At 31.2% G+C, this 72,089-nt stretch overlaps 1 protein-coding gene across 2 annotated transcripts; it reads right to left on the bottom strand.

Moving 5' to 3' along the window:
• Window positions 1-20,384: 20,384 nt before the first annotated feature.
• LOC112754734 (WUSCHEL-related homeobox 11) lies at window positions 20,385-23,614 on the bottom strand. Of its 2 annotated transcripts, none has more exons than XM_025802484.3 (3): window positions 22,830-23,614; window positions 21,282-21,457; window positions 20,385-20,594 (listed from the first exon to the last, which is right to left on the bottom strand). In XM_025802484.3, the coding sequence occupies exons 1-3, from the start codon at window positions 23,518-23,520 to the stop codon at window positions 20,577-20,579; spliced, it is 885 nt and encodes a 294-aa protein (XP_025658269.1). In that variant the 5' UTR covers window positions 23,521-23,614; the 3' UTR covers window positions 20,385-20,576. The 2 variants fall into 2 exon arrangements, with proteins under 2 accessions (XP_025658269.1, XP_025658268.1); XM_025802483.3 differs by having other exon boundaries at window positions 21,282-21,481; window positions 22,830-23,609.
• Between the last annotated feature and the right edge of the window lie 48,475 nt (window positions 23,615-72,089).

The raw sequence follows: 72,089 nt of genomic DNA on the forward strand, positions 1-72,089 counted from the left end.
TTGAGTTTTAAATAGGCTCATATTTTAGTATTAAATATTAGAAGAGTCATCGTAATACTCGAGCTATCAGAGTGGCATAGCCGGAAGCGTGACATTTTGATAGTTAGGGTGTTACAAGGCTCTTAATATGGACACCAAGAAATTTTTAGGAAACCCCAGCCAAATTCAGCCTGAGCTAAGAAGCATTTTCTTTTCATCTTATAGATATGAGATATAAATTTATTGTTTATTTTTTTGTCTAATGCAATCTGACTTTGATGTCATACTGAAAGTATTGCTGGAAAGTCGGCGACAATGAAAACTCTTCGTTCAGCCAAGAAGAACATTGTTACCCGGAATATACAATTGAGAGAAGCTGATGATTTGGGCGACTCTCCTCACCTTCCAAGTCAAAATCGGACACCTCTGCCTCCCTTAAGGTGACTCTTGATCCCACTCCTCCTCCTTCAAATTCGCTTGTTGCTCATGGTAGTCAATTAATTCCTCTTGCGCCACTTGTTTCCAAGTCGAGGCCTAAGAAACATAAGACCTTGGAGTCGGGAAGTGTGTACGACCAGGGCTTTGATGTTGTAATTTTCTATGAGAAACACATTTTCCCTTATAGTGATATTGGGATGGACGATGTTTCTATCAAGAACCACCTTCAAGTCCTGTCCCGAGGTGGGATAAGAACAGTCAGGGTTTGTTCGGTGCTTCTAAAACAACTGGAGGAGACTCCCTTGGGTGCCACTCAGTGATCTTTATCTAATATGAAGGCTGAGGTAGAATCGTTAAGAGAGACTAAGTTGGAGTTGGAGAAGGAGAAGGAGGTCCTAATGGCTAACCTTGCTAGGGCTCGGGAGAGAATGAAGCAATCTGAAGCCGCATGTGCCATGGCAGAGGGTTTAAAAAAGAAGCCTGAAGAGAGCTATACCAGGGTCTTCGGGAAGAAACTAGATTTGGTGGATGAGGTTGCAAAATCAAGGGAGAAGTATGTGGACTTGGAGGAAACTATAGTCAGGGAATGGACGAGTTGGTTGAGAATTCAAAGACCCAGTTCCAGATTATTGACATCTCCCTCATTAGTCTTGACAACACTGTGGTTGATGGGAAGATTGTCACAGTGCCAAAAGATGAGGAAGACACTTCTATTCCCGACCCAAAGTCTTATGAAATTTGAGTTGATGGTGCTCCTCGGATGGACGATGAGCCTACTCCTTCCTAGAAATTCTCCCAACCTCCTCCGTGCAACCCGATGATACGAATAGGACCTCCAATAAACACATCCCTCCTTCTTATTTTTTTTTTAATTTCAAAGTATTTGGATGGCCCGGCTTTTGAGTTTTTATGAACAACTTGGCTTTGTAATAGTTGTAGTTGGAACAATGTTTCTTCTTTTTGTTGTTCTTAAAAACTTTTTCCCCATTTTTTGATAAGTGGCAATTTGGTATGAATGTTGTTTAACATTGCTTGTTGTAGTGTTTCTTTAGCTTTGTGTTAAAACTTAAGTCACTTGATAGCTTTTAATGGTAATTTTATTAAGTTGCTGAAGATGTCGGTTGAAGTAAGTCGGTCTCTCATTGATCTTTTTGTAAGATCAGGATCATGCATTTCCTTTAATTTATCCCAGCTTTAAGTAGTCAGTTTTAACAAGTTACTTTTGCGATTCGTTTTAGATCCACCCTTTTCTTAAGTTTCGAATAAGGTCGGACCACGATCTGCTTATATTACTTCTTACACTAATTTGTACCTCGTCGCTTCATCTTGCCGACCATCTAGGTCGAACAATGATTTTCGTGATTTTTCGAGCTTAAACTAGTGCCTTTGAATGGGAAACTTTATGAAAAATGAATTATCATTAGTAAGAAAAATTAGTTTACATAAGCTTTGTTACTAAGAGATTTTCATTAGCCCTTAACCCTTTCTATGGTGCCTCGTTAAAACTCCCTTTAGAAAAATCCTTCTCGAGAAAAAATATGAAGTCAGAAAAAAGAGTACACCAGGGAGCAAGGTGCACTTTCTAACTGTAGTAGTGTTTTAGGTTACATGCATGCTACGACCTTGGAAGCTCGTTCCCTTTTAAGTCGAACACTTTGTAGTAACCCTTTTCTAGAACCTCAATAATCTTATAAGGACCTTTCCAGTTTGCAGTCAGCTTTCCTTCATCCGACTTTGGTGTTCTGATGTCATTTCGGATCAATATGAGGTTGTTTACGGAGAAGCTTCTTTTGACGACCTTCTTATTATATCTTAAGCCCATTCTTTCCTTCAAGGCCTCTTCCGTTATCCGAGCTTGTTCTTGGACTTCTGGGAGGAGGTCAAGTTCTTCCTTTTGAGCTCGGATATTTTGTATTTCATCGTAGAATCTAACCCTTGGAGATTCTTCATTGACTTCTATAGGTATCATGGCCTCTATGTCATAAACAAGTTGGAAAGGAAATTCCACAGTTGTTGAGTGAGGGGTTGTCCGATATGCACACAAGACTTGAGGAAGCTTGTCTGCCCATGCTCCATTTGCTTCTTGTACTCGACGTTTCAACCCGACCAACACAACTTTATTTGCAGCTTCAACTTGTCCATTGGCTTAGGGTGTTTTACCGATGTGAATTGGTGCTTAATCTTGAAACTTTCCACCATGCTTCTGAAGGCTGAGTCGGTGAACTGAGTTCCATTGTCCGTAGTAATGGAGTGTGAGACTCCAAACTGGGTGACAATGTTCTTGTAGAGGAATTTTTTACTTCTTTAAGCAGTGATGATTGCCAAAGGTTATGCCTCAATTCACTTAGTGAAATAATCCATACACACTATGAGGTATTTTACTTGTTCGGGAGCCTATGGGAATGTCCCGAGGAGGCCTAAGCCCCATTTTGCAAATGGCCAAGGTGAGGTGATGCTGATGAGCTCTTGTAGGAGGTGGTACCTGCAAGGGACTTTGATGTTTGAGTTAGCAAGAGTTTAAGCAAGCTTTTTAGTAGACTGGGTTTTGAATATACCTGAGAGTGTCAATGTATTTATAGTAGAGTTGATGACCACTTTTTCAGAGTAGTTCCACTTTTAATGGTGGATAACAGTTCCCTTTTTTCTAGGGAAGTTGTTGAGATCTCTCTTCTAGATAAGTGGGCAATATCTTAGGAGTTAGTTACGTATTCATATAAGCAGAGCTAATCTACCATTATCGCGCTCGACCTCTATGAGGTCGGGTAAGGATAGACGAGGCCACCTTCATTTGGCTTTTATTCCTTTTTGGATCTGGCTATATTTTTGAGCCAGGGTATGGGCAAGTCCATTCCCAAAAATTACCGAATAATCAAACGAAAGTACTAATAAAAGGAGTTTTTCTACACCTAATGGAGCTTATTAGAACATCAGACATAAAGAGAAAATCATTTTCAATAACTACATAATATTTAGAGTGCAAATCAATACAATTTAAACAGCATTATCATATTTCAATATTGAAAATTTTGATACCAATAATGTAACACAAAAAATAATAGACTTTGCAACAAAATATAACATTAGATAAATTAAAAATTTCACAAACCATGAACTCAAATGGCTAACCAAATTTCAGTTTGTTTCTTACTTCAAACATGATGATGTTCTCAAATTAGAACCAGCTAAAGTTCAAATCTTCAACCTCACCAGAGATTAATATATTCAAACATTTAGTTATCAGAATCAAATATCTTTAAGAAACTATTTTTTCACCTATAATCAATTAATTTGGAGGCAAGGGAGGGATGGAGGTGCGGCGACGCGAGCACTCACCAGGAAGAAGTTGGTAGCAACTTTCCTAATCGCACTGCTCTACTGCGATGCAAGGAGCGACGCATGGTTCTTGAGCACGTCAGCGAGGTCAAGCTTCCCTTCTTGAATCGCTTCTGCGCACGTCATGAGCGCCTGGACGAGATGCACGCCAGTGTCTTCAACCAACACGCAAAGGCACGTGAGATTTAAGTGTGGCTCCAGTTGCGATTTTACAATTTTGGTAACTGCTCTAAAGTCGTTATCATTGGCAGAGGTTTTTAATGAGAATGTTGAACCGTAAAGGCCAGGTCCTCGAGGATTTGCATAAATGGCAGTGAAGCAAGGCGAGGCAATGGGTTCATTGATGGCGGACGAGAAGAGCACCCGTCGACGACGCAGCGACGGATGACGACCACGCCATGGACGACAACACCACAATGCAACGAAGGAGAAACGCACCTAGACAGGAACTTTGGAGAAGAACTTAGGCCGGCTAGGGTTCTCTGACATGGTGATAAAATGCCAAGGGTTTTTTTGGTATTTTGAAAATATGAAAGTGTCCTCAATTAGGTATTCTAACCCAGTTATGAGAATATTCTTTTTTTTTACAGAATCTATAACAATATATAATGGGAAAACTTGTTTTGGTGTCCAAAACTTTTTTCCAATTTTATCCTTCCTAATAACTTACCCCACGTCAGTTATTCCGCGTTACAATACTCTCACTATCTCATCTTCATTCACGTTCTCTCTTATTTTATAAAGCCACGTAACTTCTATAATAATGATATCTTTCTTCCCTTATTCTCTCTCACTTCACTATTGCTGTTACTAGAAAAATTTCTTTCATTTCTCATCCATCTTTTCCTTGTTTTGATTAATTACAGTTGACAGAATACCAATAGAAGTGGTTGACCGACTTGGCAAGACTATGCCATACGACGAAGACAAAACATGAGCGAAGAACAGAGGCAGCAACACCTCGCCAGAAGAGTTAAGTTATACATCCCATTAATAAATTTATGTAGTTAGCCATCAATTAGCCATTAATAATATTTTTGATGGTGTGAGATTGCATCTAATGGTGTAGAATCATTCAATTTTCTTTTGATGGTTAAGTGCTGGCCAGAATTTAAGAAAAGTGCTGGCCCCTAGCACTCCTCATCATTTAATATGAATTATCTTTTACAATATATTTTCATGTTAATAACAAATTTATTCAATACTCATAATAACATGGTCCAAGTAACAGACCGAATGATCCAAAGATAGGTAAGAATCCTGTATATTTATTTAATTAATAATAATTTATTTCTTAGGTTTTGATTCGATAAACTTTTCATAATTGTTCTAAATGATATTGTTATAGATATTATTATAATATCTTAAGGGACTTTAAATTAAATATCTATAATCTATAATAATATATAAAGGGAATAGGAGAGTTTGGTGTCCAATTTTCACTTTTCCATCTTAATCTTATCGACAAATAGTGTTTAATATAATTGTCGTCTTAAAATTTGGTCAAAAATGTAATTAGTTAATTTTGTTTGTTCTTTATATAGTTACTTATTCATTCTACACATAACTTCTGCTCATGTTATCTTTTCCTCTATTCTATGGAGTACATGTAGTACTCTCTACCTATCTTTATTTCACTTAATTAAAAAAAATTTATAACAATATATAAAGGAAATAGGAGAGTTTGGTGTCTAATTTTTACTTTTCCATCTTAATCTTATTGATAAATAGTGTTTAATATAATTGTCGCCTTAAAATTTAGTCAAAAATGTAATTATTAGTTAATTTTTTTCTTTATACAGTTACTTTTTTATTCTATACATAACTTCTAGCTCAAATGACATAGTCTTCCCATACTCAATTAAGAGGTTGCGGGTTCAAGTCTTCTATCTTTGATTAAAAAAAAAAAAACTTCTACTCATGTTGTCTTTTTTTCTGTTCTATGGAGTACATGTAGTACTCTCTACCTATCTTTATTTCACTTAATTAAAAAAATAATAATAAATATGTGTATGGAGAATAGTAAAAAATAATAAAAATAAAAATTAAAATTTTTTAAAAAATAATGGAACAAAATATAATTTAACATATTGAATATAAAATTAAAAAAATTAGCAATTAAAATTACGTAAGAAAAAGAGTTCTTTAAATTTAAATTTTTATATCTTTCAAATTAAATAAGATTAAAAAATAAATAAATTTATAAATATTTATAAATTTTTATCTTAATTGTTACATATAATAACAACATAATAATTTTAGTATCATACTTAAATTAATTTAAATTTTATTATTCTATAAATTAAAAAATAAATAACTTATAAAATTTTTAAGAATATTTTTATTTATTAATAATTTATTATTTATTGAAATTTTATTTTTTATCTCAAATTTATAATTTAAAAAACATAAAAATTAATTTCCTAAAATATTAGAAAAAAATATAAATATAAAAATATAAAAATTACAATTTTGTTTTGAAATTAAATGAAATTTTAAGAAAATTTTAATAATTTTATTAGTTAGAAACATAGATGTTGACATATTAGATCTAAAAAAATATTAAAAATTATTACAAATAAGTGTTAAGAATAGAAAAGATATTCAATAATAATATAATATTTTTATATCTATAACAATATATAATGGAAAAACCTATTTTGGTGTCCAAAACTTTTTTCCATTTTTATCCTTTCTAATAATTTATCCCACGTCAATTATTTCGCGTTACAATACTCTCACTACCTCATCTTTATTTACGTTCTCTCTTATTTTATAAATACACGTAACTTCTATAACAATGATCTCTTTCTTCCCTTATTCTCTCTCACTTCACTACTTCTATAACAATATATAATGGGAAAACCTGTTTTGGTGTCCAAAACTTTTTTTCATTTTTATCCTTCCTAATAACTTATCCCACGTTATTCTGCGTTACAATATTCTCACTACCTCATCTTCATTTACGTTATCTCTTATTTTATAAATCCACGTAACTTCTATAATAATGATCTCTTTCTTCCCTTATTCTCTCTCACTTCACTATTGTTGTTACTAGAAAAACTTCTTTCGTTTCTCATCCATCTTTTCTTTGTTTTGATTAATTACAGTTGACAGGATACCAATAGAAATGGTTGACCGACTTGGCAAGACTATGTAAGACGACAAAGACAAAACATGAGCGAAGAACAGAGGCAAGCAACACCTCACCAGAAGAGTTAAGTTATACATCCCATTAATAAATTTATGTAGTTAGTATATCATTTAATATGAATTATCTTTTATAATATATTTTCATCTTAATAACAAATTTATTCAGTACTCATAATAACATGGTCCAAGTAAACAGAAGGAATGATCCAAATATAGGTAAGAATCCTGTATATTTATTTAATTAATAATAATTTATTTCTTAGATTTTGATTCGATAAACCTTTCATAATTATCCTAAATGATATTGTTATAGATATTATTATAATATCTTAATGTACTTTAAATTAAATATCTATAACAATATATAAAGGAAATAGGAGAGTTTGGTGTCCAATTTTCACTTTTCCATCTTAATCTTATTGATAAATAGTGTTTAATATAAGGTGAATGCTACCCAACCCCTCTAAAATAACATGTAAGTTACCCTTCATTACGTGTCACATTGTAATTGGTCCTTATCTTAACCATAGTTGGGGCGCCAACGTCATCACCATCTACTGCCCTCCCACACAACCTCTCTTCCCAGTATAGCCAGCGCCTCTTTTTTGCCATGGATCACTTCTTACCCACATAATTAATGGTTAATTTGGTTATTAAATTTTTTATTAAAAAATATATCTTTATTTAACTACGTGATGGAACATATATTTATATGTAAAATATAATTAAATAATAAAGTACGAATAAATTAAAAATTAAAAGAATAAAAATACTATAAAAAATACTTTTAAGAAAGTTAGATTTTATCATTTTAAACTTGTGTTATTAATTTTAACAATTTATTTTTTTTAAATAATTTATGTACGATAAAAAATATATTTTTTTCTAATTTTAGTTATACTTTTAAGTACTCTAAATAGAGTTATTATATTATATTTTACATATGAATATATGTTCTATCGTGTAATTAAATAAAGATTTATTTTAATAAAAAAATTTAATAACCAAACTAAATATTACTTAGGTATGTATTTCATATTTATCTCTTAAATATTTATATAATTTATTTTTTAAACTGTTATATTGGTCTCTTCTCTAATATAATACAAAAAGTAAATTTTCATAAAAATAATTTGTTTAATTATTAATTAAATAATAAAGTACTAATAAATTAAAAATTAAAAAAATAAAAATACTATAAAAATACGGTAAAAAAGTTGAATTTTATCATTTTAAATTTCTGTTATTAATTTTAATAATATATTTATTTTTAAATAATATATGTATGATAAAAAAATATGTTTATTTGTTTTTAGTACAAATTTTATTATTATATTAGTATGTTCATGATTTTAATTATACTTTTAAATACTTTGAATAGATTTATTTTATTATATTATATTTTACATATAAATATATGTTCCATCACGTAATTAAATAAAGATATATTTTTTTAATAAAAAAATTTAATAACCAAATTAACCATTAATTATGTGGGTAAGAAGTGATTCATGGAAAAAAGAGGCGCTGGCTATACTGGAAAGAGAGGTTGTGTGGGAGGGCAGTAGATGGCGATGACGTTGGCGCCCCAACTATGGTTAAGATAAGAACCAATTACAATGTGACACATAATGAAGGGTAACTTACATGTTATTTTAGAGGGAGTTGTGTAGCATTCACCTTAATATAATTGTCGTCCTAAAATTTGGTCAAAAATGTAATTAGTTAATTTTGTTTGTTCTTTATACAGTTACTTTTTTATTCTACACATAACTTCTACTCATGTTGTCTTTTCCTCTATTCTATGGAGTACATGTAGTACTCTCTACCTATCTTTATTTCACTTATTTAAAAAAAAATAATGATAAATATGTGTATGGAGAATAGTAAAAAATAACGAAAATAAAAATTAAAATTTTAAAAAAATAATGGAACAAATTATGATTTAACATATTGAATATAAAATTAAAAAAAAATTAGCAATTAAAATTATGAAGAAAAAGAGTTCTTTAAATTTAAATTTTTATATCTGCTTCAAATTAAATAAGATTAAAAAAATAAATAAATTTATAAATATTTATAAATTTTTATCTTAATTGTTACATATAATAACAACATAATAATTTTAGTATCATACTTAAATTAATTTAAATTTTATTATTCTATACATTAAAAAATAAATAACTTATAAAATTTTTAAGAATATTTTTATTTATTAATAATTTATTATTTATTAAAATTTTATTTTTTATCTCAAATTTATAATTTAAAAAACATAAAAATTAATTTCCTAAAAATATTAGAAAAAAATAAAAATATAAAAATTACAATTTTGTTTTGAAATTAAATGAAATTTTAAGAAAATCTTAATAATTTTATTAGTTAGAGACATAAAAGTTGACATATTACATCTAGAGAAATATTAAGAATTATTACAAATAAGTGTTAAGAATAGGAAAGATATTCAACAATAATATAATATTTTATATTCAATTGTATATGTTAATAGTAGCTAAAATAGTAATGTCCATATAATATTACTCTTTTAAGAAGATATAAAATATTTGATATTATTTTTTTATAATTGTCGGCAAATTTTATCATTTGTTTAACAAAAAATCTGAATACTTGATATCTTAAATTTTTTCTGAAAGTAATAAAATATGACTTAACAAGTAAGTCTGAAAAAATAATAAGAATCTATATAATAAATATACATCTAGATATCTAAATCAAAAAAGAAAAAAAATCCTTTAGCAAATTTTTAATAACTCCAAAATTAACACAATGGTAGTTATGGATCAAAGTGATAAACAAAAATGAGAGTTGGAATAATAGTACAGTGATAATTAATTACGATTGGGATGAATAGAAGAAGAAAAAAAAGAATAAAACAAGGCAGCATAATAATAATGATGAGACAAAGAATAGTGTATAATATGATGAGATAATATAATTAAAATAAAAATTAATAATTTTAAAAAATAATAAAATTAAAGATAATTAAAGAGGTTCAAGATAAGATTGAAGAAATATCTTTTTTATCTATTAGAATTATGGATGAAGATAAAAAATATTTTGGATATAAATTTTTAAATTTGCTTTTAATTAAATAGGATTGAAAAAAATAAATTTAATAATATTTATAAATAACTACTATTTAAATAATATCAATAAATTTTTATATTAATTTTATTACACATAATAGCAAATTAATATATTTTCAATTTTATTTTTTAATTTAAATTTGTTTATTTCAATATTTTACATGTTAAATAATTTAAGATATTTTATTTTTTATAATTTATTCTTAATTTATTATTAAATATTTAATTTTAAAATAAAAATATAAAATTAATTTCTTAAACCCAATAGAAAAGCAGCTCAACAGGCACGATAGTAGCTATTTTGAAGTGAGTCATGCTATGTAAACTATGTGCAATTACTCTCACGTATAATAGTAGCTATTTTATAAAAATATTTATTTATTTATTTTTAAAAATATAATTTTTTTTAATTCTAAAAGTATTGGTATTTTTTTATTTAATTTATAGTGCAGATAATATTTTATTTTATTTTATTTAATACTAATAAATTTATATTCGAATTTTTTTTCACATGATTAAATTGAAATAGTGCTATTATATGATTGACAATTTTAATTTTTGTCATAATAACTATTTTCTCCTACTTACGGATTAAATATTTTTTAATTTAATTTATACTGTAAATAATAATATTTTATTTCATTAGTTATCTGATAAATTAAAAGAGATATAATAAGAATTTGGTGTCCAATTATTTTTTTCATTTTACTTCTATCACTATAACCCAAAACAACCGAAGCCGTTATCATTATTTTTACCATCATAAAAGCAACCTAAAACAACCCATGCAGTTATCATTATTTCTACTATCATAAGAGCAATTTATTCTCATAGTTATTGTTATTTCTACTATCTCATATATATTGTTTTGTACTCTTTTATTATATTATTATCGTTATCTTTTTTCTTTTCATTTTTATTCTCATTCTTTCCTGATATTTTTTTTCATTTATATTGACATAATAGAGTTTATTATAAAAAATAAAATTTTTAAAACCAATAAAAGGTAGAGGTATATCTTTGTTGGGATGTATCTTTATTTAATGTTAAAGTAAGATATAAAATACTATTAAAATATATTGTGATACATATATACAATAAATAGAAAGAAGGATTCTAACTGTTATAGAGTGTATGAAAAAATGATCAATTAATTATATCAATGAGACCAATAAATAATAAATTAAGTATTATTACAAGCGGCTCAACAGGCACTAACGTGTCTATTCAGCCGCTTTTCTATTGTTTTTAAGAAATTAATTTTATTTTTTTGTTAATATATCATTCACTCTTCAAATTTATTAGATAAGTATGTTTTTATTTTAATGTTGACGTGACTTTATTTATATCATATTTTATTAAAATTAAAATGACTATAAACCAAAATATAATTCAAAAAATAATGATAATAACATTATTCTGATTCAAAAAGAGTATATATAAACCAAAATACATGTTAGTTATTTACAAAAGATAATTTTTATTTAAATGTCATTGATATTCATATTTGTCTTCATCTTTTTTAAGTGGTAGGCCAAAATATAAATCTAAATACGAAGAGGTCTTCATTTTTTTATAAATAGTGAAAAATAGAATAAATGAGAATGCTTATTTTTTTCGTTTTTAAATATCAACATATAAGAATAATTAATAAACAAAATAGGAGAGTATAAAAATTGTGTATCTGGAAAAAATTCTTCGTAATTCATCATACATCCTCTTATCAATAACTTCTTTAGTTTTGAAAAATTGTCAGATTTATTGACCATAAAAATAAATATATAAGCGCTTCAAGATTATTCAATTAAAAATTATGTGTAACAAAATCAAAATAAAAATTTAAAAATATTATTTACAAATTAACTATTTATAAACGTTATTAAGTTTAATTATTTATTTTTAATTAGTATTTAATTTGAAACCGAGATAAAAATTTATATTTAAAACACTCTCTATATACATACATGACATTAAAACAATGGTGCGTGGACGAGATATCAAGGTTCAAACTCATACTGGTAATCTCAGAAGGATTCAGAAATTTGTTGGCTATTATGATCCACTACAATATCCTCTTCTTTTTCCATTTGGAACGCATGGATGGGATATGAATACTCGAACTTAAAGTGGGAACAAAGTATCATACCGGACATATTATAGCAATATGCTCCAGGTACAAACTCATATTTGCTACATAATTTATAGACTTCCTTATATGATAGTTTGAACCAATACATCATTTCACAATTTTTAACCATTTTCTAATATCCTCAAAATTTGTAGATCCGCCCCATGATCACTCAACAGTTTAGCAAGTGGGGCTACTTCTTCAATAATATGTTGTTGACAACTATGTGAAAATAGAAACAAACAAGTTAAGATGGGTTCGATAAAGACAACAGAAACTTCGAGTTGAACTATATCAAGGCTCACAAGATGCTTTGCACACAGGAGAGATTAATGTTGGTAAATACTTTTCGATTTAATACCTACACGATTGATCATTACGTGTTTCTGAAGTTAAAATTTCAAACTAATAATACTTTTCTCTATAATTGGTTTTAAAAAATGTTGGCAGAAGAACGATACTACCATGGTCGTTCGTGGACAGTCGTCGAGATATGACCTAACGGTACGAGGATGGAATGCTATTGTTATAAAAGAAGGTAAACCCGATATTTTTCTCACTAAGGCATGCAATCCATCATGGTCAGAAATAGCTTCGGAACTCAGCCCTACTCAAACTCCATAGGATCGTCCGGATCTAACAACTAAGATTTTCAGAGCCAAATTCGAACAATTAAAGGAGGATGTTATTACCAAGGGTGTATTGAAAAAAGTGAAAAGTTATATTTATGTCACTGAATTTCAGAAAAAGGGATTGCCATACGTACATATGTTGCTAATCTTAGAAAACAATGACACGTTGAGTGATCCTGACCAATATGATAGTTTGGTCCGAGCGAAAAATACCATGTAAAGAAACAGAACCACACTTACATAAGGCAATACTAAGGCATATATAGTCCATGGTTCTTGCGGAATACTTAATCAATCTTCACCATACATGAAAATGGTCAATGTAAACGCAACTACCCAAAAGAGTTCGTAGCAGAGGCACGACGAGGTGATGGCTCATATCCTCAATATAGGAGGAGATTTGATTCCCCAATCCTTATAAACCAAAATGTCATATAAATAAAATTACGTTAATTTTGAAATGATGAAAAAAATACTTATCTGACAAATTTGAAGGGTGAATAATATATTAACACCAATACTAAAATATGATATAAATAAGATCATGTCAATATTAAAATAAAAAATAATAGTGATCTAATAAATTTAAAAGGCGAATAATATATTAAAAAAATAAAATTAATTTTTTAAAAATAATAAAAAAGATTGTGCCTGTTGAGTCGCTAGTATTCTATAATTTCAAACGTTTTGTCATGGCAGGAATTAAATTGAAAAAAAAATTAATGTATAGAAACTCAATCAAAAAAAAGCATAACAACCTAATTAAAAATTCGATAAAACTATAAAAACTTGTTGAATAATTAAACCGTGAATATATTGGTGATCTTTGGTGGCCTGATAAAAGGGATGAGAAAATTTGATTTAAAATGAAATCGCTTTCACTCTTGTCAGTCTTATGTAATATGTATGCCAAACAGAGTTTTTTTTTCTGGGTGTGGGAGGATTTGAAATGAATTATATATTTTTTTCTTTTTTTGAGAAGGAATAAGGTGTCATTTTTTTAATTTTGATATGGAGTAAGTAATAGTGTATAGCACAGTTATGGGGATATAAGGTGTTTTACCAGTATGTGATGACTGCGTCCGAGGGGTGGAAGAGTAATCGGACAGTTCGATTACAGTAATCGGATGGTCTGATTTGTGTACCCTGAATTTTTTAAATTTTTTAATCACAAATCGGATCGATTTGTGTACTCTAAATTTTTTCAATTTTTTTTAACATCCGATTTGTGTACTCTCACAATTTTAAAAAACACCAAAAATTACAATGTTAAAATATATCACTTATTTTACTTCCATATTAAAATTTGTTAGTCATGAGTAGTTTAAGTTATTTTTTTTTTTGGGTAACGAATGGTTTCAGTTTTGTGGCTCTATATGTTTAACTTTAGTCTTGATGGTGGGCCTAAATTAAAAAATAAAATATGGTCAATGGAAAGAGCTGATCCAATCCATGGCATTTATGTGGATTAGTATTTTGAATTTGTCCATGTCCAATTTGAACTTATGTGTATACACTTTGTTTCATATTCATGATGGATCAATTTTTGGGTAAAAAACTGTTGTATAGTTGGTATTTCACTTGTATCCTTTTCCATCCCAACCAAGTTCTTCAATCAAATTGGGTTGATTAAGCATAGAGCTCATCATTTGTCTGGTTAAATAAATGTTATTGGTTAATGACAAATTGTTAAATAAAACTGACATGAATAAATCCTTGAACTGCTAAGTTAAAGAATATAGTAGAAAACCAAACAAAAAATATTCCCTTCCTCTCCTCTCTTTCTTTTTATTTTATTTGGTCTAATGGTATATTTTAATAATGGATTTTTCAACTAAGAGTGAGATTTCATTCTTACTTTTTAAAAACTGTATTCATGACATTTTGTATATATAACTAACAAAGTAAACACTTTTTTACTATTAATGAAAACATAGAATGTTAGGAGAATCAACATTGTTAGCGTAAAAAAAAAAAAAAAAGTAAAAAAATGACTAGTATTGTTGGTTTAAAAATAATTTAAAATCAATAAAAAAGTATTAGTGGCCTAATATTGGTTGTTGGAAATGAAGTTAATTAAATGAAAATGTAATAGAAATCATAAAGGGGGCGGAGATAATAGTATTTAAAAAGAATAATAAAATTGAAGAAAGAAAACACAAGACACACAGCCTAAAACTAAACAATTTTGGGAATAATAAAAAGGGGGTGTGGTGCCATGAAATCCCACAAGGTTCAAGGTTTTATCACATAGAAACAAAGTAATCCCAGCTGGAAGTTCAGAGAAGAAGTCGTAGTAATAATAATATGATTCATTCATTATTCACACGACTTAGGCCCCTCCAAATTAATCATGAGCTCCATTAAAAATATCCCTACATATATATACATGCATGTTGGAATTCCCAACCCTAAATGACTAACCTGTTTCCTGGTCAACAAAATCTATAAATTCCAAATTTATTAATCAATTAATATTAGTACTCCTAATAATATTATAGTATATGACATATACCTGGAACGTAACAGTGAATCAAACATAGGGATGCAAGTGCATATAATAATTTAATTAATAGACATGCCAACCAATAGAACTTATATATCTCACATGATTTTTCTAAGTTGGTGTGCCCCTTTCATGGCCTCTATATATCTTTATGTATATATATAATGTAATGTAATGTGTTCTGAAGAGATTATTAATAAAAAGATGTAAAGAATCCAAGACATGTACTTACAAAACATCCGTCTGAATAGCATTGGTTATATTGGTCGGTGTGGGGTACCAAGTTGCAGAATTAATTCCAGTGAAAAAATCCACGTACTGGCCATGCACTTTCAGCAAAATCTTAATCTAGATTTAAGTGTTTCATAAATAGCAACACCCATCATGCCTATTTTTACAGAATATAATTCTATCTATACTTTTTCCTTTTTCTTTTTCTTTTCAATGTTATACCAATCTGTAACTTAATTACTTGTATTTATCATAATTTTCAGCTGCTCCTTTCATTTGGTTTTAAGAAAAACTTTAAATTTAATGTGTCACAAAATAATTATATCGTGTTTTTTTCTTTTCCGTGAATTAGATATATAATGAATCTACACATCATCATGTAGATTCAAAATTATTATTAGAGTAAAAGGAATTTTAATGGAGAGTACTTTTGAAGTTATACTCTTATCTAATTTCATGTCATGATAGTATTTTTCATAAAAAAAAAAATTAAACCGATAAAAAGAGATAATATCAGTAATTATATCTTTAATATATTTTTTTTAAATAAGAGATTCTTTTAGTTTTGTTTAATTTTGTTTGATTTTTTTTATTAGACTTGTGCTTTTTTTTGGAAATTTATAAAAAAATACAAATTCTAGATTTTTCGAATACAACTCTAATACTATGTTATAATACTACTTCTCTCAGACATTTAAAATAATAAAATAAAGGACAATATGAATATTTATATCCTAACAGTTTATTTTTTCTTTTTTTTTTTTAAATAAAAACACTCGCTTATAACCTCACCAAGAAGAAATGAGGTAGAACAATGAGGTTAACTAATTATTCGATGGTTATAATGGAGATGCATGTGTGTTGTACTATCCGAATTTTGAAGGTGGATATATATAAAGTTGAAGGTAGGTAAAACTTCAAAAAGAGTTTTAGATTATTGAATACCAGTCAACTTTATCACATATAAAACATGTTTTCTCTATATATATTTTGCCATCATTTTTATCATCAATCATCCCTACCAACAAAAATTCTGTAAGACATTAAAATTGTTGCATATTCGAATTGTGGAACTAATTATATTAATACATTTATTAGATTAAACTATTATGCTTAAATGCTTTAACTTCATCCTTTACTGTTTAACGAGTTAAATTTGTTCTCCATGATTCTATGCACTTTTTTATTTTTAATTTGTTCTCCATGTTTCTATGTACTTTTTATTTTTATTTATTAATCTTTCATTTAAGGAAAAATACTGGGAAGAAAAGGCTCTAGTCACATTCTTCAGTATATAAATTATTGGATTGATAGGCAGTTATATTTTATTTATTCAATTATTATATATATTTTACTTGCATTTTTTTCCAATTTTGGACAGCAAATAATAACTTATTCCAGTAACCCCTTTTATTGTATTGTCATAACTTTTTATCAATAAATATTTTTATATTATTAAAATTTATAATTTAAAATTAAAAATAAAAAATTTAGAATTCATGATCTGAAAATTAACTAACACCGTAATTTTTAAACATTACGTATAAAAATAAATTTGTTTGCCAAATATCAATTTAAAATAATAAATTTTATTAGTGCTTATGTTACTTTTTAAATAATTGTGTAGACGGGTAATATCTGCAAATAATGAAGAAAGCTAAGGCATACACAAAGTAAAGCTTGAGAGGAGTGGAGTGAACAGAAACTTTGTTTATATTGTTTTGCACTTTTGCATTGCATCTTTTATATTATTATACTTACTTATTTTATTTTTGGGGAATACTAACAGGTTTTTTTTTTAAATAAAATAAAAAAAATTTATTATTTTTGTGTACTCTTGTGTATTTTTGTATATTAAAAATAAAATACATAAGAATACACAAGAGTACATAAGAATAAGTCGTATTTTATGTTTGGAAAATAATTTTTTTAATTTATAATTTAAAAATTATTTGTTAAATATGACTTATTCCCATGTATCCGTGTATTTTTAGAGACGATAATAATGATTATCATTGTTAAACATGACTTGTTTTCTTAATTTATAATTTTAAAAAAAAAATCCTCCAAGAAGCCATGTTTATTGTCCAGATATTTTTGTATATTTTTATATACTATTTGCGAATTTGTTAGTTTTTTTAGAGTTCGTTGGGTCCGACGAATTTACCCAATTACCAAAAAATAAATTGTGTTTGAGAAATTAAAGTCCAAAAATCTTATTTAAGAAAATAATAATTTTTTTTATTTTAGAAAAAAATTCCAATACTAATATATAAGCATTTGGCCCCTAAAAATAGTGAAAATAATAAAAGGCATGGGCGCAGTTAATTTAAGATTTGAATGAGAAAGTAGTATTATTGAGAGAAGACCTTTACTCTTGCCTCTGGGTAAAAGGGAATCACGCATATGGTAACTATCATTTATATGTTGTCTGTGATTTTGAATTGTGGTCCGTACTTACAACAAATTTTAGTTATTTATGTAATGTAACTCTGTATCATACAGTAACTGTGGTGTTCTTTCTATTTATGTATATTGATTGCAACTGAATCACAACGTTGTATTAGAAATGTAATATGCGGCAATATAATAGACACATTTTCAAGCTGTAAAAAAGAGTAAATGTTTTGTTTCGGTTTAAAAGGTAAGTATTTTTATTTTTTAAAATAATGAATTTTGTGTTTGAATATTGAGAACAACAAAAATCTATGCTGAAAAAATGAGAATAGACTTTTATTCTTTGAAAAAGTATAAAGAACTAATTTTAAAGTAATTAATATTAGTTAATTTTTTATTATAAAACTATTTTTTTAAACTTTATTTTTGGAGAATTTAGGATTTAGAATTATAATTTAGGATATAAAATTTAAAATTTAAAATTAAAAAAAATTGACTGATATTAATAAAAAAAATTAATTCTCCAATTAAACACATTCGTTTTATGAAGCTTTAGCCTTGGGTCTTAGTTTAACAAACTTTTTGCTAAATGAGATTAAGGTAAATTATACTGAACTAATTAAAATAACAACTATTTGTATAACTATCTGGATTATTTATTTAAGAAAATAAACTATTAATAAATATAATTATATAAATAATTATATATCTAATAATTATAATTATAATTGTAATTGAAAATTAATAGTACTAAAAAATTAATATATTTTATGATTTTTGGTCATTAATTAATCATTGTATATTAATATTTTGACTATTAATTTAAAAATTTTTAATATATGTAATAGTGTGTAATTATTTATTTTTATTGTTGATTAGATACTGACTAAATTTTAATTAAAGTATTCACTAGATTTTTTTATTTACCATTTCCAATCCGAAAAAATGAGAACTATTTTCTTTTGACGAAGGTGTCATAATTTATTACTAGCTAGAAATTTAATTAATTTTGATGACTATTCCAATGTGATAGGCAATGCTTCAGAATACGCACTAACCTCTCTCAAAAATTAATTTTATTTTTTTCCCCAAAACTCACATCCAAAATACTTAATTAAGAGCAAAGCATATGAAAAGTAAGGTGGCCATATATTTTGCCGACAAGATTTGTGTGTCTAACTCATATAGTTCCTTGACTTAATAAATAATAATCGGAATCAATTGTATGTTGATATAATGCATACACGCATGGCATGAAATGATTAACGTGTCAACAAGTATGATAATTTGTACTATATAAAGGATATGAATTATTGGAAAAAAGGAAAGAAAATTCAATGAATACTACTACAGTCTTGTTAATAAGAAAGAGGCAAATAGCTGTCTGAAATGTTGTTAACAATAGTCAGTCTTCCCCATTTTGCTCCTTGAGAAAGGAATAGATGGCAAAAGGATAGACAACACAAGTCAAAGAGAGTTAGATATGTTTCCAACCATTCTTTCTCAAATATATTTATTATTACTTATAATTATTTATTTATTCTCTTCTTCAACTTTTCTTTGTTAATTCCCCACGCCCTACTCTTTCTTCCTTTAATAATGTCTTTAATTCACAATGAACAAAGTAACATTTAATTTCCATGCGTGATATCAACATATATATATATATATATATATATATATATATATATATCTAATTAATGTTCATTGTATAAGAAATTCCACTACAGAATTTAACATTTTATTATAAAATTATTTTTAAATAATGTAAACTAATACCACACATAAATATTTATATATCTAATACAGTCTTTTATACAAGAGTTACTTTTAAATTTGCATAAACTTTAACATAAAATTTCTATTTTTATTTTTAATTTATTTTATGCTATTTTTTTTATGTTTAATATGGATCGAATTTTAAATCTTTCTGTTATAAAAAATATAGTATCATGTCATAAAAATATTTCTTCTAAAAATTTAAACTAATAAAAGAAGAATTTAATTTTAATATACTAACTGTAAAATAGTTTTATACGTACATCTAATTACATAATATATCATATCAGTAAAAATAACTATTTTTTACATTAATTACATAAATAATTATTCAAAAGAACGAATATAATTACTTGATTATATAAAATACTTTATATAATTAAATACATTAAAATTAAACTCATAAAAAAAATAAATAGTTATATCTTTAACGTATTACATTTTTTTTTATCAAAAATAGAAATTTAAATCCGCAACTTTATGGAAAGATTATGACATTTGAGCTATAACTCATCGTTCGCTTAACGCATTACATTTTACAATTTCGTTAATTTAACACCTTACTCTCTCATGCCATGACGCATACAGCATTAATTTTAAATGTAAGTGAATTTGATTAATTTAATTATATAAATCATAGATTCCGTCCACACCACAAACTAATTGAAAAATAATACAAGCTAAAATAAGGAAGATATACATTACACAACTTAATTTCATTATATATTATAATTTTAGAAAAAAAAAAGTTTATAGTAGAAATCAAAATAAGAACGTATAATCATGGCACATAAGATCTCTATTATTTTGATCCATATATGAAATATTACGGAATTGGAACATTTTTAGACGAAGCTTCCATTTTTCTGCTACCATGATCGACCGGTTCCTGCTTATGTTGGCTTTGGAACCTGTAAAACCGAAATTCTAGAACCATTAACTGAAAAACAAAATTAATTTATCCTCTATCTTAAAAATAAAAGATGTCTCTTTAAACTAAATTATTATTTTGAAAAATTAATGTATTAGAGGAGTGTAATTGTGTTCTCAAAGTCATGAATTTAAGGCGTCAAAATAGTTATTATTTATGTAATTCTCAGATTAGACAATATATATTACACTCTTTACCTACATCGTTTTTTTAATTCTGTGTTTAATACAGAATATTTGTACATCAGATTAATTTTTTTTATCAATTTACTGATCGATAATTAATAACATTTTTATATTGAAAAATTATATACAAATAATTTGTTATTGAGACTCTCCAAATTAAGAATTCTAATAATATAAAAATTTAATTTTAATATGCTGATCATCTAAAACATTTTATACATTTGTTTAATTATATTTATTTTTTTAAATAATCATCAAGTAATTAATATAAAAATTAATTATTTTTTTCAACATATCATTATATAATCAAATATAATCAAATATAATTTTATATTGAGAGTATATCAAAATTAAATTCATAATATATATAATCCTAATTAATTAAGGTACGGGTCATTTTTCTTAAGAAATTTGAAAAATAGAAGGTAGCATTTAATAACTAAGGAGGCAATGCAAAGTGTAAAATTGAATTAATTAATTACCAGAAAGTAGCTTTCACCATGCTGCAAGGTCTGCATTAAGAAGCCAAACTCATTGGTTGGAAGTGGCACTCCAGAAGAATGAACTAAAATTGCATCTTCACCAAACAATGTTTTGATGTCTATAAGACCTCTTGGAACTTCTGTTGCAATTCCATTGATGAACACTGTGATGAATCCTGACACATTATTGCCCCCAAATCCTACCCAAAATTAATTAACTCACTGTTAACTGTTACATGCATCAACTCACCATAATTGTTCATAAAAACTTTGAAAGTAATCATTTGTTATAAATATTTTTTATGGTTCTCATTTATTTACTCAATTTTAAGCACAATTAACTGTGAAGTATATCTATATTATAACAATTAATTGGTTTTTAGTGATTTTATTAATTAAAGTGTAAATTATTAATTAAGAATGTAAAAAAGCGAAGCAAGAAATGATTCCACTTATATAATTAAATATACCGAATTAAATTACATGACTAGAATTTCAACTCTTGAGTAATTTTAATTATTCCAGTTACTGAAAAAATGTAAAAGAGTGATGTGAAAATGACAATTAATTAATTAATGAACTATACTCCACGGATACCATGGCAAGTTCTTTGATGACCACGTCATTAGTAAAAATAATTATGAAGAAACATGTTGAAATGTTGAACATTACTATATAGGATCCATTATTACTCTACACAAGAAATCCGGTATGAGAGAAGTATATAGAAATAGCATAGTATACAGTAAAAAGGGTGTAGCCATCAATTTACCAAAAGGGGAAACAAACAAATAAAACGAAGAATGAGGAGAGAAAAAATAATCTAGGGTTTGGAAACCTTGAAAATAAAAAAGAAAAGAAAAGAAAGAAAAATAAAAAGTGATGAGGGGAATATGAATAAAAAGGAAAGGACAGAAACTGCAACCGGAAAGTAGATTCATGTTTTTCCGGAAAGTACAACTTTCATGCAAATTCAAATGCAGAAGTGTCAAATCATGAAAAAGATTGCTACTAGCTACTTTATTCTTCTGTAGCCCACCTGAACCTAATTAGCCGAAAAGGAAACAACTTTAGAACACATACATACCTTAATTACTAGAACCCAATTAATTTAACACTTAATCAATCAACATGCCATATTTAATTTAATTTCCGTTATCACTCTCTAGCTAGCTAGCTAGCTAGTCATTTAGAGAAATTCATCCCAGAAAAAAAAAAAAAAAAACTCTGTTGAAGAAGTGTAACGATTTACTTTGCTTTTAATTTTTTGCTTCAAGCTAAGCTAAATTAAATACTCAAAAAGAATAACAATCATGCAATTCTGACTTAATAAACATACAGTCCTTGAAAAAATAAAAAACACCTCTTATGGGAAAATTATGCAAGAAATTAATTAATTAATTTTTTAGTAAGAGTTATACAGTAGGGTATAGTTAGGTTATTAAAAGTTTTCATAATTAAAATTATCAAAAGAAATGAAAAAAAAAGGAGTAAAATAGAAAAAAGCAAGCTAAGAGAAGCATGCAATTGAATGAATGAATGAATTACCGGAGTTGTAGGTGAAATTTGGAGGAACATGAGGGAACAAAGATGAAGTGTGATCAATTTCCTGGAACCCCATTTGAGGAGTATGATGATGAGGAGGAGGAACACCAGAGAAGAAGTTATCCATGGCTTCTTGCTCACCACCGAAGGAAGATGAAGAAGAAGAACCGCCACCGGCACCAGTCGGAGGAGGAGGAAGATGAAAAGAACAAGAAGAAGAATCTCCGAAAGAAGAAGAACCTCCGAAACCCAAAGCACTCCCTACTGAGAGTGCAGGTTGACCAGGGTGATCTTGATCACACTGAATTGCACCACCAACACCAACACCAACCCCAACAACACCAACACCTAGCTGGTGTTGGTGGTGTTGTTGTTGCTGCTGCTGCTGCTGAATCTGGCGCTGTCGGCGACGAGATCTGGACCGTCGGTTCTGGAACCAGTAGAAAACGTTAGCGTCGCCGACAGCCCCAAACTTCTCTAGAAGCTTCCTTATCCTGACGGTCTCGTCCTTTGGAGGGTTAACCATGCCGCTGTTGAAGATGGATTCAAGAATAAGTATTTGCTCCGGTTTGGGCGTCCATCTTGAGCGCACCGGTTCGCTACTCTGCTTCTCAGAGGAGGAGGAAGAACCACCAGCACCATGGCTATGGCTTCTGTTTGGGTCTTGATGGTGTTGCTGCCCTTGCTCTTCCATTCCAATGCAAACAAAACTAATAAGAAAATAATGTTTGTTGAAGCTGAAACCTAGGCAGCCAGAATAATAATATATATATACTATATAACTAAGATACAGATATGTGTGTGTATTTATATTATATTTATTTACATATAACTCGGAATGAGGTAAACTATGCATTAGGATTTAGGAGGGTTAATAATATACAAGAGGTGGAGACAATAATTAAATGTAATTGAGAATGTTATGAGCTGTGAATTTACTTATACCTCCTTCTATAGCCTTCATTCTCAGACTTTTGGTGCGAACTACAATGACTATTCTTCACACGAGGCCATTTTCTTCAAAGGTTATTCAACATTTAGATGAATTATTATGTGCTGAGCCTAATCATTTTGTTATAAGAAATTTATTCCAACATTTGATTTCGAGACTTTATTCAAGGAATGTATATATTACTATTTTAATTTCTAACGATTAGGTTAAATTTTAATTTTGTTTTTAATATTTAAAATGATTTTTTTATTTTAAATATTTTATTCTTTTTGTTCGATCTCTAGTTCAGCAATAAATATTTTTTTTAAAAATATTATTTCCTTATTATTTTTAATATTTTAGTGGCAACGTTTGTAATTATAGTAGCCATATTGATGGTGATAGTAATTTAAAAATAAAAATATGTAATAGAATAATAAAAAATAAAATTAGAATGTGACTTAAACATTCAGAACTTAAAAAAGACTTTATGTTATATATATAATAATATTATGTGTTATATATAATAATTTATTTATTTCTATTTATCGGAGTAAATTTTTAGGATTTCAAAAATGTAGTCTATTAAATAGAGATAAATGTTTAAAGTTGATTACAAAAATTTATAACGTTAAGGGATGTGTTAATTAAATATCTAATTATTTATGTATTTGTATCTAACATCTTTAATTTTTAAAACAAGTAATTTTATAAAATTATAGATAATTGTTTGGAGCAATATTATAAAACCAAACACAATTTATTATCTTTGACTTTGCTAACACCTAACAGTTAGCCAACAATATTTAAATTTGTTAATTAAAAAGTATGATACTAAATTAGTAGACTAAAAATATTGGACTATTAGCTAAAAGTATTACTAATATAAATTAAAATTACTGATCTTTAAATTTTTTTTTCAATTGTTTTATCTGAGCCCTTTCCATGAATTTTGAAAAAGATATTAACAGAGATTAAGTGTAAGGATAGGGGGAAAAAAAAAGGAAAAAAAGTTACGGAAAACATGTGTTCTCAGTTTAGACACAGTTAAAATGTGTAAATAACATATTTCTTTTTTTTTTCTTCTTTTTTATGTCTTTTGCTTGTAAAATCTTATACATTATGTTTCACGGTACTCATTTTGAATGATAAAAAGGAAGAAAAAAAAAAAAAAACGAAGAGAAAGACGTATCATTAAGAGTATAATAAATACATATTATTATTGTTGTTTTTTGTTGTTGTAAACGGAGAATGGATTTCTTTTATGTAAAAATTTAAGGATAAACTCTACCAATCTCTCCTAAAATTGAATGATATTACTCATTACACATTATTTATTTATTTATTTATTTTTTGTATGTTACAAAGATATGTATTTTGGAAGAAATGGCAGTGCTATGTTTTTAAAATAAAGTTATTAATAAAGAGAAATTATCATAAAATTTCAGTCTAGAGGTGTTAATAGGTAAGATAGGATAGGATTTGAACTCAATCTTAATTCTATTTTCAAGTTAAATTTGTTAAAACTCAATCCTTTTGTTACTTGCGGGTATCCAATCTTACCCGCAAATTTTTACAAATATGCAATATTATTATATAACCTAATGAGCATGCAAATTAAAAATTGAATACAAACAACTTAATTATCCTACAAATAACACAATCTTTTCATAAACAATATAACCATCAAATGTTCAGTTCTACATAAAAATTTTTGTTTAAATTAATAACACAAATACAAATAAAATATTGTGATAAAATATTGTATGACTAAAATAGAATTAAACTTTACATAAACAAAAGTGTTAAAATATCAATTGAGGATCTTGACTCAATGGTAAAAATCTTTTGCACTAAGTGAAAGATTTTTTGTCTTTGGTTCAACACCTACCTATAATATATTTTTATAGCATATACATATATACGGTGCAGATTGGTCGGGTAGGATTGAGACTCAATCCGCACTTTATCTGACCCGCGCTCAAATCCACTCCGCACTCAACCCTACCTGTAACGGATCGGGTTAACAACTCTACCCGATCGGATCAAATAGAATTGGATACTTGCGAGTAAGGTGTATGCTGTCACCCCTACTTCAGTCGTAGAATATATATATATATATATATATATATATATATATATTGGATAAACTTTAGTCTTACAATATAAAGGTTGATATAGTTTAACAATGAAGGAATAGTATATTATGTATGATATTTACCTAATATTAGAGGATGTTAGTATAAATTTGTTATTTTTAATTTTGAGAGAATATTATTTAATGTAAGTATTTTTCTTTAGAGGATAAATAAATCAAGAATTTCTCTATCAGATCAATAAAAATCACAAATTGATTATCTGTGAGCTTGATTTTTTAGCCGCTAAGAACTATTTTTTTGTTTATGTCGGTGATAATGATGACATAATTTTGAAGATTCGAGATATATATTTTTTTTATTCGGAGATGAATTTTAGTCTCATTTTACGGAAAGGTAATAAAATTGCAGATAATTTAACAAAATTAGGTATCTTGAGTTGTCAGAATTACGTAGAATTCTTATTTTCAATGTCTGAAATTGTAGATGTTCTTCAACAAGATTTGTTAATTCTATTATAAAGGTTGGTATAATTTAACAGTGAAGAAGGGATAGTATTATGGTTAAGTACGATTTTGGTCCCTAACGTAAAGGCTGAAAATTTATTTCGTCCCCGGCATTTTTTTCGCTACAAAATGGTCTCAAAGGTTTAATTTAGTTTTAAAATAGTCTTTCTGACGAAAATACCCTTCCCCCATTCTTCCCCAAAATCCACCGGAAGCAGAACCACCACCACCACCACCCTTACTCCCACAAAATCCCAATAATCAGATTCAAGATTATTTAAATACAAAAATTAACAATATCAAATTCAACAACAAAATTAACACACAACAACAATGAAATCAGAAAAATAACAAATCAAAATCAGAATAAAAAATAGAATAAGAAGTTGAAGCAAAGGAGAAACAAAGCAGAAGCAAAAACAGATGCAGAAGCAGAAGAAGAAGCAGATCCAGATACACATGCAGATGTAGAAGAAGAAGCAGATCCAGATGCAGATGCAAAAGCAGAATCGAAAGCAGAAGCCGAAGTAGAAGCAAAAACGACAAAATGGGGAGCGGAGTAGTGGTGGATCACAGGCGGCGTTGCAGCGGTGTGGCGGTGCGGCTTCCCTCCACCCCCCCGGTTTCTCACGCCCCCTTTCTTTCTCCCCCCCATTCTCTTTCTGCGAAACGGATCACAGACGGCGGGGTGGCGTTGTGGCGGTGCGACTTCCTTCCCCCCTTCTTCCCTCTCCCCCTTTTTCTCGCGCCCCCGTTTCTTTCTCCCCCCATTCTCTTTCTCCCTTTTCATGGCCTTTCTTTCTTTTTTTTATTTATTTTATTTTATAATTTTTTAATGAGGAGTAATTTGGTAATAAAAAAATAAAATTAATAAAAAGGACAATTTTAAAACAAATTGAAACTTTTGGGATCATTTTGTAGCGAAAAAAAAGGTCGGAGATGAAATAAATTTCAGCCCCTACATTAGGGACCAAAATCGTACTTAACCTGATAGTATTATTATGTATGACATTTACTAATTTTTTATTTTTAATTATAAGAGAATATCATTTAATGCAAGTATTTTTTTGAAGTTAAAAAAATCAAGTATTTTCCTATCAGATCAATAAAAATCACAAGTTGATTATCTGTGACTTGATTTTCTGGCCATTAAGAATTGTTCTGTTTATGTCGGTGATGATGGTGACATAACTTCAAAGATTCGAGATATATTTCTTTTTTATTGGGAGATAAATTTTAGTCTCATTTTGTGAAAAAGTAATGAAATTGCAGATGATTTAGTCTCATGATTACCTGAAATTTTTATTTTCAATGTCTGAAATTGCAGATGTTCTTCGACAAGATCTATTAGTTCTATGAGTTGTGCTCTATTTTTTTTGTTTTTTTCTCTTTCTTGTTTAGTCACAAAAAAGAAGGGGTAGTATTATTACGTATAAAGGTTGGAGAAAGAGCATGTTTTTTTTGGTTGCAAAAATCCAGGGAGAACTGGATGGTGAATGGTGATCACAACACTCACTACTTCCATATGCGAACTATGATAAAAAGGTGCAGAAACAGAATTCTCAAGCTCAGGGGTTCCAATGGGGAGTGGATAGAAGATTATGATCACTTGAGGTCTCATGTTTGCCAATATTTTCGTAATCTTTTCACTGAATTGGTGATGTATAGAAGTGGTACCATCAATACAGATCATTTCTTTCCAGACTTGGACAATAGAGACATCAGTAAGTTGAGGGCCTTTGTAACTGATGAAGAAATTGAAACAGCTCTCTTCTCAATGGGCTCTCTCAAAACCCCTGGGGATGATGGCCTTCTAGCTGGTTTTTACAAGGAGAATTGGTCCATAGTAGGAAAAAGCCTCAAGGAGTTTGTTCAGAAGTGTTGGTATAGCCCGGAGCTGATTCAAGAGATAAACAATACTCTGCTGGCCCTTGTTCCAAAAGTTGAACACCCTGAATTTGTTTCCCAGTTCAGACCCATAGCTTTGTGCAATGTCTCTTACAAGGTCATAACAAAAATCATAGCAAACAGAATAAAGCCCCTGCTTGATGGTCGGATATCCCCGGCCCAGACCAGCTTCATACCAGGCAGAAGGATTCAACATAATATAATAGTGGCGCAAGAAATTTTTCACTCTATGAGAAAAATCAAAGCCGGAAACAGGTTCATGACTATCAAAATTGACCTCGAAAAGGCCTACGACAGACTAAGTTGGTCCTTCATTGAAAAATCTCTCCATGACTTCTCGTTGCCACCTGAAATCACCAACATCATTATGAGGTGTGTAAACACCTCCAGTTTGCAAATTTTGTGGAATGGTGAGCTCACAGAAAAGTTCCTCCCTTCTTGTGGTATTCGTCAAGGGGACCCCCTATCCCCTTATATTTTTGTTATCTGCCTGGATCGGCTATCTCATATGATTGATGACATGGTCAAGGAGGGATCTTGAAAACCATTCAGAGTCGGGAGGAATGGCCCAACCGTATCGCATCTCATGTTCGCGGATGACATTATGCTATTTGCGGAAGCCTCTACTCAACAGATGGAAAATATAATAAATTGCTTCAATAAATTTAGCGAGGTCTCTGGACAGATTATTAATTCTCAAAAGACTCAGATCTACTTCTCGAAGAAAGTGAGGGAAAGCATTAGAAAGGAAATCACCTCTTATTCAGGGTTTAAAGAAACCAGAGAAATTAGTAGATATCTTGGGGCTCATATCATAGAGGGTCGTGGAAGGAGGAGAGGTTATAATCACATTTTGGAGAAAGTCAAAAGCAAGCTCCAGGGATGGAAACAGAAATGTCTGTCTATGGCTGGTAGGGTGGTGTTGGCACAATCAGCAATCAGTCCAGTGGCTTACTTTTCGATGCAGCACAATAGAGTTCCCATATCTATCTGCAATGAAATAGAAAAGGCTCAAAGAGCTTTTATCTGGGGATCAGATGACTCTAACAGGAAGGCTCATCTTATAGGCTGGTAGACATTGTGCCTCCCAAAATCTATGGGTGGTCTTGGAATGAAAAATTTAAATAATATGAACATGGCCTTCTTGGCTAAGATCTGCTGGGAGTTGATTGACAAACCGGGTGATCCTTGGGCATCCATAATCTGGGCCAAATATGATCCCAACAAAAACCTGCATCTGACTCAACGGACAGCAAATTGCTCTAGTCTTTGGAAGAACCTTGCTCCCATGTGATCGTTTATCAGGGAGAACATTATACACAGAATAGGCAATGGTTCAAATACCCTTTTTTGGAGGGATGTTTGGCTTGACATGGATCAGCCTCTCATAGAACTTGTTCTTCCCAATAAGGATGTTGGAAATACTGAGGCTAAAGCCCAGGAATTTACCAATGAGCAGGGTGACTGGAACATTGAAAAACTCAAGTGCTTATTGCCAAATGATTGCATTCTTCGTATAGAAGCTGCTCCCCCTCCTAGGAGTTCAGATCCTTTAGACACTCTGGCTTGGAAAGCTATGCCAGACGGGAGATTCTCGGTGAAATCAGCCTATCAACTTATATCCAAGACTCCCCAGCAACAGACCTTGGTTTGGGACAAAATTTGGGCTTGGAAGGGCCCTCAGCGCATTAAAATGTTCCTTTGGCAAGCTACCCATAATAGAATTATCACCAAGGAGAAGAGACATAAATGGTATGGATCAGATCCAAGGTTCCACCTCTGTCGTCACAAAGTGGAGGATACCTTGCATGTTCTGAGGGACTGTGAAGGAGCACTGCCTATTTGGAAAAAATTGATCAAACCAGAGAAATTACAGGCTTTTCTTCAACTCCCCTTGGTAGAGTGGGTCGATGTCTATCTATCCTTAAATTGGGGAATGCATCTAAACACTAAATGGAGTGATGTCTTCCCATTAACTTGTTGGAAGCTTTGGAACTGGCGGAACATGGAGATTTTTCAACCCCCCTTCAAGAGACCCCCTTCGGGGCATATCATCATTCAAGAATATGTGGCCTCTATTCGTAAAGCATTTGACAAAGCCAACATAGAAATTCGAAGAAGAGGTAGGAGTGAGAGTCAGGTTAAATGGCAGGCTCCCATGAGAAATTGGATTAAGGTGAATACAAATGGTGCAGCCAAGACTACCCATGGCAAATCGGGATGTGGAGGATTAATTAGGAATAGCGATGGTTGCTGGATCATGGGATTCACCAGGCTGCTTGGCAATTGCGCAGCGTATCTGGCCGAGCTCTGAGGTCTATACATTGGCATGGAGATGGCGTGGACACTGGGGTTCAGAAAAGTGTGTTTCGAATGGGATTCCAGGGCAGTGATCATCGCCATCCAGGATCATAAAGAGTGGCAAAGTACTAGCTCTATTTTATACTCCCACATCCATGAGTATATCAACAAGGACTGGGATATCCGAATTTCCCATGTCTATAGGGAGGCCAATAGTTGTGCAAACTGGTTGGCTAAATTCAGTTTGGATCAGGAAGCCTTCACCCAAGTGTGGAACACCCCTCCTGCTGATCTTGTGAGTTTGCTGTCTTGTGATGTTTTAGGGGTCCTTCAACCCAACTCTTTAGTTTCTCCTTAGTTTGCTTTCTTTGGGCCTCAGGCCCCGTTGCATATAAAAAAAAAGTTGGTATAGTTTAAAGTGAAAGGATAGTATTATTATGTATGACATTTACCTAATATCAGAGGATGTTAGTATAAATTTGTTATTTTTAATTATAAGAGAATATCATTTAATGTAAGTATTTTCTTTTAGAGGATTGGTGCACGAAATTGTGATGTTAATGTTCACATTACTCTCTTACAACTTCGCACAACTAACCAGCAAGTGCACTGGGTCGTCCAAGTAATACCTTACGTGAGTAAGGGTCGATCCCACGGAGATTGTTGGCTTGAAGCAAGCTATGGTTATCTCGTAACTGTTAGTCAGGATATAATATCAATAATAATTTTTAGTTTGAATTGTAAAAAAGTAAAAAGGGCAGAACACAAATTATACTTGTATGCAGTAATAGAGAATATGTTGGAGTTTTGGAGATGCTTTGTCTTCTGAAATTCTGCTTTCCTCTGTCTTCTTGTTCACGCATGCACGTCCTGCTATGACAAGCTGTGTGTTGGTGGATCACCGTTGTCAATGGCTACCATCCTTCCTTTCAGTGAAAAGGGTCCAGGTGCGCTGTCACCGCACGGCTAATCATCTGCAGGTTCTCAATCATACCGGAATAGGATTTACTATCCTTTTGCGTCTGTCACTACGCCCAGCACTCGCGAGTTTGAAGTTCGTCACAGCCATCCAATCCCAGAATCCTATTCGGAATACCACAGACAAGGTTTAGACTTTCCGGATTCTCATGAATACTGCCATCAATCTAGCTTATACCACGGAGATTCTGATTTAGGAATCTAAGAGATACTCATTCAATCTGATGTAGAACGGAGGTGATTGTCAGACACACGTTCATGGATTGAGGAAGGTGATGAGTGTCACGAATCATCACCTTCTCCATAATTAAGCGTGAATGGATATCTTAGATAGGAACGCGCATGTTTGAATGGAAAACAGAAATACTTGCATTAATTCATCGAGACACAGCAGAGCTCCTCACCCCCAATAATGGAGTTTAGAGACTCATGCCGTTAAAGAGTACAAAGTTCAGATTTAGAATGTCATGAGATGAAAATTAAATCTCTAAAAGTTGTTTAAATACTAAACTAGTAACCTAGGTTTACAGAAAATGAGTAAACTATGATAGATAGTGCAGAAATCCACTTCTGGGGCCCACTTGGTGTGTGCTGGGGCTGAGACTAAAGCTTCTCACGTGCCTAGGCTGTTTTGGGCATTCAACGCCAGGCTGTAACCTGTTTCTGGCGTTGAACTCCAACTTGTAACGTGTTTCTGGCGTTGGACGCCAGACTGTAACATGGAACTGGCGTTGAACACCAGTTTACGTCATCTATCCTTGAGCAAAGTATGGACTTTTATATATTTCTGGAAAGCTCTGGATGTATACTTTCCAACGCAATTGGAAGCGTGTCAATTGGACTTCTGTAGCTCCAAAAATTCCATTCCGAGTGCAGAGAGGTCAGGATTCAACAGCATCAGCAGTCCTTTTTCAGCCTGAATCAGATTTTTGCTCAGCTCCCTCAATTTCAGCCAGAAAATATCTGAAATTACAGAAAACACACAAAATCATAGTAAAGTCTAGAAATATGAATTTTGCCTAGAAACTAATGAAAATAAACTAAAAACTAACTAAAACATACTAAAAACTATATGAAATTAACCCCAAAAAGCGTATAAAATATCCGCTCATCACAACACCAAACTTGAACTGTTGCTTGTCCCCAAGCAACTAGACAAATAAAATAGAATACAAATGAGTCAAGAAACAATAATATCTCAGAGTTTTTGAGTGAAGCTCAGATTCTAATTAAATGAGCGGGGCTAGTAGCTTTTTGCTTCCGAACTGTTTTGGCATCTCACTTTATTCATTGAAGCTCAGAATGATTGGCATCTATAGGAACTTAGAATTCAGATAGTGTTATTGATTCTCCTAGTTCAGTATGTTGATTCTTGAACACAGCTACTTTTATGAGTCTTGGTGGTGGCCCTAAGCACTTTGTTTTCCAGTATTACCACCAGATACATAAATGCCACAGACACATAATTGGGTGAACCTTTTCAGATTGTGACTCAGCTTTGCTAAATTCCCCAATTAGAGGTGTCCAGGGTTCTTAAGCACACTCTTCTTTTTGCTTTGGACCTTGACTTTAACCGCTCAGTCTCAAGTTTTTACTTGACACCTTCACGCCACAAGCACATGGTTAGGGACAGCTTGGTTTAGCCGCTTAGACCAGGATTTGATTCCCTTAGGCCCTCCTATCCACTGATGCTCAAAGCCTTGGATCTTTTTTATTACCCTTGTCTTTTGGTTTTAAGGGTTATTGGCTTTTTCTGCTTGCTTCTCTTTTTTTTTTTTTTGCAAGCTTTGTATTCATTGCTTTTTCTTGCTTCAAGAATCATTTTTATGATTTTTCAGATTACCAATAACATGTCTCATGTGTATCATTCTTTCAAGAGCCAACATATTTAACATTCAAGAACATCAAATTCCAAAGACATATGCACTGTTCAAGCATTCATTCAGAAGGCAGAAAGCATTGCCACCACATGTAATTAATCAGAATTTCTTGTATTAAAAACTCGAAAAATATTGCCTCCTTATCCTAAAGAAAATCTTCTATTTTATTCATGTTTAATGATGATGAGAAAAATAAATTATAGCTTAATTGGAGATAAAATAACTATTAATTACCACTATAACTACTAAGGTAGAACTCAAATAAGAACAATTATCACAGAGTTAAGGCTAAGATTAGGGCTCAACAACCTTGAGTTTGGGATGTAAATGTTCCTCTAGTCTGTGGAGTGCTTGGTCCTTCAAGAGATAACTTCTGATGCTTCAGTTCCTTTAAGTCACGCCCCTGCTCTTCTTGTTCCCTGAGCAGTTTGCAGAGCATACTATTTTGATTTTGCTGTTCTTCCTTTATTTGGTCCATAGATTCTTGCAACTTGGTAACAGATGCTTCAAGCTATTCCCAATATTCAAATTGAGGGACTTCTGGGAGGAATTCTTGCGCCCTCCTCTTGGTGGGGTCATCCTGCATTTGTTGTTTTTCCATTGTGATTTTAGTGATTGGTTGCTCCACTGAGATATGCTCTGTTATTCCCATCTTTACTCCAGCATCTTTGCAGAGCATAGAGATTAAGCTTGGATAAGCCAACCTGGCATCCTTGGAGTTCTTGTTAGCAAGTATGTAAAATTCAGATGGGATCAGTTGATGAACTTCTACTTCTTTTCCCAACATAATGCAATGGATCATCACTGCTCTTTTAACCGTGACTTTAGAACAGTTTCTTGTGGGCAATATAGAACGCCCAATGAAGTCCAGCCAACCTCTGGCGACTGGTTTGAGATCTTCTCTCTTGAGTTAATTTGGGAAACCCTTGCTGCTGGTGGTCCACCTGGCTCCAGGGATGCATATATCCTCTAGAATCTTATCCAAGCTCTTGTTTGTTCTCATCATTCTCCTATTGAAGGAGTCTGGGTCATCTTTCAGCTGAGGTAGCTTAAAGATTTTCCTGATTTTGTCAGGGTAGATGTGAACAATCTTTCCTCTGACCAAAGTTCGATAGTCATAGAGGGCAGTTCCAGATATTCTCTGCCTGTCTGTTTGCCACAGATTAGCGTAGAATTCCTGAACCATATTCCTTCCCACTTTAGTTTCAGGATTAGCTAGGACTTTTCAGTTCCTGTTTCGAATCTGCTCTTGGATCTCCGGATATTCATCTTCTTTCAGATCGAACTTGACTTCCGGGATCACTGATCTTAAACCCATTATTTTGTAGTAATGGTCTGAATGTTCTTTGGTTAAGAACCTCCCTTGATTCCAAAGTGGTTTTGGAATGCTCTCTTTCTTGCCTCTTGGAGTGGGTTGTTTTCCTTTAGGAGCCATGATCTTAGTGGGTATGGTTTAGTGATCACGGATAAACACACCAAACTTAGAGGTTTGCTTGTCCTCAAGCAAAAGAAAGAAAGGAGAGGGATGAAGGAAAGCGAGTGTTGAATGGTGGATGAGAGGAGGGAGGCCGAATGTGTTTTTAAAAGGGAGGGGGGGTGGGTTTTCGAAAATAGGGAGAAAGATAAGATAGAAGATATGATTTAAAAAGAAATAAGTATGATAAGAAAAGATATAATTTAAAATTGAAGAGATATGAAAGATATTTGAAAAAGATAAATTTGGATTTTTGAAAAATATAATATGGAGATTTAAAAAAGATATTGATTAGTTGAAAAGATTTTAGAATGAAAAGAGATAGATTTGTTTTGAAAATTTGAAAAAGAGTTGAATTGGATTGAAAAAAAGGATTTGTGCTTATGGATTAAGATACATTTGATATTTTTAAAGTAGGATTTTTAGAAATTAGGGATTTTAGAAATAAGGGTTTGTAACATGTTTATGCAAGAAATCATGAATTGAAACATGAAAATTAAAATTAAAATGAAAAATATGAAGTAAAAACGAAATTACCTCCTCCCCACCATCCTGGCGTTAAACGCCCAAACGCTGCATGTTTTGGGCGTTTAACGCCCAATTGCTGCTTCTCCTGGGCGTTCAACGCCCAGCTGTTGCTTCTTTCTGGCGTTGAACGCCAGGAACTCCTTTGTCACTGGGCGTTTTTCTGAACGCCCAGGACGCTGTAAATCTGGCGTTAAACGCCCAGAAAGAGCTTCTTTCTGGCGTTCAACGCCCAGAAGATGCTTTTTTCTGGCGTTTAACGCCCAGATGGCTATCCTTACTGGCGTTCAACGCCCAATGGATGCTTCTTTTGGGCGTTGAACGCCCAAAACAGACTTTTACTGGTGTTTTCTTGCCAGTGAGCTCTTTTTCTCTGTTTTGTGTGCAGGATCCTTCTGTAACCCTGTGAACTTATACAATTGCTTCTTTACCTTAGTATCAATGAACTTTATATAAACAAATAAAATCAAGAATTGGGCAAAATGCTTAGAGGAAGTGATGCCCCATGGCTGGGTTACCTCCCAGCAAGCGCTTCTTTATTGTCTTTAGCTGGACCTTGCTGAGTTTTTAATCTAGCCTCAGCCTTGAGCACTCTTGCTCAACATTGCCTTCAAGATAGTGCTTGATTCTCTGTCCATTAACAATGAACTTCTTATCAGAATCAATGTCTTGAAGCTCCACATAACCATATGGTGATACACTTGTAATCACATATGGTCCCCTCCACCGGGATTTCAGTTTCCCGGGGAATAGCCTGAGCCTAGAGTTAAATAGCAGAACCTTTTGTCCTGGTTCAAAGACTCTAGATGACAGCTTTCTGTCATGCCACCTTTTTTATTTTTCTTTATACAGCTTGGCATTTTCGAAAGCAGTGAATCTGAATTCCTCTAGCTCATTCAGCTGGAGCAATCTTTTTTCTCCAGCTAATTTGGCATCAAAGTTTAGGAATCTGGTTGCCCAGTAGGCTTTATGTTCCAGTTCCACAGGCAGGTGACAAGCCTTACCATACACAAGTTGGTATAGAGAGGTCCCTATAGGAGTCTTGAATGCTGTTCTGTAAGCCCACAGAGCATCATCCAAGCTTCGTGCCCAATCCTTTCTACGGGTACTTACAGTCCGTTCCAGGATTCTTTTTAGTTCTCTGTTAGAAACTTCAGCTTGTCCATTTGTCTGCGGATGATATGGAGTTGCCACCTTATGGCGAATCCCATACCGGACCATGGCAGAGTAAAACTGTTTGTTGCAGAAGTGAGTGCCCCCATCACTGATTAGTACCATAGGGACACCAAACCTGCTGAATATATGTTTCTGGAGGAACTTTAGTACTGTTTTAGTATCATTGGTGGGTGTGGCAATGGCCTCTACCCATTTTGATACATAGTCAACTGCCACCAGAATATAAGTGTTTGAGTATGATGGTGGAAAAGGGCCCATGAAATCAATACCCCATACATCAAACAACTCAATCTCCAAGATTCCTTGTTGAGGCATGGCGTAACTGTGAGGTAAGTTACCAGCTCTCTGGCAACTGTCACAGTTACGTACAAACTCTCGGGAATCTCTGTGGAGTGTAGGCCAGTAGAAGCCACATTGGAGGACCTTGGTGGCTGTCCGCTCACCTCCGAAATGGCCTCCGTATTGTGACCCATGGCAATGCCATAAGATCCTTTGTGCTTCTTCTTTAGGCACACATCTATGGATTATGCCGTCTGCACATCTCTTAAAGAGATAGGGTTCATCCCACAAGTAGTACTTTGCATCAGTAATTAATTTTTTTTTGTTGCCTGCTGTACTCCTTGGGTATGAACCTTGCAGCTTTATAGTTTGCAATGTCTGCAAACCATGGTATTTCCTGAATGGCGAACAAATGCTCATCCGAAAAGGTTTCAGAGATCTCAATAGAGGGGGAGGACGCCCCTTCCACTGGTTCTATCCGGGACAGATGGTCAGCCACTTGGTTCTCTGTCCCTTTTCTGTCTTTTATTTCTATATCAAACTCTTGCAGAAGCAACACCCATCTTATGAGTCTGGGTTTTGAATCCTGCTTTGTGAGTAGATATTTAAGAGCAGCATGATCTGTGTACACAATCACTTTTGATCCTACTAAGTATGATCTAAACTTGTCAATGGCATAGACCACTGCAAGCAATTCCTTTTCTATGGTTGTGTAATTTTTCTGGGCATCATTTAGAACACAGCTAGCATAATAAATGACATGCAGAAGTTTGTCATACCTCTGCCCCAGTACCGCACCAATGGCGTGATCACTGGCATCACACATTAATTCGAATGGTAATGTCCAGTCTGGTGCAGAGATAACTGGTGCTGTGACCAGCTTAGCTTTCAGAGTTTCAAACGCCTGCAGGCACTCTGTGTCAAAAAAAAATGGCGTGTCAGTAGCTAGCAGGTTGCTTAGAAGTTTTGCAATTTTTGAAAAATCCTTTATAAACCTCCTATAGAATCCTGCATGCCCCAGAAAGCTTCTGATTGCCTTAACATTGGCAGGTGGTGGTAATTTTTCAATTACCTCTATTTTAGCTTGATCCACCTCTATTCCCTTGTTTGAAATTTTATGCCCAAGGACAATCCCTTCAGTCACCATAAAGTGACATTTTTTCCAGTTTAAAACCAGGTTGGTCTCTTGGCATCTTTTCAAAACCAGTGTCAGGTGATCAAGACAGGAGTTGAATGAGTCTTCATATACTGAGAAGTCATCCATGAAGACTTCCAGAAATTTTTCCACTATATCAGTGAAAATAGAGAGCATGCATCTCTGAAAGGTTGCAGGCGCATTACACAGCCCAAAAGGCATCCTTCTGTAAGCAAATACTCCAGATGGACATGTGAATGCTATTTTCTCTTGATCCTGGGGATCTACTGCAATTTGGTTGTAGCCTGAATAGCCATCCAAAAAGCAGTAATAATTATGACCTGCTAGTCTTTCTAGCATCTGGTCTATGAATGGTAAAGGAAAATGATCCTTTCTGGTGGCTGTATTGAGCCTTCTGTAATCAATACACATGTGCCACCCTGTAACTGTTCTTGTAGGAACCAGTTCATTTTTTTCATTATGAACCACTGTCATGCCTCCCTTTTTAGGGACAACTTAAACAGGACTCACCCAGGGGCTATCAGAAATAGGATAAATAATCCCAGCCTCCAGTAATTTAGTGACCTCTTTCTGTACCACTTCCTTCATAGCTGGATTTAGCCCCCTCTGTGGTTGAACCACTGGCTTAGCATCATCATCCAATAGGATTTTGTGCATGCATCTCGCTGGGCTTATGCCCTTAAGGTCACTTATGGACCCCCCAAGAGCTGTCTTGTGTGTCCTTAGCACTTGAATTAGTGCTTCCTCTTCCTGTGGATTTAAAACAGAGCTTATGATCACTGGAAAAGTATCACCTTCTCCCAAAAATGCATATTTCAGGGATAGTGGTAATGGTTTGAGCTCGAGTTTAGGCGGTTTTTTCTCTCTCTGAGGAAATTTCAGAGGCTCTTTCAATTCCTCTGAATTCTCTAGGTCAGGCGGAACATCTTTAAAAATGTTTTTCAGCTCTGATTCGAGACTCTCAGCCATGTTGATCTCCTCCACCAGAGAGTCAATGAGATCAACTTTCATGCATTCTTTTGGTGTGTCTGGATGCTGCATGGCATTGACAGCATTCAACTTAAACTCATCCTCATTGACTCTCAGGGTTATTTTTCCCTGTTGGACGTCAATGAGAGTTCGTCCAGTTGCTAGGAAAGGTCTTCCTAGAATGAGAGTAGTACTCTTGTTGTCCTCCATTTCCAGCACAACAAAGTCAGTGGGAAAGGCGAATGGCCCAACCCTGAAAATCATGTCCTTAACCACGCCTGATGGGTATTTAATGGAGCCATCAGCAAGTTGGAGACATATCTGGGTTGGTTTAACTTCTTCAGTTAAACCAAGCTTTCTGATGGTGGATGCAGGTATTAGGTTGATGCTTGCCCCAAGATCACATAAGGCTGTCTTGGTGCAATTACCCTCTAATGTGCATGGTGTCAGAAAGCTTCCGGGATCTTTAAGCTTTTCTGGAAAGCTTTTCAGAATGACTGCACTGCATTCTTCAGTGAGGAGAACTCTTTCAGTTTCTCTCCAATCCTTCTTATGACTCAAGATCTCTTTCATGAACTTGGCATAAGAAGGTATTTGCTCAAGTGCCTCTGCAAACGAAATCTTTATTTCAAGAGTCCTGAGATAATCTGCAAAGCGAGCAAATTGCTTATCCTGCTCCTCTTGGCGGAGTTTTTGAAGATAAGGTATCTTGGCTTTATATTCCTCAACCTTGGTTGCTGCAGGTTTATTTCCTATAGAAATGGTTGAAGAAGCATTTTTAGAGGGGTTGTCATCAGCACTTGTGTGTGTCTGATCCCTCACTGGCATTTTAGTGCCAGGGTTAGAAGCTGGAGTGACGTTAGATGCCAACTCCTCATCTGTTCCTGGCGTCTGAACGCCAGAACTGTGCTTCTTTTGGGCGTTCAACGCCAGTTCCTTGCTTGTTTCTGGCGTTGAACGCCAGTCCTGAGCATGGTTTGGGCGTTCAGCGCCAGCCTTCCACCCAATTTCTGGCGTTTTAACGCTAGAATTATTTTTTCCTAGGCTCTTACTGTCCTCAGATGGATTTTGGGTGGTTTGCTAATTTCTTGGCTTCCTGCTACCTTGAGGTGGGGTATTTAATGTTTTCCCACTTCTTAATTGAACTGCTTGGCATTCTTCTGTTATTTGTTTTGACAGCTGCTGTTTTGTTTGCTTCAATTGTTCTTCCATATTTATATTAGCCATCCTTGTCTCTTGTAGTCTATCTTTGAATTCGGCTAACTGCTGTGTTAGAAAGTCCAATTGCTGATTGAATTCAGCAGCTTGTTCTACAGGACTGAGTTCAGCAGTTACTGTTTTAGCCTCTTCTTTCATGGAAGGGTCACTGCTTAGGTACAGATGCTGATTTCTGGCAACTGTATCAATGAGCTCTTGAGCTTCTTCAATTGTCTTTCTCATGTGGATAGATCCACCAGCTGAGTAATTTAGAGAAATATGAGCCCTTTCTGTAAGCCCATAATAGAAGATGTCTAACTGAACCCACTCTGAAAATATTTCAGAGGGGCATTTTCGTAGCATCTCTCTGTATCTCTCCTAGGCATCATAAAAAGATTCATTATCTCCTTGTTTAAAGCCTTGGATGTCCAGCCTTAGCTGTGTCATCCGTTTTGGAGGAAAGTATTGATTCAGGAATTTTTCTGTCAGCTGTTTCCATGTCCTTATGCTAGCCTTAGGTTGGTTATTTAACCACCTCTTGGCTTGGTCTTTTACAGCAAATGGAAACAGTAATAATCTGTAGACATCCTGATCTACTTCCTTATCATGTACTATGTCAGCAATTTGTAAAAACTGTGCCAGGAACTCTGTAGGTTCTTCTTGTGGAAGACCGGAATACTGGCAGTTTTGCTGCACCATGATAATGAGCTGAGGATTCAACTCAAAGCTACTGACTCCAATGGAGGGTATGCAGATACTACTCCCATATGAAGCAGTAGAGGGGTTAGCATATGACCCCAGAGTCCTTCTGGACTGTTCATTTTCACTTAGATCCATGATGGAGAAAGGGAGATGATGTAAAATAAAAAAATTATTTTTATTTATTTATTTCGAAAATAAAATAAATTAAAATAAAATAAATAAAAATGGGTGAAGATTTTCGAAAAAATGAGGAGAGAGAAAGTGGTTAGGAATTGTTGAAAAAGATATGATTTTTTTTTGAAAAGGGTTTTAAATTTTGAAATAGAAAAAATCTGAATTTTAAAATTGATTTTCGAAAAATTACTTTAAAATAGAGGGAAAAGATATTTTTGAATTTAATGAGGAAAGAGAAAAACAATAAAATAACACAAGATCTAAAATTTTTAGATCTAATGCTCTTTGTTTTCGAAAATTTTGGAGGGAAAACACCAAGGAACACCAAACTTAAAAATTTTAAGATCAAGACACAAGGAAAACTCAAGAACGCCTTGAAGACTCACAAGGAACACCAAACTTAAAATTTTTAGAAAACCAAACAAAAATTTTCGAAAATTATAGAAAGTTTAACAAGAAAACACCAAACTTAAAGTTTGGCACAAGATTAAATTAAGAAAATTTATTTTTGAAAAAGATTTTTAATCGAACCAATGCCCAATCATCAAGAACATAAACCAATGCTCTAGCCAATTGAGCTGTAAATGTAACACTTGTTTTGAAGAAGTATTTTTAATAACTAAGAAAAATTTTTTTTTCTTTTTTTTTTTTTGAAAACTAATGTTTTGAAAAGGCACACGAAAAACAAGAAAAGAAACAGAACAAGAAAAACTAAAAACTAATAAAGAAAAATAATATTTTTGAAAATTTTTTGAAAAGAATATAAAAGACTCTGACCCAAAAGATAAAATTTTTTTAATCTAAGCAACAAGATTCACCGTCAGTTGTTCAAACTCAAACAATCCCCAGCAACGGCGCCAAAAACTTGGTGCACAAAATTGTGATGTTAATGTTCACATTACTCTCTTACAACTTCGCACAACTAACCAGCAAGTGCACTGGGTCGTCCAAGTAATACCTTACGTGAGTAAGGGTCGATCCCACGGAGATTGTTGGCTTGAAGCAAGCTATGGTTATCTCGTAACTGTTAGTCAGGATATAATATCAATAATAATTTTTAGTTTGAATTGTAAAAAAGTAAAAAAGGGCAGAACACAAATTATACTTGTATGCAGTAATGGAGAATATGTTGGAATTTTGGAGATGCTTTGTCTTCTGAAATTCTGCTTTCCTCTGTCTTCTTGTTCACGCACGCACGTCCTCCTATGGCAAGCTGTGTGTTGGTGGATCACCGTTGTCAATGGCTACCATCCTTCCTTTCAGTGAAAAGGGTCCAGGTGCGCTGTCACCGCACGGCTAATCATCTGCAGGTTCTCAATCATACCGAAATAGGATTTACTATCCTTTTGTGTCTGTCACTACGCCCAGCACTCGCGAGTTTGAAGTTCGTCACAGCCATCCAATCCCAGAATCCTACTCGGAATACCACAGACAAGGTTTATACTTTCCGGATTCTCATGAATGCCGCCATCAATCTAGCTTATACCACGGAGATTCTGATTAAGGAATCTAAGAGATACTCATTCAATCTGATGTAGAACAGAGGTGATTGTCAGACACACGTTCATAGATTGAGGAAGGTGATGAGTGTCACGAATCATCACATTCTCCATAATTAAGCATGAATGGATATCTTAGATAGGAACGCGCATGTTTGAATGGAAAAAAGAAATGCTTGCATTAATTCATCGAGACACAGCAGAGCTCCTCACCCCCAACAATGGAGTTTAGAGACTCATGCCGTCAAAGAGTACAAAGTTCAGATTTAGAATGTCATGAGATGAAAATTAAATCTCTAAAAGTTGTTTAAATACTAAACTAGTAACCTAGGTTTACAGAAAATGAGTAAACTATGATAGATAGTGCAGAAATCCACTTTTGGGGACCACTTGGTATGTGCTGGGGCTGAGACTAAAGCTTCTCACGTGCCTGGGCTGTTTTGGGCGTTCAACGCCAGGCTGTAACCTGTTTCTGGCGTTGAACTCCAACTTGTAACGTGTTTCTGGCGCTGGACGCCAGACTACAACATGGAATTGGCGTTGAACGCCATTTTACATCATCTATCATTGAGTAAAGTATGGACTATTATATATTGCTGGAAAGCCCTGGATGTCTACTTTCCAACGCAATTGGAAGTGCATCAATTGGACTCTTGTAGCTCCAGAAATCCATTCCGAGTGCAGAGAGGCCAGGATCCAACAGCATCAGCAGTCCTTTTTCAGCTTGAATCAGATTTTTGCTCAGCTCCCTCAATTTCAGCCAGAAAATACTTGAAATTACAGAAAAATACACAAACTCATAGTAAAGTCCAGAAATATGAATTTTGCCTAGAAACTAATGAAAATAAACTAAAAACTAACTAAAACATACTAAAAGCTATATGAAATTAACCCCAAAAAGCGTATAAAATATCCGCTCATCAAGGATAAATAAAATCAAGAATTTCTCTATTAGATCAATAAAAATCACAAGTTAATTATCTGTGAGTTTGATTTTTTGGCCATTAAAAATTATTTTTCTGTTCATGTCGGTGATGATAGTGACATAATTTCGAAGATTCAATATATTTCTTTTTTATTGGGAGATGAATTTCAGTTTCATTTTATGAAAAGGTAATGAAATTGCATATAGTTTAACAAAATTAGGTGTCTTTTGAGTTGTTATGATTACGTAGAATTTCTATTTTCAATGTCTGAAATTGCGGATGTTCTTCAACAAGATTTGTTACTTCTTTTAGTTGTGCTGTATCTTTTTCTCCCTCTCTCTTGTTTACTTCAGTCTTAAAATATATATTGAAACTTTATTCTTACAATATAAAAGTTGATATAATTTATCAGTGAAACAGGGATAGTATTATTATGTATGACATTTACCTAATATCAGAGAATGTCATTATAAATTTGTTATTTTTAATTATGAGAGAATATCATTTAATGTAAGTAATTTCTTTAGAGGATAAGTAAAATCAAGAATTTCTCTATCAGATCAACAAAAATCACAAGTATACTTTTTTTATTGGGAAATGAATTTTAGTATCATTTTGTGGAAAAGTAATAAAATTACAAATGATATAGTTTCATGATTATGTAAAATTCTTATTCCAATGTCTGAATTGCAGATGTTCTGCAACAAGATCTATTAGTTCTATGAGCGGTGCTCTATTTTAATTTCTTTTATTTTTTTCCTCTCTTGTTTAGTCATTAAAAAGAAGGGGTAGTATTATGATGTATAAAGATTGGCATAGTTTAACAGTGAAGGGATAGTATTATTATGTATGACATTTACCTAATATTAGAGAATGTTAGTATAAATTTATTATTTTTAATTATGAGAGAATATCATTTAATGTAAGTATTTTTTTTAGAGGATAAATAAAATCAAGAATTTTTCTATCAAATCAATAAAAATCACAAGTTGATTAACTGTGAGCTTGATTTTTTAGCCGTTAAGAACTATTTTTCTGTTGATGTCAGTGATGATGATGACATAATTTTGAAGATCCGAGATATGTCTTTTTTATTCGGAGATGAATTTTAGTCTCATTCTATGGAAAGGTAATGAAATTGCAAATAGTTTAATAAAATTAGGTATCTTGAGTTGTCAAGATTATGTAGAATTTTTATTTTCGATGTCTGAAATTACGGATGTTCTTCAACAAGATCTGTTAGTTCTCTTAGTTGTGCTGTATTTTTTTCCCTCTCTCTTGTTTACGTCTTGGAATATATATTTAAACTTTATTCTTATAATATAAAAGTTGGTATAATTTAATAGTAAAGAACTGGTAGTATTATTATGTTTAACATTTACTTAATATCAGAGGATGTTAGTATAAATTTATTATTTTTAATTATAAAAGAATATCATTTAATGTAAGTATTTTTTTAGAGGATAAATAAAATCAAGAATTTTCTTATCAGATCAATAAAAATCACAGATTGATTATCTGTGAGCTTAATTTTCTGGCCGTTAAGAATTGTTTTGCTGTTTATGTCGGTGACGATGGTGACATAATTTCAAAGATTCGAGATATACTTTTTTTACTGGGAGATCAGATGAATTTTAGTCTCATTTTGTGAAAAAGTAATGAAATTGCAAATAATTTAATATAATAATTACGTGAAATTTTTAGTTCCAATGTCTGAAATTACAGATGTTCTTCAACAAGATCTATTAGTTTTATCAGCTATGCTCTATTTTTTTTTGTTTTTTTCTCTCTTGTTTAGTGACAAAAAAAGGGGTAGTATTATTATGTATAAAGGTTGGTATAGTTTAACAGTAAAGGAGTAGTATTATTATGTATGACATTTACCTAATATCTATAAATTTATTATTTTTAATTATGAGAGAATATCATTTAATGTAAGTATTTTTCATTAGAGGATAAATAAAATTAAGAATTTCTCTATCAGATCAATAAAAATCACAAGTTAAATTATCTGTGAGCTTATTTTTTTGGCCATTAACAACTGTTTTTCTGTTGATGTGAGTGATGATGGTGGCATAATTTCGAAGATCCGAGATATATTTCTTTTTGATTGCGACACTACTAGAAAACTAGTTATTACAGATGGATATTTCTGATGGATTTTATCCCACAAAAATACAGACGAAATTTCAAAGGAATTTTTTGTCGGAAAACAAAAAAATGAATTAACATAAATTACAGACGAAAAAGAGAATCCATCGATAATTCTGTCGGAAAAATTAATGTTTTTTTCATGGGAAATGGTTACAGACAGATTTTCCATCTATAATTAAATGGACAAAAATGCTGCGTTTTATTAAATTATTACAGACGAAAAATCCGCCTGTAATTTAAAATTTTCCGTCAGAAATAATAAGCTAAAGCTACCATTGCCTGAGCTCCATTCACAGCACACAAATCAAACGAGATAATAAACCTAGCATTCCTCACCCTTCTTCTCCGTCAACGAGCTACTTCTTCTTCTCCTTTTCTCACCCACAGCGCCACCGCCGGCCACCCTAACTGCCGCAGCTACCTTCTCATTCTTCTCCTCTTTTTTAAACACTTAACCAGTAGAACATAGCCCCTGTTTCTCTCGTTCTTTCTCGTTCGTAGAACAAAGCAAGCTCAAGCTCCACCACTGCCGCGCCTCTCTCTCTCCTTTTATCTCCCTTAGTTCTGGCTACAGCCATCATCTCTTCCAGTGCTACAACCATCGTTTCCTCCAGTCAATGTTGCGGCTACCTTTGCGCAATCCCTAGCTCTGTGGCGACCAAAATCGGTTCCACTGTCAGCCGCGGTTCCACCTCTCTCTTTTCCCCTGTTCAAACCGTAGAGACCTGGGCATCCTTCTTTCCCTTTGCGCTGTTTTGATTGTCTCTGCTTCCAGGTTTTAGTTTCAAAATTCTTTTAATTTCTATTGAGTTCAATTAATTTTTTTTAGTTAGTTTAATTTTAGTAATTATTTTAGTTAGATTTGTTTTCTGATTAGTGGATTTTTAGGTTGTTAAAATAGGATTAGATTAGGTTTTGATTCTGAATAGCTGAGAAATGTTTAGATTGTTAATATGGATTGCTAAACATTATTAATATGAGCTTGATGAATGTTGTCTAGAACAGAAATTTAATTCAGTTAATGGCTTCTTCTCTGGTAATGCTTCTTCTTGGTAGTTTTGCATTTGGAGTATTAGCAGAATTGTGTTTCTACTTATCTATTCAACCTATTTTGTTTAATTTATAAATAGATAGTTATTATGAGTTCTCTGTTGTTCATGAGATACGTTAAATTGAGCAATAAAAAAATAAAATGGAATAATAGGTAAAATTCCTTTGTGTTATGATTTTAGTTTGTATATTTGTTCCATAATTGATACTTTTGCTTGAACAACATTTTGTATTGCAGAAAATTCTCTATTGTTCATGCTATTTTTGCATCTGTTATATCTTTTTACCTCCTAATGAGATCAGATATTGAGTTACTCAACTTTATTTCATCGAATGCTGCATTTGGTCAGAACATTTGTATTTTGATCTCACCTTCATCATCTACTGGTTGGATTGCCAGTGTTGTAAAATCTGGAATTGTGATTGATGATGCTGAGAACTGATGTTGAGGTATTGAAGAAGATCGTTGAATTCTTGAAGTTGTAATTTCTATATCCATATGATATAATTTTGGTTAATCTGTAATTTCTATTGATCCTTCTTGGTGATTGAGATATGTAATTTGATTCTTCTTCTTCTTCTTCTAATTCTTCTCTGTTAAGTTGTTCAATTTCTATTTTGTGCTTAATTTCTTCTTCTTCCTCTTTTCTTTCTTGAATTTTATAAAAAGTAGGAGGAGGTGAGCATTTACAAGCTTTGCTGGTTGGTGAAACAGGACCTACAATTCAAGATCTTTCTCTCATCAAGGTTCCCACAGTCATTAATTGAAGCTTAAAAACAAGAAGAAAAACAAAAACAACCCTCCTGCTCCCAAAACACACACACACATCATGACTCATGAATATTATTGATCAATTTACTGAAATTATTGTTTTTATAGAAATGATTTTCATATAAGTTTGGGAAATTTGCTAAGAGAAAGTTGTTTGACCACCAACAGCCTTGTCTTTGACCATTCTTCTACACTTCTCATTTTTCTTTGCTAGTTCACCAAAATCAGATCATCATCGGAGTCTTGCTCAACAAAATCCTCTACAACTTTGAAGTATTTTTCATTACTTTAAGAGCAGAAATAAGAGTTGGAAATGCTTTGTTTCTTAAATTCATCTTGATATCTTGCAACGAAATACATAACTACAACCTGTTATTCTATGAGCAACACATTGTTGATTAACTGTCATCTTAAGATTATGTGAATTTTCTGTTCATATTCTATGACTCTGCAGGTTGTTACATATGTTGTGACAAGGCCTGGAAGAGAACTTTTATTTACTATTGGGACCTGAAATATTTAGTAGACATCTATTTATGTAAAATTTTTCTTATTTTGTGTTTTATGTGGAACAGAAGAAGCAGTTGGCCCTTACACCAACCCACGAGGAGGTCTTCAAAGAAACCCACACCGTGAAAAGTGACAAGTCTAAATAGGTGAACAAGCGCTCTCAAGACACTCATGTGAGATATATCATAAATATTAAATTAATATACATGCTGCCACTTGAATATTTATATACACACATGCATGTATGTATATATTCAACTAGAAATGCTTAATTAAGACACTACCATGCATTAGTAGTATAGGGATTTAATTAATTAATGGACTCTGTGTTAACTAGTCATTATCCAAAGGACTTGTTCCTGTCCCAACTAAATTCGTCTTTAAAGCTTGTACAGTCAAAACATGCTACTGTCTAAACTCACCTGTGTATCGCCCTTATAAGGCAATGTTTAGTAAAGGGCTCTTTTCCTTACCCCCCCCCCCTCAATAAATTTCATCTTTAACTTCTTATCCCCATTATCAGTTACTACTACCTTATTCATAAAGAAATATATAGATATACATGCATTAATAGCACTTTGTTACTTAGTAATTAGTTACCCCAATAGTGTACACCATTTTCTTTCTTTTTAAGCCCATGATGTCACCTAAATTAGAATATTCCTCTCCGAGCCATTTTGTAACCACATTCATACAAAATACAAAATATATTGTTTGAAACTTGATTTATATAATTGATATAATCATTGTGCAACAGGAGAAGTTTATAAAAAAGTTGCCAGAAGTTTAGGCCCAACATGCCGAGGCTCAAGCACAGGGAATGGAGCTACCACCAACTGATGAAGACTTGATTTGGGAGGAAGTGTGTGGTGGGCAAAAGAAGAATCGAGTTTACGGAAAAGGGTCATTCTTTTCTAGCTCTATCAAGTCTGGAACCACTTCTGCTAATTCTGTATCTAGAAGAGCACCTAGAAATCAAAATTCTGTTCCTGATTCGTGAGAACAGATTCATAATCTCAATGAAGAGCTTTTTCAGAGTGTTACTTAACAAATAGATGAGAGTATTAGTAAGTTGTTAGATACACGCTTGGCTCCTTTGGAAAAGACTCAAAAGAAGTTAGAAAAGTTGGAACGGACAATTGGAAAGGCCAAGAAGAAAAAGTTGAAACAGAAGAGATGGAATGAGACTTATGTTAGCTATTATGAGAAGGTTAGAGCGTCAAGTAGTTCTAGTGCAGTTCCACTACCACCGCCACCGCCGCCACCCTCAATCTCTTCGGATGAGGACTATGATGATGATGAGGATGAAGATGACACTGAAGACTATAGCTGATGTTTTTAGTATGGTTGAACAATATACTAGGAATTATAGTTGATGTTCAGTACACTTTGTTTATATTTTGAATTATACTGACTTGCTTGTTTATAGTACTTTTCTTTTAGTTTGATAATACGATGAATTTGTTTATTTTTTGAAATATTATAAATATTCGAATACAAATTAGATAGAAATTTGTATTAAATTTATATTTATTTTGTATGAAAACAAGTTTATTTTATAATTGGAAAATCTAAAAAAAATTCTATTTTACCTTACTGGCGGATTACAGATGGATTTTCTATCTGTATTCAGAGTGTGAGATGATTTTCCAAGGTTCAAATTATAGACGAAAAATCTGTCGGAAATTTGTTGCCAATTACCGACGAAAAATTTGTCGGAAAATCTGTCTGTAATTACAGACAGAAAATCCGTCAAAAAATCTGTCTGTAATTACCAACGGAAAATCCGTCGAAAAGTTCGACGTTTCAAGGAAATGGATGGAGAATTTACAGAGAAAAAATTCGTCGGTAATTTTTCGACGAAAAAAATCCGTCGGTAAATGATTTCCGACGAGGCTTTTATAGAGGGACAAAATCCGTCGGTAATTTCATCGGTAACCAAAAATCCGTTTGTAATAAAGACTAAATCTGTCTGTAAATCTGTCTGTATTAATCCATTTTCTAGTTGTGCGAGATGAATTTTAGTTTCTTTTTGTGGAAAGGTAATGAAATTGTAGATAGTTTAACAAAATTAGGTGTGTTGAGTTGTCATGATTACATAGAATTGTTATTTTCAATGTCTGAAATTGCTGACTTCAACAAGATCTGTTAGTTCCCTTAATTGTGCTCTATTTTTTACCTCTCTCTTTTTCACTTCAGTCTTAGAATATATATTTAAACTTTATTCTTACAATATAAAAGTTGGTATAATTTAATAGTGAAAAAATGGTAGTATTATTATGTATGACTTACCTAATATCAGAGGATGTTAGTATAAATTTGTTATTTTTAAGAGAAAATTTCACTTTATCTTTTGAGAGATACTAAAATGACACTGTCATCCCCTCTATTTGTAAAATGTGCATTCTCCTCCTTTATAACTTTTAAAAAATATCATTTTTTAATCCATTTTAAATTTTTTGTATTAACTTTATCCATTTTTCAAGAATATTTTTTTACAAAAATATCCTTTAGCAAAAATTTCTTTTTTTTGTCATTAAAATTTGCTTACTAAAATACTCTTTAATAAATTATTTTTTATTGATTAAATTATTGTTTTACCAAAATATTTTATAAAAAATTTAATAATTAATTTTTTTAAAGATACCCTTCAATAATTTTTTATTTATTAAATTGTGATTTTACCAAAATTTTTGTTAACAATTATTTTTATTTTACTATTAATTTTCTGATATCAATATATATTATTTTAACATTAAATAAAAAAATCTTACAATGGTCAATATGTATAACAATTAATATATATTGATATCAAAAAATAATCTTACTAAATTTTTTTATTTAATGTTAAAATAATATATATTGATATCGAAAAATTAATAGTAAAATATAACTATAATTGTTAACAAAATTTTTTGTAAAATCATAATTTAATAATTAAAAACTTATTGAAGGGTATCTTAGAAAAAAATAATTTAATTATTAAATTTTTTAAAAATATTTTTAAAAAAATATAATTTAACTAATAAAAAATAATTTATTAAAGGATATTTTGCTAAGCAAAATTTAATGACAAAAAAATAAATTTTTTGCTGAAGAGTATTTTTATAAACAATTTATTTTTTCTTGAAAAATGAATAAAGTTAACATAAGTTAACATAAAAAATTTATAATGAATTAAAGAGGAGATTTTTTAAAAGTTATATGGAGAGAAACGTATATTTTACAAATAGAGGAGAAGGGAGTGACGTTTTAACATCTCTCCTGAAGAAAGTAGAATTTTCTCTATTTTTAATTATGATAGAATATCATTTAACGGAAGTATTTTTTTAGAGGATAAATAAAATCAAGAATTTTTCTATCAGATCAATAAAAATCACAAGTTGATTATCTATGAGCTTGATTTTCTGGCCGTTAAGAATTGTTTTTCTGTTTATGTCGATGATGATAGTGACATATCTTCGAAGATTCGAGATATATTGCTTTCTGATTGAGAGATGAATTTTAGTCTTATTTTGTGGCAAAGTAATAAAATTGTAGATGATTTAGTCTCATGATTATGTGAAATTTTTATTTCCAATGTCTGAAATTGTGGATGTTCTTCAACAAGATGTATTAGTTCTATGAGCTGCACTCTATTTTCTTTTATTTTTCTCTCTCTTGTTTAGCCACCAAAAAGAAGGAGTAATATTATTATGTATAAAGGTTGATATAGTTTAACAGTGAAGGGGTAGTATTATTATGTATGATATTTACCTAATATTAGAAGATGTTAGTATAAATTTGTAATTTTTAATTATGAGAGAATATCATTTAATATAAGTATTTTCCTTTAGAGGATAAATAAAATCAAAAATTTCTCTATCAGATCAATAAAAATCACAAGTTGATTATGTGTGAACTTGATTTTTTTGCCATTAAATAACTATTTTTCTGTTCATGTCGATAATGATGGTGACATAATTTCGAAGATCCGAGATATATTTCTTTTTTATTGGAGATGAATTTTAGTTTCATTTTATGGAAAGATAATGAAATTGTAGATAATTTAACAAAATTAGGTGTCTTGAGTTGTCAGGATTACGTAAAATTCTTATTTTTAATGTCTAAAATTACGGATGTTCTTCAATAAGATCTGTTAGTTCTACTCTATTTTTTTCCTCTCTCTTGTTTACTTCATTCTTAGAATATATATTTAAACTGTATTCTTCCAACATAAAGGTTGGTATAATTTAACAGTGAACAAGGGGTAGTATTATTGATGAAAATTTTATGCCCTAAGCTATTCAAACTGTGATGTTGATGGTTTGATGAAAAAGAAGGAATTAAGAGAGGGAAAAGAATAAGTTGTTCTCATTTTGAAAAGAATAAAAAATTTCTTAAAAAATATTTGTTGAGTTATTACCCTTTATATACTATGTACTCCTTATGTATTCCCACTGTATAAAAAAATTCCTATATAAAAAAATTACAAGTAAAAAAATAATCTAGGTAACAATTATTATATATGACATTTACCTAATATCAGAGGATGTTAGTATAAATTTGTTATTTTTAATTATGAGAGAATATCATTTAATGTAAGTATTTTTTTAGAGGATAAATAAAATCAAGAATTTTTCTATCAGATCAATAAAAATCAAGAGTTGATTATTTGTTAGCTTGATTTTTTGGTGGTTAAGAATTGTTTTTCTGTTTATATCGATGATGACAGTGACAACTTCAAAGATTTGAGATATACTTCTTTTTATTGGAAGATAAATTTTAGTCTTGTTTTGTGAAAAAGTAATGAAATTGCAGATGATTTAGTATCATGATTACTTAAAATTCTTATTTCCAATGTCTGAAATTGCGAATGTTCTTCAACAAGATCTATTAGTTCTATGAGCTATGCTCTATTTTCTTTTAATTTTTTCTCTCTCTTGGTTAGTCACAAAAAATAAGGGGTAGTATTATTATGTATAAAGGTTGGTATAGTTTAACAGTGAAGGGGTAGTATTATTATGTATGATATCACTACAAGAAAAAATAATATTTGTAACAAAAAAAATTGTTACAAAAAATCTAAATTTTGAAACAAAAGGATTTTGTAACAAAAAAAGGGGCCGTTGCAGTATGTCCCGTTACAAAAAGTTTTTGTAACAAAAAATGGAACTGCTACAATTCAAGGTAATATTTTGTAACAAATTTTTATGATACAAAAAACCAAAAGTCGTTAAAAAGTGATAACAAATTTTGATCTTCAAAATATTTTTTTGTGACAATATATTTTTTTCTATCATAAAATTTTGTTACAAAATATAACTTGATTTTGTAACATTTTTTTTCTTTAGTTACAAAATACTATTTATTTTGTAATAATTTTTTTAATACAAATTACACACATAATTTATCAAATTATATTATTTTTTAATTAATTAATATATTAACTAATTTACTCAACAAGTCAACATTCATATAATATATAATAACATAGATAGTTCAAATATCTTTCATTTAACTAAGATGGTTTTATAAATCTTCAACATATAAACATTAAAGTACAAACTAACAAGACACATTGAAGAACCATAATGAACTAGATAGATACATAGGACAAGAAAAATAAAAAATTATAAATCTCCAAAATATAAACTACAAATTACAAACTCCATCATGTTTATACATCTTCTTTCTCATGGAGAAGCTTCTAATAAGTGCCATATACCTGAAAAGACGACCAACAATAACAATATGATGTCAATTAATGCAATTCTAAAAAATTGTCTAGAAAATTTGAGCTTTACTGTCTCTAGTACCTATAGTTTCAAATTGTTCAGTTAGCACAAACATGTGAGAAAATCACACAGCCAACATAACCAAACGGTTCAACTCAAATTAAATGAGACCTGCAACATTGAAAACAAGACACTTTGCAGAGTATGATTCTTCACATCCTGTCACCTAAGGTTTGAAGCTCCATGAACAACAGTAAAGTTTTGCCAATATATCAACAATCTGCTGAAATTCAAAATCCTATTGCATTACCAACCAAAGGCATAAGCACATGCTTATCAAAGCATCAATATCCTCATCACAGAAACTATACACCCATCCTAAATTTTTCATTCAACAAAAAAAAATCAATATACTTGGCAAAGGAACAAAAAATTTTACAATAATAAAAGATTTAGCTAAGTAATTTTTTAAGCAACACAACAACAAATTCAACTATTCAAGTATTAAACTCAACCCAGTGATGTTATCCAGCAACAAAATTCAACCCCGTGATGTTATCCAGCAACAAAAAAATTTGCTTAGGTTCAACAATAATTCTAAAATACCAAAGACTACAACAACAACAACAACAACCACTAGTTCAAACCCGTGAGAGTGGCATAATAAGTCATTACTTGAATACTTGTTATTAATTTGTCCCTCTATATATAAGGAAAATATATTTTTCTTTACTATCTCTCTTTTGTCTGATTAAAGTCTTTACATACACGTCTCACGCTTTTTTTTTTCAAAAAGAAAGCATTTCAATAACTAAATAATTCATTTTCATTATTTCATACACTATAAGTGAAAAAAATAGATAATAATGCTATAAAATTAATATAATTTATTATTTTTTAAAACAAAGAAGAGCGAGACAAGAAATTGCAAGGGACTAACAGAATTACTGTTCTCTACGAGTAAATTTTGAAAAAATCCTTCCAAAACAAAATATATATGGATAATCTACTGTAATTTTATATAACAATAATATGTGTGATATTTAAATAAAAAATAAAAATAAAAACCTTCATAATCATCCACACGCTGTTTGAATGATAGTAATGTCCTTAGACTAACTATTAAGGCCATTAAAGCCATTCATCCTACCCAAAATTATTTATGCCTCTTAATTTGAAGAACAGTAAAACACACACTTATAGGTACACTTGCATTGTTACTGTAGAGAAAGATAAGCTGAAGGCAATTAAGTTTTAACTTCGTTCACTCTTTAATTCTTCTATCTTTGGATATCAACTGTATTGTTACATTATTAATTCAGTTTGGGTTTATTAAGTAGAAAACCAAACACACCAAGTTTCACTATATATTAAAACCCCAGAAATTCTAAAGGACTCCAGCCGTTGGTTGCAGGTATAATTATATTCAACCAATTCAAACTTCAAAATTAATGCAAGACAGGTAAACAATAGATTCTATCATAACTTACCTCACCAGCACCAATAAGGATATATGATCCTACAGTTACATCATGCACAGGAACACTCTTGTACGCCAAGTTGAATGTATTAGGAAGCTTATCACCACTGGTGTCAAGAACAAGTGCAAACTCAAGATGATTCTCTTTCAACTCTGAAATTGACACTGAAAGTCTGAAAGAACTGTGTCGAAGGGAGCTCACCTGGGAAGCTGACCAACTGAACTAATGGCCGAACCCCTACCACCACCACTCAAGGGAGCAGATGCTGGTTCCATCTGCTTTTGCAATTCACCATAAATGGTATAAAAACATCAACAAATAAACTCTAAACACTAATAATCAGAAAAACAAAAGTATCAATCAACCACTAAACCTACATTTATTACAATGTATCAACAAAATTTGAATGGTTTGCCAACAAAATTTGGGAGGATGGTATTTCTGATGGTATATTTGATGAAGCCATCTAGAACAATAATAATATAAAACAACAATATATTACACTATTGAATAATATGCCTGAATCAACAAAATTACAATCAACCAAATATAATCAACAACAATAAAGAATCTGTTAGTACACGGCAGAATTGTTAGTTCTCATCTCAACGTTTCTTATCATACATTGTAAAACCCTTACAGAATTGACAGATTAATCAATTCCTTAGTTAATCAAATTATAACCCAATGAGGCAATAAGTCAATAACTGAATAAATAAAAAAAATAAAAAAAAATACCTGAGAAGAGGGAGACCAAGCACGGCGAAGCTGAGTCTGGCAAGTGGAAGGCAACAGCGACGGTGAGCCACGCTGGACGAAGGCGCGACGACAACGACGACGACGCGAGACGCTGTCACGCAGAGGAGGCGACGAGCCAGGAAGGAGATGCACAGGGGCCGACGCAAAAGTTACGAGACAAAGCAGAGTAGCCCAACGGCGACGCATCAGTGGTGAAGGAACAGCGATCTCCAACGGCGAGCTTGGTAGCGACCAGGCGCGACAGAGCTGGCAACGTCCTCTCCTCCATCGCATTTCCCACAATAGCAGCTCTGTCTCAACGACTCACTCTCTCCCCTCTTCGTCAACGTCGATGGCGACGCGTGGTACAACGGCTCCATGGCAGTGAGGCGCGACGCCGGCGCGGTCTTCTTCTTCTCCTTCTCTTCTTCTCTGTTTCGCGTGTCTGTGTGTAAGGGTATGTTGTGTGTGTGTTTCTTACGTTGAAGGAGGGTGAGGCTGCGGCTGTTAGGGATAAAAATTGGAAAAATTAGGGTTTTGAATTAATTTGGAAATTAGAGTTAGAAATTAGGATTTTATAAAAGAATAAGGATAGATATAAATAGATATTTTGATAAAATTAGAGAGTAGAGTAATTTTAATATCAAATATACTCCATTCAAAATATTTAAGAACATTATTTATTAACATATTGCTAAATTTAATTAATTATTTTTAATTTAAAATATAAAATGAACGTATTAATCATATTCTTATAAAATATAATTTAAACTCAATATTAATTATTCAAATTAAATAATATAATTTTTCATTATTTTTCTATCACCGAAACTTTAATTTTAATTTATAAAATAACTAATTATAATAAAAATTGTACATAAATATTAATTGACTTAAACTTAAAGTATTTATAAAAATCAATCTAATCTTTTTTAATAAATTAATTTTTACGAGTTCAAATTAATAATGATAGAATTTATTTAAATTAAATTATATAATTCTTTTTTATTTTTTAATTACCAAAATTATAATTTCAATTATACCAAATATTCAATAAAGATTATATAAAAATTCTAATTAATTTAAACTCCAATTATTATAAAAATTACATATAACTCCTAATTATTTTTAAATTTAAAGTATCATAAAATTTTATTTAATTTCTTTCAGTAAAATAATTTTCTTAAAATAAAATCCTCAACAAATATAATAAATTTAATTATAAAAAAACTTGGGATGTTATAGTTGAGTTATGGTGAATTTAGGACTAGTAGAGAGAGAAAAAAAACCAGAGCTCTATATTTTATTGTTAAGAGAGTTTTTCAAAATTTTATTTAAATGGACAAGGACGACAAACAGCAGAATGAAAAATAACGGTGAGGGGTAGAATTAAAATTTTTATTTTTTATATTTGTTTTTATTTTTAAATTTTAATTATTTTTATTTATGTTTAATAATTAATTTTTTAATTTAAAAAATTAATTTTTAATCAATATTTAAAACTTAATTATTAGTAAAATTATATATTAATTTTATAAAAAATATCAAATAATATATATCATTTTTAAAAATAAATCATTTAATTTTTAATTTTTTTTATAAAAATAATTAATTAACACAAATAATATTTTAAAAAATTAAATTTTTAAAATAAAATAAAATTATCTTAAAGATTTTGACATTTTAAAATAATTTTTTTACTTACAAAAATTCTTATATTTTGTGACAAATTAATTTTTTGTTACAAAATAATTGGAGTTTTTGAAACAAATGAATATTTTGTTACAAAATATTTTAAACTTTTGCAACAACTTCATCTTTTGTTACAAAATATTTTAAAATTTTGCAACAAAACACTGGTTCGTTACAAAAGCTAATATAATTTGTAACAAAAAAATCAAGTCGTTACAAAATATCAAAACGTTTTGTAACAAATTGTATTGTTATTACAAAACATTATTATTATGTAACAATTACTAATTTTTGTTACAAAAAAATACTTTTTTGTAACAATTTTAAATTTATTACAAAATTTTTTTATAAATATTCCATTTTTTTGTAGTGTATTTACCTAATATCAAAAGATATTAGTATAAATTTGTTATTTTTAATTATGAAAGAATATTATTTAAAGTAAATATTTTCCTTTAAGGAATAAATAAAATTAAGAATTTTTCTACCAGATCAATAAAAATTACAAGTGGATTATTTGTGAGCTTAAATTTTGGTCATTAAAAACTGTTTTTAGTTCATGTCGGTAATAATAGTGACATAACTTCAAAGATTCGAGATATATTTTTTTTTATTTGAGAGATGAATTTTAGTTTCATTTTATGAAAAGATAATAAAATTGCAATAGTTTAACAATTTTAATTTCTAAAAAATTTAAAAAAAAATTTAAATTCATCAAAACAAATTTATCAAATTTGATAATCTATTTTAAACATTCATTTTTATATGTTCAAAGTGGAGACGAGACAACTATGGGGCTAACAATCATTATCCATATCCATCTCATATCTAAACAACTATCATAAGGCATTACCCATAACTCAATCAGCAGTTGAACGGAGTAATTCTCATCAGATTAGGTCGTCGACTCAAATTGTCATCCTGTCATGCAAATTATTAATATTTGACATGTGTAAAATTGCGTTCACTAAAGGATAAAAGTTATGGGAAAGTACGAGGAGCCAATAGAATATTTATACAATGTGTACAATGGAAGTTTAGAGAGTATTAGAGATATAATCATTAGTGTTACCTTTTTCCATCAGCTGAAGTTTTTGGGATGAGTGGTATCATGCATGGTATTAGAGCATTAGATCCGAAAGGTCAAGAGTTCGAGTTTTGGTGAACCCCAAAATTAGTTTAAATTTTTGGAAAGATGTTTATTATCACTAGTACTCGGATGGTTATTCTAGATAATATGGGAGATGTTCATTTTGTAACTTAATAACCCATTGTACACATTGTACAAATAGTCCATTGTCTCCCTAGCAGGATCCAAAAGTTATATACTTGAATTTCCATAAATACAGAAAATATATAGGTAGATCGATCTTATATGCAGATCGGGATAGTTTACTCTCATTTTGTTCCAAGCAAAAAAAAAAAAAAAGAAAGTGATATTTGTAAATAAAGTTGGTTTAATTTATTTTGGGAATAAATTAATTAATTTATTTTATTTCAAAATTTTTTTCCGAAAGTTGCTAGCTTCCAAATAATGAGCCTATGACCTAACATCAAGACTGTCTATCTTTTTTTTTTTTTTCCGGTGCATGAAGGCTTTCTTTATGAAGCTACGGAATCTTGCTTTGAATACGGGTTTTCTGGAACTGAACGTTAGCGTTTGTAAAAATAACATTTGTGTTTTCTTTTATAATAACTAATATTTATGTTTAAGGGAAATTAAACTAAGAAGCCACTATGATGATAATAAGTTCCTTAATTTAGTGGTAAAAGGTATAGATATTTTGATTCCAAGTTTAAATTTTATTGCTGTCCATATACCCTAGCTAAAAGCAAAATCGATGATATTAGCAAGAAAATACATGCAATGGGAAATGTTTAGCATAGCATCCAAATAACGTATAAATTATTCTCTATTCATAAATATTTTTCTTTTGAACCCGGATTTCAGTCGAGGGATGATCAGGCTCCATCCTGCTTGAAAATTGGCATGAATGTAAAGCATATTTTATTGGTTTGAATTTGTCAATTTTATCCGGATCATCCTTGTATCCTTTCTTTTCTTTTCTTTCTTTCTTTCTTTTTCTTCTTTTTTTTTTCTTTTTTTTTTTTTTTTTTTTTTTTTACAAAAAATGGAGAGATTCAAATCCGCGATCTCGCTCTTAATTGAATATGGAGAAACTATGCCATTTGAGCTATAACTCATTGACGGATCATTTTTGTATTCCAGTCATGTTTTGCGGGTAAATTTAACAGTTTTGTCTAAAATTCCTTGAAATTCATATTTTTAATAAAATCAGTAATTAATATATTAAATTTTTATATTTTGATTAATATTTTTTAGTTATATACAATATTACTTGTGTTTTTAAATAATAATTTATTTTATATAATACCTATTAAAATTTATTTTTAAATATACAATTTTAAAAATTTTATATATATATTAATTAATTAATTAATTAATTAATTAATTAATTAAATATTTGATGGAGTCGACCGAATGTTTAAGTTAGCTTAAGATCTAATAATGTGGGTCTTTAAAAATGATCAAATAAAATATCAGAATGGTATTTGATTCTAACTAAACCTGACTCGACTCAACCCATATACACTTCTATCTTAATCCCTTCATAATCGAGATTTAAAGCGAATCTAACTTGTAGTCACATCATGATTTGTTTAAAGACGTTTGTATGGATAATAAAATCAGTCATTATAAATAAAATATGAAAAAATTCCAGTATTTTTAATAAATTCTAACTAACATTTGGACGCATTACACCTTTAATATTTGCCGATCATGTAGGATTGCGCATTCTATATATATAATCAAATTAGATTCATAATTATAATTAAACATTTGTAATGGCTAGATTGAGTATGGTGTTGGTGCGTGCAGGGTTATGAATTAAAGTATGTTTTTTTTTTTGCTTTTAATTTCTGTAATTTTTTAAAAATATTTTAACGTATAATTTTTTTATTTTTATTTTTAATATTTTTTATTTTTTTAAAATTATTTTTAGATATTAACTCCATCTAAAATATAAAGATAAAATTGAAAACTTTCAAGAACATCTTTGATATAAATAAAAAATATTAGGACAAAAATAAATGAATCGAATATTTAAAAAAAATGAATGAAATTAAATGCTAAGGACAAAAAATACATATATTTTATCTTTTTATTTTTTGTTATTTGATATATAAGTGGATCTATTTAACATATTCGTTATCACTATCTTAAATTTTAGCTTACCATTAATCTGGTCACTCCTTTTAGGTAACATCCTTCACATATTTAATTTACACGGTAATTCATCTCTAAACTAGTAACTACTCTAAATATGTGGTTTCATATTCTAGTCTTCTATATAGCCAATCCTTCATTTTCTTAGATGACCTCTTTAAGTGTGACATCTTATTAGTGAAAATATCAATATCATGAATTGAATCATAAGAAGAATTCAACCCAAAATTTTAGCCAATTATATTGAGTAGAACAATCTCAAATTAAACTTGAGTGCACTGTTCACTAGAATGATTTGTCTCCTCAACATAAGCTTAACTTGTGAACAAATAATACAAATTATATATCAAAAGCTACATGTAGATATATGTTAAAAATATAATTATTTGTGTACTTTTTTAATTTAAATTTTTTAAAAAAGTAATATCATATAATATAAGAATTTTTATAATCTAAAAATTTAAAATTTAATTCTTAAAAATCTATTTTTTTACATAAGACAAATAAAAATAATATATAAAAAATTACGTAAATCTAAAAAAAAAACTCTTATATTAACATTATGACAATAGACATTTCTTGAGTATGAGAAGTTAAGAACATTGGCTAATTAAAAATTATTGGTGGCATAGGCTTTTTTCACTTGTGTTATAGCTGAAGATAATTGATAAATCAAACACGTAAATCACTTGAAAAAATATTTGCATTTGAACTGACTAACTAAATTTAATTTGTATCTCAAGTGGCTTCTTCACAATTTGAGTCCTATAATTAATTTTGATCATGTTTATTATGTGTATGTATGATCATGATTTGTCCTAAGTGATCCTGAAAAACAGTTGAATTTATATCATTTGTGTCTTTGACATAATTTAATCGTGAACTTACTTTATGCGGCTACTGGAATAATTAAGTTAAAGTCCACTTATAGAGTACCTATTTTTAGGAACACCATAATTATCTATCAACGGATAAGGAGCAAGGAAGAGGCTCACTTGTTTCGCGTTGAAACACAATTATTAATAATATTTTTTTTAATATAATTCAATTTCTTGTTTTATTATTATTATTATTATTATTATTATTATTATTATTATTATTATTATTTGATTTTTCATGATATTTTTTAATTTAATAGATAAAAAATTAATTTGTTAAGAATTTGAGTTCGACATATTTAAAAATTTATCATTGGTTAATAAATTGTTGCAGCATAAACAAAACAAGAATTGAATCTTTAATCCTTATTACTTAAGCATGTGAGTGACTTAAACATTATTACTTTAATAATAATAATAATAATAATAATAATAATAATAATAATAATAATTAAAGTAAAATTTCTCACTGAATATTGGATTAAATATCTAAAATAGTATTGCTCTAATAATCTTCTTCTCTTTCACCCCATTGTGTTTTTGGTTAAGAAAAGGAAGTGCACATCGCTTTCCAAACCTTTATTATGTATCGATGACCTCACTTCGAAAGGTAATTACTACTACTTCCCCATTATATCATGGTTTATTCCTTCATCAATCTATTATTTAACTAATATATTTTGATTTTGTCATAACAATATCATGTTTGTTAAATAATGTAAATGTGTATATATTTTTTTGCGATAATGTAAAAATGTGTATATAAATATATTGATCCAATGATATACTTATCTAAAAATGACAGTAATGATAATAAATAAAATATAATGAGTCATATTTATTTATGAGAAATTAATTTAGATCACTAGATCTTGTATAAATATTTCTAACTATTTGTGTATAGTTTCATTTTTTTAATATAAATTCACTCATGTCACCAAGCATTCATATATGTATTTATGTGTACCACGTGCACACTGATATCACAATGTTGTTTGGATAGGGGGAGCACTATAATTTACAAGGATGAAAACGTTGGTAAAAAATAGTAAAAAAGCTCATTCTAAAAAAGGAAGGGGGGTGGTGGTAAAAAAAGTAAAAAAAAATAATGATAATAAATTAAACGATGATGAGAGAGTACGCACACTACACACATGGATGACATGGTGGTTAATTAATGAAGAAAATATAATAACAAAAAAAGGGAGTGGAAAATGAGGAATAAAATGGAAGGTAGCTAGGGTTTTGATGTGGGAAGGAAGCAAGTGCATGTGATGATATGCATGGAAAGGTGGGTCGCAGTAAAGGAGGATTATATAAGAGAAGCAAAAATGATGTTAGGGACTGAAAAATAAATAATAAAAAAATGAATGAGAAAGGAACCATCCAAAGGGATGGTCAAGCAAACCGTGCAATAATTAAATAGCGGTGACGCTAAGCAAACAAGAGAGGCTCTGAGGTCTGAGCGTTTTCCCTTTCGTATCCCACTTTTATATTAAACGAGCGGAGGGTAACCCTTCTACCAGGTTGGCTTAAACCTCGAACACTTTCCTGCTCTGCCCTCCAACTTGCATTATCCCTCCCTCTATCCTTTATAATAATATATATGTCACTGTTCAGATATATCATACTCCACAAAAAAATAAACAAAGAAAAAAAGGGAGTTCGGAAATCCAATCCGAAAGTGATATACCAGATGCCGTGTACCGGTAATAGATTCCGACTTTCTAATCAGTATCACTCGAGATTAGAGATGTGCAATATTCGGTCTGGTCTGATGATAATCGGTTCGGTCTAAGATCCAGCTTAGCCTGGATCTAAAATATATTTTGTCGGATTTGGATTTATGGATTTTAGAATTATGCCTAAGGTCAACTCAACTGGATTCAAGGTCATGTTACATAACTAAAATATGTATTTTATAGAGAAAATAATAACAGAATGCTATGTGTTAGTCGAAGAATTTTGTAAATCAAATTGATGTTGGTCGAACTTGTAAAGATATTAGCTTGGAAAATGGGTGTCAATAAAAGAGGTCTCGATTCCATAGCTTGTCGAAGGATGAGATTGACAGACAATGTATTAAGATTGATGGTGTATTGCAAAAGGGTAGTCATTTGACTTTGCACTTAGTAAAAATAGTTATTTTTTTGGACTCCTTAGAGATGACATCCGATAGTATAAAATTGGTCAAATTGGTCTATAAATTAATGGAGTTCAGAAGAAACAAACGGTTGAAATTTGTTTTCCGAAAGCACTCTTGCACACTTACATCCTAACGAATCTCTAAATCTATCTGGAGTTTATTTATGTAGGATTCCTTCCATGTCTTTCAATTCAGGTCTTTACATTTTTTTAAAATTCCTTGTAATTTCTCTTTCTGCAATTTATTTCCTTTCCACAAAGTTATATTTTTTCTCTTTAAATTTTGTATTGTCATTTTCATTCTAAAGTTACTCCCTTCAAATTGAAGTCACTTACTCCTTGTAATTTCAAATTCAAGAAATTTAATTTCAGTTTACATTTAATTTTTTGTACTCTTTATTTCGTTCAAATTGGAGGTTTTGGTGCATTTAAAAAAAATTGGTATGCACAAAAGATGAGTAGGTTTCCCTCCCAGATTATAGATATCGAACTAAATCAGATTTGTTAAAAATCTACATAACAAATTGGCACGCCCCAGTGGGACAGTTTTTTGTAAATTTGTGTAAAAGATTTTTCATATAATATTGATTTAGTGCATGCATCTTCGAAGTGGTAGGATTATCAATATGGTTGAAGAAACTTTGAACAGTAACATAGAATCGTCAAATAATAATGTTCCCATAGTTGTAGCACAGACTTCTGCAAGTTTAACATCCCATGCAGAAAGAAGTATTCAAAATTCTGGTTCTGGTGAGAATGTTGCAATTAATAATGCAACCGCTGGATGTAGTAAGCATAATTGACGGAGAAAAATCATCAGTTTAGAACTTTCATTTACCAATCAACATTAGACTTTGATAATTCAAGAGTCTCCAATTACTCAATCCCAAAGCTAAGAGTGCTAAAATCTACTCTAAAATCCAACCGAGTATTTTATCAAACACTTGGAAGGCATAAAAAGAAAGCATGATAAAATTGCAATGATAATAAAATTTACAACTACCAAATGCAAGATAACAATAACAACAACTCAATTAAGCAACAATAAACATAGAAACATCAAATAGCATTAAATGGAAATTAAAACTACAGAGAGTTCATAAACATAAAAGCAACCAAGTAAAGGAAATGGCAAGTGAAACTAAGAGAATAAGAATGTAGTAACAAGAAATTGCAAGAAAAACGAAAGTAAGACAAGATTAAGACCTAAATCTAAGAGGAATTTAACCTAAATCTACCCTAATTCTTGAGAGAAAAGAGAGCTTATCTCTCTAGAATATAACCTAAAACATCATACTAAACTAAACCTAATTACTCTCCCCTTGATCCTTCTTGAATTTGGCCTCAAATACTTCAGAGATGAGTTAGAATTGGGCTTTGGAAGGCTGGAAATCATAACCCACGTTTTGCAATTGATGAGGTCACGTGACTCATGTCACAGGTACGCGCAATGTCGCGCGTACGCGTCGCATGACGAAATCCTATCTAGGCGTACGCGCAAGGTATGCGTACACGCGACGACGAAGTATGCCAAATCCTCATTTCTTCATGAATTCTCCATTTTGCATGCTTTTTCTTCACTTCTTTAATCCAATCTTTGCCTTCTAAGCTTGAAATCACTAAACAAACAAATCAAGGCATCGAATAGAATTAAAGTGAATTAAATTTGGCAAATTAAGGATCTAAAAAGTATGTTTTTACTCTTAAGCACAAATTCGGAAGAATTCACAAAATGATGCTATTTCATTGAATAAATATAGAAAAGTTGATCAAATCCACCCAATTATAGCAAATAAATACCATGAAATGTGAATTTATCATATCCCCACACTTAAACAATAGCATGTCCTCATGCTAAACTCAAGAAAGATACAAGAAAGGGGTATTAACATTTATTCAATCCAAGTAAACTACCTATACGCAATGCATACAACTACTTGGTTAAAATAAATCAATTTTCAAGAATGCATATAAAAACATAAGGGCTAAAGCAATCACAATCAAGTCAAATCCACAATTGAAGTGAGTCGCATAAAATAATTTAACAAACTTGCAAGATAAGATACGATCAAAGGTTGAAACATGTAATTGAGCAATCAAAACCTTCATCGGATGTGTATACGCTCTAGTTGCTCAAGTGTTTAGGGTTGATTCACTCAATTCTCCTCTAATCCTACTTTCTAAGGATTGTTTTTCTTCTAACAATCAACAATTATTCAATATATGCATACAAGTATCATGAGGACTTATCCAAAGGTTGTAATGGGGTTAGGGTAAGGGTAATGATGCATATGGTCAAGTGAGTTTGAAATTTGAATCTTTGATTAACTTAAACTCTCACCTAACACATATAACAACATATATAATTCAAATGCAAACCTAACTATCTATTCTTCACTTTTTCACACACTCACATGCATTCTTTTCAATTCACATCTCATATGCATTATTCTTATTACTTTACTTTGGGGTTAACATTTGCCCCTTTTATTGCTTTCTTTTTTTCTTTTTTCTTTGTTCTTTTTTTTATTTTTTTTTCAAAATAAAATATATACAAGAGTATCAATTCATATGGTTTAAACATTTAATGCATGATTATGTACCCAATTTTCAAAATTTCAACAAAGCTACAAAATACACTTTTATCTCTACTAGTGTTCCTAAACTTTCCCACACTTGAATGATGAACACTCTCACTAGCCTAAGCTAATCAAAGATCCAAATTAAGGATATTTATTATTTTTCACTTAGGGATAGTGATGTGCTAAAATAAAAAACAAAAGGGATTAAAATAGGCTCAAAATTGGCTAACAAAGGTGGATAAAAAGGTAAGACCATTTGGGTAAGTGAGCTCAAATAAAATCAGGGCCTCAATCATATAAATGCATTCATACACAAAATAATGGACATAAAGAATCAAACAAATCAAAGATTACAATCATAGAAAGAGAATACACACAAGAATGAAAATAGTGGTTATATGATGCAACCACACAATTAGGCTCAAAACTCACAAGGTTGTGTGTTCTTAGCTCGAAATCATGTTCCACAATATATAATTCAAGCAAGTTCAATGAATAATATCTTAACTCAAATCAATTGGGGTGCCCTATAGATAAACTTTTTGGAAAATTTCGTTATTTTGACTAAGCTTATTATATATATATATTGAGAATTCAAAAAAAATGTGACAGTGTTTGGGATTAGAAATTTTTACCAAAAAATTGCCAATTGGTCGGACGACCTCCCCACACTTAAAAGTTTGCATCGTCCTCGATGCATATAAAGTCAAGCGGAGTGGAAGGAGTCGTCATCACCCCACCTTTAGCTGGTGGGTCATCCAGCTACTGCATGTTCTTTCTTCTGCTTCCCTTTTTACTTATGGTGACTCATCCTGAGGAGTATAAAATAGACTAAAGTAAGATGAGCAAATTTGAAAACAAGAAAGCATATATGGTTGGAATGAGGTAATGATTACTAAAATGAAGTGAGTCAATAAGGTTGTGACATTGATAAAAATAGTGCGTGAATTCTAAGTTGTGCGCGATTTAGAACTCACATACTAGCATTTAAAAGCTATGTCACAACTACACAAAAGAAGTATGCACTTCACTCATTCTAGTGTGCTTGAAATACTTCAAAAAAAACTTGTAAGTTAAGACAAACAAACAAGTAATAAAGGAGCATAAAAGTACTCAAGCAAGAATCAAGCAATAATGAAATGGATAGTGAATGGACATTGGTTGATGTACAAGAGAATTTAATGGACCAAAAGAAACTATGAAAATCACGTATCAATCAATGACACACTTTGAATTTTTATTCGTATCACCTAATTGACATAGAGTGGGGCACATGGATGATATGAAACCTAGAAAAAGAGAGATAGAAGTTGAAATCGATCACATAACAAGCATGGTCCATATAGCTTGAGAATTTTAAAAAGATGTCTCCAGGTGAGCTTGCAATCCAATTTCACAATTTCACAATATCGATGCACAAACTTGGTGATGTAAATAAAAGTCAACATAAGCAAGCATCACCTAACAACAAATGCATAAAATAGAAGCAAATTGTCTAATGATAGATAATGAAATCAAATCACATGGTGGCCAAAACATGCAATTTAGAAATCCAAAAGCATCTTGAAGGCAATGTCATAAGTACTTGGTATGCACAAAATTAAGCATGAAGAATTCAATTCCAAGGAACAAATTATAACCTCAATAAAGGAATTCAACAATGAATATTCATAATAATGATTCTAAATGGCATAAGTCAGTAATCAGCAGTAATAAACAACAAATCATATTAATAATCCAATACTTATCACCAAAATCTAACCTATACTAACAACCTAATCTACTAAAATAGAAAATTAAACTAACTAACTAACAAACAGAGATGGTGATAGATGGTGAATGGTAGTGATGGATGATGGTTGAAGGAGGAAAAGAAGAGAGGAGAAGAGAAAAGAAGAAAAGAAGTGGAGAGAAGAGAAAAAAAAGAAAAGTATGTGAAGCAGGGGGTCATGCCTACGCAGAAGGTCACGCATACGTGGGACCTCTCTTTTTAATTTTTTTAAAGGCTCGTGTATGCGAGCTATATGCACGCAGAAGGAAGTTTGCGTACGCGAACAACTTGTATACGGATGGTGGTCTCTGTCTGCAGAGGTTGCGTACGCAGCAAGTGACCACGCACGCGAGATGGTCCAAAAACACGAGGATGCATACGCGGAATTATGGCTGGGTACGTGGGATTGTTTCGAATTGTGGGGTCACATGTACGCATGACATGTTGCTCTGTTTTTCAAAATTTTTCAACTTCTTGCACCAAAACAAGCATTCCAAACACCCAACAAGTTACCAAAACATTACCAAACCTTATTTAACACACTAGACTACCAATTAAACTCAACCAACCAAACTAAATATGAAGTTAAACTTATTTATCAATATATACAAAAGAGAAAAATGAAAAGAGTTTACCATGGTGGAGTGTCTCCTACCTAACACTTTTATTTATTGTCCTTAAGTTGGACCATTGGGAAGTTCTTTGTCATGGTGCGTTGTGCTTGTATTCATCCTTGAACTTTCAACAATGCTTGGATCTCCAAAATGCTCCAAGATTCTCAATTGATTGTACAAAGCTTTGATAAAGTTTCGCATAAATTATGAGCTCCCAAAGTTGATCCTCTTTTTGCGGGGATCCCAAACTTTGTTTTCACACCAGTCTTCAAGTTGATCATGACAATTCCAATTAGGTGGCAAGTGATCTGAATTCTCAGGTAAACACCAAAGCATCTTTCTAGACCAATTCAATGTAGCACTACACCAACCTTTGCATTTAAACCTCAAAGATGCAACCACAATGAACCTAGAATGGTGTTTCCAACCACTAACCATCTCCCTTTTACTCTTAAAGCCACAAAGAGCTCTAAGTTAACCATCCGTCTTAAGCAAACCATATTCAAGAGGAATAAAAAAACTTAGGGATAAGAGAGTTACCCACTTGAATGAAAGAATAGATGGTGATGGCTTGGAGAGAGGTGTTTCCAATGGTCTTGCAAGTTTCACTCCCTTGTGCTCTTCTTTGATTACCTCCACCTCTTGACAATTTTCTTCCAATTCAATCTCTTCCTCACCAAATTCTTCTAGCTCTTTCCCATCACTTAAATCATATGTTAGAGGTTGAGTAAAATCTATTCCAACATCAACCTTAAATTCAGTGGGAGAAGACTCCTCAAACTTAAAAGGATCATATGTTGGTGCGGAATCATCGTCACTAAGAGGACTTATTATTTTCTCCATGCCTTTCCATTCTTCATTGACAATATACCTTGGATGTTGTGCACTATTCTCCTCAACATCACTTCTAAGCTCAACGAAAGAAGGCTCCACAACTCTAGATTTCTCTTTGCATTCAACATCTCCTAAGTCTTCAACCACTTCTTCCTCTTCAATAATTTCGGCTTCCTCCACTTGTTCTAATATAAAAGCCCACTCCTCATTTGCCACTTGAATTTCCAACCTCTCTTTCATACTACGCTCTTCTATGGGTTCTCCACATTCAGCCATGGGAGTAATTTGAGTGCTTAAGCATTGGGAGACAAAGTTGGTTACTACCTCCGTCAAGGAAGCCATGAATTCTACTCGCTTCCTTTGAGCTTCACATCGCTCTTGAAGAAGTGAAATGAAAGTGTCATTCATTAGTGTTTGAGGTAGAGAGGAGAGTTCATTGTTTGGGAGAAAGAGTTCATAATTAGAAGGTGGTTCATATTGGTAGGAGTATTGAGGTGGTGTATATGAAATTTGTGGCTCTTGAGAGTATTGTTGTTGGAATGAGAATGGTTCAACAGGTATTCGTTCATAGTGGTCACAAGGGTGTGGTACATGAGGTAGGTGGTTTGGTGGATATGGGTTGTAGGAAGGTGTTTGGTAAGATGGGGCTTGTGAGTATGGTGTAGAACAATATTGAGGAATTGGTTCATAATTGTGTGCATTATGGTGTGGATTGTAACCATAAGAGATCGGAGGAGGTTGTTGCCATGAACGTTGACCATAAGCATGTGGCTCCTCCCTAACTTGATATCCATTTCCATAATGTGATCCCTCATTGAAGCTTTCATTTCCTACAACATAATTGTAACCAAACTCATAGCCAAATGGATGAGAATTCATAGTGAAAAGGAAAAACAAAAACAAAAGCTAATAAGAACAAAGAGAATAAAATCCTACAACTAGCAAAACTAACAAAGAAACTAAAGCAACTATTCACAATATTAACATATATGCAATAACCAATAACAAGCGCACATTTGTAATTTTCCGGCAATGGCGCTAAAAACTTGACGAAGGAAAATTGTCGGTTTAGAATTTCACAAAAATAATATCGTCGAAGTATAGATCCAAACCAACAATTAATCCTCAATCAAAGTTTAATTTTGTTTGTCACAATGCAAAGCAGTAAAAACTGAGGGTATTTAAACCTCGGGTTGTCTCTCAAAGGAATTGTAGGGAAGTGTGCATATTATTGGTTATGAGAATTTTAGGATTTTTTTGGTATGATGAATAAGAAAGTAAATCAAACAAGAAAAATGAAAATCAATCAACATAGAAAACCTTGGCTAGGGATGAGAATTAGAAGTCCTATCCTCATTATCATCCTCCATTGTGATGGTAATTGTCTATTACTCTCACTTAGTTAACCTCTAAGGCTCTAACAATTGAAGAAAAGTCAAGTGAGGATAATTGGCTATAGTCAACAAGTCCTAATTAAATCCTAGGGAATGACTAGCTTTAGTGAAATTCAAGCCAACTAGCAACTTTCATTAACCAATCAACATTAGACTTTGACAATTCAAAAGTCTCCAATTACTCAACCCTAAAGCCAAGAGTGCTAAAATCTACTCTAAAATCCAACCAAGCATTTTATCAAACACTTGGAAGGCATAAAAAGAAAGCACAGTAAAATTGCAACGATAATAAAATCTACAATTACCAAATACAAGATAACAATAACAACAATTCAATTAAGCAACAATAAACATAGAAACATCAAACCGCTTAAATGGAAACTAAAACTACAAATAGTTCATAAACATAAAAGCAACCAAATAAAGGAAATAGCAAGTGAAACTAAGAGAATAAGAATGTAGTAACAAGAAATTGCAAGAAAAACTAAAGTAAGACAAGATCAAGGCCTAAATATAATAGAATTTTAACCTAAATCTACCGTAATTCTAGAAAAAAGAGAGCTTTCTCTCCCTAGAATATAACCTAAAACATGATACTAAACTAAACCTAATTGCTCTCGGCTTGATCCTTCTTCAATTTGGCCTCGAATACTTCAGAAATGAGTTAGAATTGGGCTGTGGAAGGCTGGAAATCGCAACCCACGTTTTGCAATTAATGAGGTTACGTGACTCATGTCACACGTACACGCAAGGTGTGTGTACACGCGACGATGAAGTATTCTAAATCCTCATTTCTTCACGAATTCTCCACTTTGCATACTTTTTCTTCACTTCTTCAATCCAATCTTTGCCTTCTAAGCTTGAAATCACTAAACAAACACATCAAGGCATTGAATGGAATTAAAGTGAATTAAATTTGGCAAATTAAGGGCCTAAAAAGTATGTTTTTACTCTTAAATACAAATTCGAAAGAATTAACAAAACCATACTATTTCATTGAAAAA

The sequence above is a fragment of the Arachis hypogaea genome, chromosome 16 (assembly GCF_003086295.3).
Source record: "Arachis hypogaea cultivar Tifrunner chromosome 16, arahy.Tifrunner.gnm2.J5K5, whole genome shotgun sequence".
Taxonomy (NCBI): Eukaryota; Viridiplantae; Streptophyta; class Magnoliopsida; order Fabales; family Fabaceae; genus Arachis; species Arachis hypogaea.

What these genes read in the sequence shown, in the direction of transcription:
- LOC112754734 (XM_025802483.3), bottom strand. Translation starts at nt 23,520, where the DNA reads ATGGAAGAGCAAGGGCAGCAACACCATCAAGACCCAAACAGAAGCCAT. An exon ending in AAATTTCACCTACAACTCCG is followed by an intron (nt 21,482 to 22,829) that starts GTAATTCATTCA and finishes AATTTTGGGTAG; the next exon opens with GATTTGGGGGCAATAATGTG.